This window comes from Anser anser (genome assembly GCF_964211835.1).
Source record: "Anser anser genome assembly, chromosome: 1".
Taxonomy (NCBI): Eukaryota; Metazoa; Chordata; class Aves; order Anseriformes; family Anatidae; genus Anser; species Anser anser.
In genome coordinates, this window is record NC_139720.1 from 119,037,884 (window position 1) to 119,100,100 (window position 62,217).

Here is a 62,217-nt window from a genome sequence, read left to right on the forward strand (position 1 = left end):
TGCCTCCTCAGCCTCCCTAAAACACCACATCAAGGTCTCACCAATAAACACAGGGACAATAGGAAAAGAGGAGTCCCTAAATGATGAACTTTGTAGGTAATTGATCTAGACCCATCTTTATTCTTCCTCCAAACTCCTACATTTTTCTCCTGCCCATTCTCCTTACAAAGGCAAGACGGCACCTGCTGTAGCCAGTATTTGTGATTCCTATCACAGCTGTCCCTGTCTCTGAACACCACAAGCTATTATTACTTGAGTTATTACAGAAGAGGGAGAGGGAACCCTGTCCAGACTGCCATTGCCTACTTCCAACATACGGCTCCAGGAAAGGGAGAATACCATAGATTGCCAAGTGTTTTTGGTTCAGAAGGGTCTTAGGGCTGGATCCTTTCTGCCTTGAGCTAGCTGAGTGTGGAAGGTCAAATAAGACTGACATAATTTCTAGATGTAATCTGTATGGATATGGCTGAGGAAGAATGTTTGCACACACCACCTCCAGTCTCCTGGAGCCTCACTTGTCAAGTAGAAACCCAACAGATGGAAAATCCTGTTGGGTCTGTAGGGAACAAGGCTGAAGGCTCAAGGTGAATTTGTTGACAGAACTGTTTCTGGATGGGCCAGCCTTTTTCTCTCTGGGTCAGTCTCCTGAGGGTCTGGGCAAATAATGCTCAGCGTATAGGCTGACCCCACCTCTCAGCAAGGCTCTCTCACACAGTTCAAACCACAGTTGGCATGAAGTGCAGTTTATTTTGAGGAGCTTTCAAGGAAAGCTGGCTGGGGAGAGCTGTCACTTGATCCTACAGGTCTTCCAGAGTCGACAACTCCAGCCTTGGCTGCCGCGGGTTCCCACTGGTGGCCCTGGTGTGGTGGGCAGAGGCCGAGGAACCAGACCCCAACATGGCCTTAGGAGAACCAGCAAGACCACGCTGCCTACAACCTTGGGGCTGTGCTCCTCTACGCCAGGGGCTTCTCTCCCCTCGTCCTGCGAGAGATAGGCGAGGGAGAGCTGTATCCACCCCTCAGGCGGATCCCCGCCGCCTCCCCGGGCTCGCCCTCACCCGGGGCGGTGCGGGGCGGTGCTGCCCGCCCACCGCAGCCGGCCGGGAGACACCGCCGCGGCGACAGGGCGGGAGGAGAGCGGCCGGGCCGGGGGGCAGCGCCATGGCAGAGAAATGCGACGTGGTGGTGGTCGGGGGCGGCATCTCAGGTGGGTCCGGCGGACCGGGGTCCCGGCAGCGACCCGGGGGGGACGAGCTGAGCCCCGGCGGCCGCTCGCCGGGCTGCGGTGGGGATGGCGGCGCCGGGACTCCGCCGCCCCGGGAGCTGGGCGCTGCCCGGTGCCGGTGGGGGAGAGGGGCTGCGCTGGTGTCTGGGCTCACGGGTCCTTACCTGTAAAGTCCAGGCTGAGTGTCACGTTGTGCTGGCTTTGTTTTATTTTATTTTATTTTATTTTATTTTATTTTATTTTATTTTATTTTATTATTTTATTTTATTTTATTTTATTTTATTTTATTTTATTTTTATCATATCTTATCATATTTTATCTTATCTTATTTTATCTTACCTTATCTTATTTTATTTTATTCTTCTGGTTCTTCCACTGTCCAGCCCCAGCATCCCTCAAACCCCTGTAATTCCTGCCCCTGGAAGTTCGGGGCAAACAAGGGATAGGTGCTTCTATACTGAGTCCAGGAGCATTATGCAGAGCACCTCGGTCACAAATCACTAGTTTAAATCTTGGGGTATTTTCTGTTTAGAGCATTTTCCCATAAAGGGAAAATGCCAAAAAACAGCTGGATCATTTTGCAAGTTTCTAGTTCCTCCCTCAGCACAGGTATGGTGGATTTAAGACCGTGAACGGCCCTGCAGAAAGCGACAGCAGGCCTGGAAGCCTTGTTGCACCGGGTGGCAATCTACTGCCTTTAGCCTAATCCTGGCTGGAAAACCTGTGCATGCTCACAAAGAAACTCTCGTGCATTTTGTTCACAGATGCACGTGCCCAAATAGATCGCGTTATGTGCAATTGTTTTTTTCTTCTGTGCCTTTGCCATATCAAACAGCTGCTTTTTGGCCTGTGACTGTTGGAAGGTGTGCAATATGATAGTTTTGGTGCTAATGAAATGTTAATCTCATTAGTGCATTGCGAATATGCATCTGTCCATGGATCCAAACAGCATCTCTTGCCAACCTGCAAACAAATTACTCAAAATGTGTCACCCAACATATGATTTAATTTATCTTTTTTCTTTAATTGTGGCTTTTAATTTACACTACTTATTCCTGTAAGGAATTTCTATGCAACCATTATATTAAGGTGTGCAGCGTGGAATTATGTAGTGAATAATGGTGTGTTAGTTCTCCAGGCCTTACCCACAAGCTGCCAAGATGCCTTGGAGTCGATTATTTCCATAGATAGTTCGGGCCTTTAGACTCATTAGCATCATTTTCTAAGGATGGTTCTCAGATAAGAAACTGCTGAATAATTATTGAATGTTTAAAGTTTATGTGGTTAGCAAAAATTAACCATCACTGTTTTGTGAAACATGACTGTAAGCACAGGATTATGGCTAATTTTTAACTTGTTTGACAATGACAGTATTACAGAAAATTAACCACTGGGAACTATCTATTCATGTCTTCTAAATGAAAACACCTTCAGTGGCATGTTTTTGTACAGATGCAGTGCTACAGGTTCCTTCTCTTTAATGAGTTGGAGTCAAAGAGTTAGTGTAACAGATTTCAATATATCGTTTTTCATTGTTGCCATGGGAATATTTTCATGGCAGGCCTGCACTGCCTCCATATGTTTTCCTGAAAACGCTCTTGGAGCAGAACAGAGCAGCAGTGCTGTGCTGTGTTCAGTTGTGTGCTTTGCTCTTCTATACCTGCAGATAAAAACAAGTGGCAGGGTGTTGTAAGGAACTAATTTTCTATTTACTTTCTTCTAAACAAAATCTTCTCCAAAGCACTCTGCTCTCATGGTGTAGCAACTTTTCTCCTGCCCTCACACAGAGGCTGGAAAAATAGATACACATAAAAATTAATAACTGCCTTCAGTCGCTTTCTTTTAGCTTTTATAGACCACTCCAGATTCACCTCTGTCTTCTATCCACACACTTCTTTGTAAAAATCATCGGTCTGGCAGCCAGGTGATAAAAATATGGTTTTATCTCTTTGCTCTCATTGAAAACTCCTGCTGACATGCTAGGCTGCTGCTGAGATCTGTTCTCCTGTTGACTGGAAAATGAAGCATATGATTTTTGAAATGGGTCGCTCTTTGGAGACCAGGTTTGTTATTGCTCCAGATTTGATTTGTGCATTCCTTCAGAAAGTCGCTGTTTCTAAGCTGACTCGGGAGCAGCCAACTGAGACTTTGCTGTTACTGCCTTTAGGTGAGGCAGGCATCAGTAGGTGCACTGATGTAAAACAGTGGACTGCTCCCTTGACCTTCAGAGTAAGTGTTCTTGAGCTAGCTGTTACAGCCATGAGCACAGAAGTTAACCACAGAAGAAACAAAAAGTTGCTGTGCTGATGCGAAGATGTGAATAAACATGTTGCAGACACACCATTCGTTTTTCTGTTTTCTATTTATTTACTTTTTTAGGGTAATGCAAACTCCATTTGCAGTGCTCTCACCCTCTTTGGCAGCAGTTCTGTCCATCTTTTACTCAGATTTAATTAGTAGCATCTAAAATATAGGGAGGAAAAAAATGACAGTAAAAAACCTAACAACAGAGATGGTGGGATTGAGTGCACCTTCAGGAAGTTTGCAGGCAACACCAAGGTGAGTGGTGCAGTTGATACAATTGAATTAAGGGAAGCCATCCAGAGGGACCTGGACAGGCTTGAGAGGTCGGACCACGTGAACCTCATGGACTTCAGCGAGGCCAAGTGCAAGGACCTGCACCTGGGTCAGGGCAGTCCCAAGCATGAATACAGGCTGGGTGATCAACAGATGGAGAGCAGCTCTGCACAGAAGCACTTGCAAGTACTGGTGCATGAAAAATTGGACATGAGCTAACAGTGTGCACTTGCAGCCCAGAAAGCTAACCATATCCTGGGCTGCATCAAATGAAGTGTGGCCAGCAGGCCGAGGGAGGTGATTCTTCCCCTATACTCTGCTCTCATGAGACTCCACCTGGAGCGCTGCATTCAGCTCTGGGGCCCCCAGCCCAAGAAGGACATGAGCATATTAGAGTGAGTCCAGAGGAGAGCCACAAAGATGCTCAGAGGGCTGGAGCACCTCTCCTATGAAGACAGGCTGAGGGAGTTGGTGGTGTTCAGTCTGGAGAAGAGAAGGCTCTGGGGAGACCTTACAGTGGCCCTTCCAGTACCTAAAAGTGGCCTGCGGGAAAGCTGGGGAGGGACTCTTTGTCAGGGAGTGGAGTGATAGGACAAGGCGTAATGGTTTTAAACTAAAAGAAAGTAGATTCATATTAAATATAAGGAAGAAATTCTTAACAATGAGAGTTGCGAGGCACTCTGGTTGCTCAGAGAAGCTGTGGATGCCCCATCCCTGGAGGTGTTCAAGGCCAGGCTGGATGGGGCCTTGGCCAATCTGACCTAGTGGGTGGCATCCCTGCCCATGGCAGGGGTGTTGGAACTACATGATCTTTAAAGTCCCTTCCGTCCCAAGGCATTCTATGATTCTGTGGTCTATGATCTGTAGGGATGCTTTCAACCCAAACCATTCCACGTTTTTGTGATAGTGTAATAGCAATACAGAGGCCTTCACAACCTTGACAGCTTACAGTTCTTTGAAGGCGGAGGTATTTTATACCACTGCCTTTGCTGAATCATTTCGGGGTCCTTTACTTCAAGTTTGTTGAAAGCCAAAGAATAAAAATAAAGAACTGGCTAATTTAAGTGTTACATAGTAAAAAACCTACTCAAAATTAGACTTCATTAATTTCTTTGAAGTCTACAAAAATGGTCTGTGGATTCTCTGAAGATTTCAGATCATCTTTTAATACAGTTGGTAAGACAGCAAAGATATTTGAAGAAGAGAGGGATTTATTAGAAGTAGGCCCTGTATTATTGGTAAAATGTCTTCTGAAGTCTTTGACATTTTTGTGAATGGCTTGGATTAAAAAGAAATATTTTATAAGAAAACTTTCCAACTTAAAAATGCATATATATACAAAAAAAACTTAACCCAGAAACTGTATGTAATATGCTTGGTACTAAGGAATATTTAGATTGGAAATGTAAAAGGTAGTTAGTTCCTCAGAGAGTTGGAACATGCATGGTGAAAAAATCTTCTGTTTGTTCAGAAGCATCTCTTTTTTAATTTTAATTTTTAATTTTATTATTGCTGTTATTATTGTGAAGGACTCCTGAAGCACAAGGATGGAAACGATTGAGAAAAGTATGGGGTTGTGTCATCAAACTTGCTCATCTTCTTAATTAATCAGACACTGGTGACAGAAATTTTCTTAAATCAAATTTTGGAATCTGTTCAGATATTTCATTTAAAAACTTCTTCCACATGTTTTCAAAACTGCCTTCCTGTCCCTGCTTTTGCCATGGAGACCTCTTTCCTTTGTTTGTTTCAAAAGAATTTAACAGATTTTAACCTAGTGTTGCTCCAGTCGTACTTAAGAAAATGCTTCTCGTAAATTAGCAGTGTGTAGATTTTGCAATTAAAGTGAGGTTGATTTATTTTTCCTGAAAAGTGAAACCTTCTTTGAGTTATTATGGTGAATGGCATTTGAAGTATGTGTAGTGTTTTCCTGTTCTCAAGCAGCCTGATGTGTTCTTGTAAGTTTAGAACCAAAACCTACTGTAACATAAAATATTTCTATTTAAATGTTAGGTTTATAAAATATTTACATACCTATCATTGCATTATAGAGATACAGTTTGCTCTGTACTCTTTGTAAGTCTTGCTCTTCATTTGCATGAAGGCTTAATACACTGTATAATTACAGTATCTCTCACTCCATCTGTGAGACAATTTCAATTTACTTAAACAAAACAGGTCAAGTGTTTTGGGGGCTATTATCTGAAGACATTCAGTCTGTTTTAAAAGAGACTGAAGCAGAGGGCAAAACTCTTATTTGAAACAAAATGGAGACGTTGCATGAAAAGTATCCATGAGATTCATAGCCTATACTACTTAATTATTGGTGTTTTCTTTTTGCTCCATGGAAGAAATTTATGCTGTCATAGTAGTCCTCCTTTGGAAAGATACAGTTTGCCAAACAAAGCACCATTTTTGGAGAACATACCCAGTCTAGCGGTCCAATACTAAACACCTATTTGAAATAAAACAAAACAAAAAACGCAGGCATGGATGAAATAGCATGGATGATGAATTGGGTGGGATGATGCATTTTGGAGGACCGTGACCATCTCCAAGTTCCTGTCAGAGGGATACTACTGTCTCTGGGATGCATCAGGCAAAGAGAATCTGGGATGTTTCTCTATCAGTTGACACTGTGAAGGTCTTTGTTCATATTTTCAGTTGCCTGTCTCTGCCACCAGGGGTTCCTCCTTTTGTTTTCAACTATGTTCTTGGCTACTGCAGAAGAACGTGAGCCAATTAGCTGGAGCTTACCACTTGACTTAGATTTTTCACACAGTCCTTGGCAATACACAGCAAACAGTACAGAAAGCAGCTGTGTAATGTTGTGAGATAGTTTGGTAGCCTAGGAAGCAGGGACAGTAGTTCTAAGTCACTGACTGATAGATACCTCCTAACTGGTCTGAAAGTTGATTTGATAGGAAGCTTTCCATTCTGTCTGCAGGAGCAATCTCATCTCTCAAGGCTCAAAGTACATCATTAAGAAAAGCTTTTCCATTAACTTATTTAACCATTATGAAAGGGTGGTATTAGGGAAAGTTTGTTGTGTTTGTTCAACAAAATGTGAAAACCACCTTGGAAAGAGCAATAGAGGTAAATCAGGTTAACAAAACTTTGTGTAAGGGATTCCTGAGTAACTAGTATGTGAAGAACTGCTGGAGAACCCAAGTTTGTGCATAGCAGTTAATGTCAGTGTTACAAACTGCAAAGTTCACGGGGTTTTCTTATCTGTACTGCTGAATTAGATGTTTTTGACAAACAAGGTTAGACAGAGGAAAGGCTGAAAGTCCTTTGTAAGAAAGTTCAGTGCATTGTTTACTTAGGCAAACACCTGCAGTGGTGCTTTTAGTTCAGTAGACTTGTCTGAGTCTACTTTAGCATTAGATTACCACCTAATCACACGAGAGGTGGTAGTAGATATTCATATGCATTAATGTATAGGTTCAGATCAGGTGTATGCCTTGAGCAGATCTCCTGATTGACCCTACTTACTGCTCTATCGCGTGTGTCACAGAGAAATCTCAATGCATGCACATTGGATTCCTTTTTGCATGAGACCACATGGGATGACGTGCTCTAGGAGCTCACTATTTGAACTCCAAGCCCTTAAGAGATGTTCAGCCTGTAGGGCCACATAAAGTCTAGTCTGAAATAAAGCACCTTTCATGGATATGACACTGGGTATTCAGGATACAACTGTTTTGCTCTCCAAATCTTTTCCTATTGTCCCATACTATTTACTAGCATAAACACGGCAAACTTGCTTTCTTGGAATACTTTTAATTTTGCAGTTCAAGAGTAGTAACAAGGAGAGAGAAAACTGTTCAGTTTAGTGTTCTTCTTCCATGAAGGTGCAGTCAAAAATAATTTACTTTGCCATCCTGACCACAGATGTGCACCTGCATCCCGTCTCCATCCTCAGTGTCCTCTCCTTGACTACTTTTTTTCTCTCCTTCCCTCTTTCATCTTCTTGTAACATCAAGAGATTGCCAAAAGATCAAGTTCTGCGTACTTATGAATTCTGATTTGTCTGTTTTACTCCTTGTCTTCATCAAGGACAGGAGTAATTTTAAAGACACATAATTCAGCCTGCTTACCCCAAGCAGTGAGTGACTGTAGTGTCAGTCTCCAGCAAATGGAAGATGTTACTCACTGCTGTGATACAAGTCCAGGTCAAACTCTGGTGCCCACAGCCCCAGAGGCTGCGAGGAGCAGCCCACCGCTCTGGCTTCATCCTTGGTGTGCTCAGGATGTCTGACATCTGCTCAGGAGTGTGCAAGAATTTATGGATAGCTGGTGGGTGCCGGTGGTCTTACCAAAAGGTGGAGAACTGTGGCAAAAAGCCAAATAGGCTTGTTTTACTGCTTTAGTAGACAGAAAGCCTGAGCAATGCAGCCTTACACAGCCCTGGTAGTCCCAGAGGTAAGCTTCTAGCACTGCTTGTAGTATCATAAACCAGCAGAGAGTTTGCTCTATATTTGCATATCTCACACAGCAGCTAATGACAATGAATTAGGTCTTATGCATAATTTAGTCAATCAGGAAGGCTTTTCTTCTTCAGAAGTTACTATTGTGTATGTAAACAATCTGTGTGATTCTGGCACACTTCCCACCGGTCCATTTTGCTTCTCTATAGCACAACTGACAGCTGTAGTGAAATAGTTGTGTTAATTAAAGATAAAAAGCAATAATGTTTCACTGCCCCTCTCCAGAAGGAGCTTGCCTTTGTGTTTTGTCTCCCTTCCGTAGCAGCTACTTCACAGAGTGATATGGTGTTAAATTTTACATTGGTTATAGAAGTTTGCTAAGTGAAGCCATGGTGGGTTGAAAACCTTTCTTTTGCTTTGCTTTACAGAGAATGTATCTTGATGTACTTACAAAGCACTCAGTTATATGATTTCTGAAATCAGTCATCATTCAATTGGGCTTTAATTTCATGAGGAAATTGCATTCATTTCATTACAGTTCCAATCATTTAATTTTTATATAGCCATCTTCGAACTTAACGTGATTTTCCTCCTGGGCCGATAACCTATTTCATCCTTGGAAATTTATGTCAGATATTAAGGTTCTTGCAGCCTTGTGAGATGGTTTGTCAAAATGTGATCATTTATCCAATTGACTGGTTTATATACAGACTGATGTGTCTAAGGTTTATAATTTTGTAATGTATGATCCTTGTTTAAAGATACATTTTGTTGATTTCGGTGGTCAATAGGAGCACACTGCAGTACCTTGTTATATGAATCATTAATGTCTTGTATTATTTTAAATAACCCATCCATGCACTTGTATTTTACCCAGCTTCTTCTGTCCTGTCAGTTCTCTGTATCTCAGTTGTGGAGATCCTAAGTTCTGGGTGGCTTAGCAAAAAAGTTGATGCTGGAAAGTGCCTGACAAGCCACAGAGATGTTGCCTTGCAGCTATGAGTGGAGAGCAGGGGAGCTGCTTAAGGAAATGATGGGCCTCAGGGTTTTTGCAGGGCATTTGTGTCTGTTTGCACAGAAGAAGGAAGGGCAGGGGATGGGATGAGGGAACAGAGTACAGACCATCCCTGGAAGAAAAGGTAGTCCAGTCTAGAGAGTCGAAGCTACTTTTGGTCATGTTATATATGGCTACATACATCTTAGATCTGCAGATTTTTAACACAGGCTTTTATAATGATGTTATTCTATAGAGATTGCATTAGTGAGATGGTTGATTAATTCTTTATTTTTATTTTTTACTGTTTATTGGTGCCATAGCTAAGAATAAGGAATGCACAGTGTAACACCTTGTCTGAGTGTGAGACAGAATGGTCCCTGCTTCAGAAATCTTACTATGTAAGGATGAGATAGGCAGTGAAACACAGACCTAAGCCAGAGCATATACATCATCTGTGAAGTTGTACTGGCCTGGTGAACAGGCAGCAGTCTTGGTGAACTGAAAAATCTCTAGGTGAAACCTAGTAGCTTGGTTAATTTCCATCTGAGTCTGCCTCAGATATGCCTTTTTAAAACTTTTATTTCAATGTATAATTTTGATGCTAAAATTAATCTTATATCCTGAGCAAAGTGGGTGTGTAGTTTTACCCTTACTGCTTTACCTTTGCTCTGCATACTCTGTGCTCAGTAGCAAATGGAAGAGTCTGGCCATGGTTCTGGCATCTTGCAGTTGCAATGACTAGGTTGTGATGGTGACCATTGTTTGACATTTCATACTTCAAGTGGTTAAAGAGTTTCATGAAGTTTTAATCCATTTGAAGCTTCCCCATCTATTAGTTTATGTCTGTACTGTTCAACTACATCACATTTTCTACCATTTAACTCAGCTGGGAGTGAGAAGCAAAAAAAAACCAACCAACCAAAAATCGTTTGTAACCTCCTGCTGCTCAGCTGGCTAGTTTTTATATATAAATTATACCATCAAGCTAGAACATCAAATGGAGTCTTCTTGGTTGACTGCACACAGCAACAGCTGATCAAACAGCCAGTTCGTACTATGCATCCTGATGACCTGGGTAGCTTGCACGTAAACTTGCACCTTGTTTGCTCTAGTGATAGATCTGTGTTTGAACGCATTGAATATTGGAGCAAGTCACCTCTTTCGTTCCAATATGAATTAACATTTATGAGGCTAGATTGACCAGAGGCTAAATGAGCAAGTTATGCTAAATAATGAGCACAGGTGAGGAAAGGAAAGAGTTGTAAAGTCTTTCATTTTACAATCTGCATGCTTCTTTGTACCTCTACTTCCTTCACCTTTTTTTCCCCACATGTTGTAACAGAATGGTGCAAATCTGATGGAAGCATTTTTTTATATCGTAACATAAATGTAGGATAAGCTGCTTAGGTCTCGTGCTTTCTCTTGCCTGCAGTTAGAGATGGAGGGAAGACAGTCACTAGGAAATCCCATTCAGTTGTTCCCTTTTGTGCTTCTCTGGATGACATCTATGTTCTCAGCCCTTGGTATCTCAGCCAAATTAGTTGTTTACTTCAGCTAGGGAATAGCTCATCCTGAGCTGGCCCTCAAGAAATGGAGTGATCTCTTGGAATATCAGCAAAGAGCTGGTGGGCATGTATGGTGTTTATACAGGATGCTGGGCAGTAGTGGGTTTCTTCTTCATTATTCTGTTGTTTAAATAGACAAAATATTCAGTAATCCTTGTAAGCTCTACAAGCTAGTATTATCTAGTCTGTGTGTGCATATGTGTGTACCTACTTGTGTACATGTGCTACGTATATGTAGATGATAGGAGTTTCGATAGAGTTACTAGGGCATAGCACAGTGAATATTTCAAAGCGACACTGACACCGAGACATGCTCTGGAAACATAAATCCATAATTATTAGGTGCAACTGAGTGACAAAAGTTCACTGAAGATCAAGCAAAAGATGAAATAAAATGAACAGCCACAGAATGAGGATGTAGTTGCTCATCTGGGGGCTTTGCTAGCTGCCCTGTGACGTGACCTTCTCTAAATGGATGCCTGTGATTAACCAGCTACTGAGAGATGTGAGAAATTGTGTGCTACTCCTTAATGTCAAGATATGAGAGTGGTAGTCTGTTTTCTTTTTTTTTTCTTTTTCAGTATCTAAATTCAAATCCATTTGATCATGAGTTTTGAGCATTTACTTTTTTCCTTAGGAGACTGAAAAAAAATAGAGAAGAATTCTTTGCTTGAGAACATGCAAGATTTAACAAAAAAGCATTTCTCTTTTGAGGCAGCTGCTCATAATTTTGCAAAATTTTCCAAATTTACGTTAGTCTTTTTTTTCCCCATTTTTCTGTGTTTGGAAGGAAGACCTCTTCTCCAGAGTAAATTTGGCTGGTATTTTATTTGCTTTTATATCTTTTTGTAACAGTAATGCCTAAAAGGATGCTTTTAAGTAAGCTGTCCTTGTAGTGCCTCAGCCAGGAAGGGACTGAGTTATGCCCCAGTCATTGTGCTAAGCTTTGTTTGTTCTAATGCTATGATATGTTTGATGTAGTACTACCTTGTCTTTCAGTTATCTGTGTCTGCTTTGCTTCTTTCCTCTGCCTGTTGTGTTCAGAAGCAGCCTAAGTTGTAAAGTAGCAGGAAAAGGGATGATCTAAGCTGAAGGAGGTCCTGGCGTTGAAATTGTGAGATAATACTGCGGTACGGATAACAATAACAATAATAATAATAATAATAATACGATTAACATGAACTCTTCAGCATATCCTGGGGCCATAACGAAGGACACACAGAATATATATATATTTATATATTTACATATATATAGCCCATAACATAAACAAAGTGCTGAGTGTATGATTAATACTAGAAATATTCATCCTTTGAAATGCTGGAGTGCCCAGTTTTGTCAAACTAAAGTTTCATTGAAAACTTCAAGTGTAAAAATACAACAGGAGCTAAAGAGAAGCCCTGGTCAAGGGCAGGACAGGTGTGGTTTCAGTGCTTGAGCTGAGGCAGAAATGCACCAAAGGCACTGGGTTGCCACACAAATGCAATGAACTGTCTTCACGTGGCAGGGTTTGAGCTCAAGGGGCTACCACTTGGCTCATCTCACTCATCACTGGCCAGGCTCTGTTTCACTTCCAAGGTGCAATGCTTAGGACATGTTTGGGTTGAATGATTTCAATGTTAAAGAGCTCTGCTTAATAAATACAGCTCCCTGCACTATGGATATGAATCATCTAGAAGCACTGCCAGAGGGAAAAGATCACGGAAAGCTGAGGGCTGGGACTAGAATTGATGCTCACGTAAAGTCGCATTAACTCACTGGGATGTTCATCCTGACCTCAGTGACAGGTTACAGAGCCAGCTCACAGATGGAAAAACTCATAGCCTCAGCTCAACAATGAAATGCTAACAAAAGTAAATTATATTTATTCATAGAGTTCTGTATCCTAGTCAGAAATGTTGTGTCGTATGTACAAATATTTTAAGTAAATGTACATTTTAAACAGATAGGCAGATTGATAATATCTTTTTTTTTTTTTTGCTCCTTGGGATTTCAGAAACTGTTGCTTTTTTAAGTTCTCCAGTGTTGTAGGTGAGTGATATTCATTTTAATGGTATTCATTACTGCAAAGCGACAAAGCTTAGGAAGACAGAGTATCTCTCCCCACACGACAGCTACTTGCAGCAGAGGAGTTGGTTTGATACCTTTCACTCTGCTGTTCAGTGCATGGAGGTAAGGTATTGAGAATAACCAAGTTGACGATTTACAGAGACCCAGCTCTACCTTGTGCTGAGGTTCTGAACTGCGATTTTGTCTCTTTCTTCCATGAGATTGAGTAAAATATCTAAAATACCTTTGTAGATATAGCCCAAATTGGAGAGGTGAAAAGGGTACCTTCACCCTGAAAGCCTACGGATCAAAGAGAAAAGCTAAGTTAATAAAAGGTACTGTTGGGTTGCAGTACCTCGTTGTCCTTGTTGCCCTTTGCTTTTCAGAAGGATTGCCATCCAGAACTCCTGGAGCAATCTGGATACTGCAGACCTTGTCCGCACTAAGGACTAAGGATGCAATGAAGAAGGAAAACTCACTCTTGTGCATTCTTACTATTTTTGAAAGTACTCTGCTGGTCTGATGTGAACTGAGTTTCAGGCATTGTGCTCTTAGCTGTGTCTGTAAAACTTCCATTAGGATTCTGAGCATGTCCCTTGAATTTATAAAGGGAAAGTATTCTTCACAACAGCAAAAATCTCTTGACCTTTCTGTGAGGCGAGGAAAGCTGTAAAAAAATGCCTGTATCACCTTATCTCACCCAGACCCTGGACCAATGTCTTTTTGTCTTTATTTATTTATTTATTTATTTATTTATTTATTTTTGCTTACAGTCCTTACCTATACTGCCTTACAGGCATTATTGTCTGAAGCCATTATTTCAATTAAAATATTTTAGCTGACTAATGATGAGTGACAGAGTTAAAGGTGACCAGCGCCAGGTTCAATCTCTCAGCAGCGGAGCAGTAATCAGATTGTGCTCATTAGAGTGGTCAACACAAACAAAAACAATGCTATTAAATTGCAGTTTCTGACACACTAATGCAATAAAGAAGCCATAGAAGATTTCAAGGGGACAAGCCACTGGTGCAAAATGGCTGCTTAGATGCAGATAAGAACATGGCCCTCCTCTGCTTGTAGTCTCCATCCCTTCTTTTACTTCAGTATCGCAGTGATATGCAAACTGTGTCCTGCTAATAGCACTGAACATACAGGATGCTTTTGGGACAACTCTTACTTAAAAGGAGGTCAGAGAGCCCTAAGGATAAGCAAGGAGGCTTTTTTATTTGAATTTTAGAGTAACTAGGTCTAAGCAGCAGGAAACAGAATTTTTCCATTAACTGATCTAATTTTTAGATGCTAGGAACTTAACACAAGAGGTTTTCTGTTTGAAAGAGTGTTTTTCTGCTTTCCCCAGGATTTACCCCAACTGCTTAGGGCATATTCCTCTTTATTTCTTCCTATTGCCCTTGGTCAAACATGGCAATTGTGTTAACCACCAACAAAGGGGTTCTCCTTGAAATGTCTTCTGCAGTGAATTTTGACAGTCAGGTGTGTTTTATTTTACTGGGCACAGTGCAGCAGTTTTGGCCAAACTCATATATTTGCCATGTGCATTTTGTATGTATTCCTGAGAAATATAACATCAGACCAGGTAGATAAGGGTTACTATGTGAAGACATCTAGAAGCAGAACAGTTGTTTCCCATGTCATCCCACAGCAGTGTTGCCACCTTTGTAACTTTGTGGAGGTTTTGACAGATTTGCTGTTTTTTTTTTCTTAACATTTCAGCTAGAATCATAGAATCATTTAGATTGGAAAGGACCCTTAAGATCATCAAGTATGACCATCAACCTAACACTCCCAAGCCCACCACAAAACCATGTCCCTAAGCACCATGTCCTCTTAAATACCTCTAAGGATGGCAACTCCACCACTTTTCTGGGCAGCCCGTTCCAATGCCTGACCACTCTTTTTGTGAAGAAAATTCTTCCTAATATCCAACATAAACCACCCCTCGTGCAACTTGAGGCTGTTTCCTCCTGTTCTGTTACTGCTACTTCAGGTTTCACGATTATGTGAAACTCATTGGTTTCATTGGGAAAATAAAATTTCTGTCTCTCTGGTCAAAATAAGACTTAAAATCAAGAAGACAAGTACAAATTTTGATTTTTCTGGTGTAGCATATGTCATATGTCCATGGACCAAGGTGGTCTGATTAATATTTTTGAATACCTCTGTTAAGAAATACTGGAGTTCATTTACCTTAGCAACCCTGAACTCAACTTTTGTTGGTTTACATATAATCAGTTATGGTATTTCCCCTTTTTTTTTGCTGTCAGTCTTGTGAAACATTCCGTTATCTCCCAGTTTCCCCATTATTCACTGGGCAGAGGTCTGTGCTTGTTCAGCAGGCTGTTATTAATGCCATTTCTGAGGTGTATTTTGTGACAGAGCCACTTACTGAGCCTCACACGATGTTCGTTTGCTGCCCTGGACCTCATAAAACATTCTCAAGCAGGGGCTCTCTGTTGTGTTGCTGCTGGCTGCTCTGCAGGCTCAACCTGGGTGCAAAGGAGTCTGCTATCCGGCGTCTCCGCAGACAGTGATATAGCTGTGGCCAGACAGGCTGAGAGCAAGGAAGAAGACCTCAAGAAACATATCTTGAAGCTTTGAGCTGGAGGATGACTTGCAGTGCAGGTGCACCTGCAAAAACACAGTGGAAAAACTAGAATTTGGCCCGTGCTAAAACACACATTGTCAAGGGGTACACTGTCAGCAATGAACCGAGCTAGTGTAGAGCTTGTTCGCTATGTACATTCAAGTTGTGGGGGCTCAACAAAGGTAAAAATCAGCTCCTTGCCTTTTCTGGAGGCGGTGAAAATTTCTAGCTTACCTGTACAGATAATGCTTATATGCATTGCCAAGTGTCTGGCATGTGTTACAAAACAAACCTCCCCTGTTTAAAACTCCCCTGGCCAGTACTGTGTAAACATACCTTTGGTGCCAAAATAAATAAGTAAATAAAGAGAAAGGAATATCAGCGATTTTTCTGAATCCAGGGAAATCCAGGTGTGAGTTGTGTAGGTGACTATGCAAAACCAGGGTTTCAAATTTTCCAAGCAAGTACAGTACAAATATGATGGCAGCTGTTCTTCATTCTCAACCTATAATTTTAGTTGGAGAGAGAAATTTTTAAGGTTATAAAAGTAAACAAATTTCTGTCAGTCACCTTGGAAACTATTGAGTGAGTGCCATTGGTTTAGTGACTTTTTTTTTTAATGTCTCTCCACCCCGAATAAAAAGTAAGAATTTGTGGATAATTTTTACAATTACATATATGAGAGAAGATAGATGCTTTGTTCCTAGAAGAGAGATAATAAATTTTGGGGGACATTGTAAAATAGTGAGCAATTCAGAGAGGGTACAACAGAACAACAGAACAGAATGTTTCCACAGGAACTGTGGAAATGCCTTCAAAAATATTTTTTTTTTTTAAAGCTTTATAATCTATTCCCCTTCAGCGTACCCACCCTATCGCATGTGCACTGCAATGGAATTTGGTATAGCCTGAAGGAGAAATAAAATCCCGCAGATGGACTTGCTGTTATGTATTGCTTGTCTGGCTGTCCAGAATACGACAGAGGCGTCCTATGAAAAAAATAACGAAGTGGAGAAAGATGCAAACATAATTTGGAGAAGTATCAGAAATGCAACTTCTGACGTTGTCCTTTTCAGTGTTTTTTTGTTTGTTTGTTTGTTGTTTTTTTTTTTTTTTGAAATGCTAAGGTTTAAAAGGTATTTCAGTAAATTTGCTGATTCCAAGCAGAATCACAGCAGCGTTACAAAATTTGGATCCATTTTTTAAATGTGTGCTTAGAAATGCTTTTAAATAGTCAGATCTGTTTGACTCTAGGACTTCATTGCAGTCCATAATGCCTGAGGTCCAGAGGAAGAATGTGACTCTTGTCATACTTGTCAGTCCAAATGTGAGTATGGATTCTGACCTAGTACAGAAATTCAAGATTACCATTTAAAAGAACAAATACAAATTAATTGTTCTCTTACTGTAAAGGAAGGTGTGAAGGTTAGGAAGTGAGGTGGTAATGAAGCCGTCTAATCCAACGGTGCAGTTAGGGTGCTTAGTAGGCACAGAGATATCAGAGGGGAAAGAAAGAAGTTGGAAGTGGAGATGAAATAATCCTCGCGATTATTACATCTGGGTAAGATCTGCGTGAATGCTAAGTGCTGCGTGATGGAGAAACAATTTTCGTGGCTTGAACTTACATTATAACATCCTCTGGAAGGCAATCTCTTACCAGTATCTCCAGTGGGAGCATTTAGATACCAGGTTGCCATGGTAGCTGACGAAGGCTTCCCTGCTTTAACATTGTCTGAGGCTTCAAATAAGACTGTGCATCTTTGCTTCTTCGTTGTTTGCATTAATTGCCTGCATGTTGCTTCTCTGAGTGGAGCTGCAGGTGGGGCTGCTTAACCATGTACGATATATATATTCTGTATATGAGGTTATGCTATATATATATTCTGTGTATGAAGTTCTGTTGCACTTCTGTGAGCTGTCCTGCCATGGATGCTGGACCAAATTCCTGTCCTCGGCCAAGTGGTAGAAGTGGTCCAGCCTTACGTTGTGATTCAGATCAGGTTTGGTAGAAATGTTCCCAGGGAGGAGAGCATGGTGTCACTGTGTGGCAAATCATATAAGAAATGGGAGTAACGACAGCACTAGTCACATTTTTGGATGGGCTTAACATTTGTGTGTGGTTGGTTACATCCCTTTTTAGCAAAGTGGACAATATAAAGTATATAAATAAATTTAATCTTCCTCTTGCTAGTGATGGAGAGTGACAGGTGAGCCAAGACAGCGCTGAAACATCTGAAATCTGTGAAGGGTTAAACTTCTCAGGATGAGACCTTACCTACAGGACAGTTGTGTGATAGATTTTTCCAGACTTCCTGACGGGCTCTGTGCGTGCTTTATGGCAACTGGAGTATCGAGCACAGAGAAGCCTCTTGCCCAGCCTCTGGTTCTTGGTCAGAAAAGAGATTGTAGTTTGTAAGGATTTTCCCGCAGCAATTCTTAATTTCTGAGAAGTGAGCCCCAGCCTCATGCCTGATACTTGTCCACCGGTGTTCATCTCCGTTTTAATATGTTTTTGTTGCTGTCCTTGTATCACTGTGGCTGAGAGCTCTCCCTCTGCAGCACCCAGCCCTCTCGCTGTTACTGCAGAAACATCCAACAGCCCCTTTGGGGGTCTACAGTCTAGCTCCAGGAGAGAGAGGGAAGGGGTGATGTGGCTGTACCTTGGCAATACCAGGATGACAAACGTGTGAGATGTGAAAAACAGCAAAATACCTAGCTATTGATACTGTGCTGATATGTGGTATTAGCAAGAGCAGTCTTGCCTTGTCGTGACCTGCGTGTGCCACGAGGTCTGATCTGGTTCTCTGCAGTGCCACCGGGACCTCCGGAGCCCCCGCCTTCACTTCTTCCCCCTTTATCCCCAGCGTTACGTGTTTGGCATTTCTGTTAGTGCTGTGGGAGAGGAGCTGGAGGGTGGCTGTGTCCCCTGCCTTTGTCTGCAGTTACCTGTGCAAACTTCCACTTGAGTCTAACCAACTCTCCTTTCACAGTATCACAGTATCAGAGATTTCTAGGTTGGAAGAGACCTCAAGATCATCGAGTCCAACCTCCGACCTAACACTAAGTACTCCACTAAACCATATCGCTAAGCTCTACATCTAAACGTCTTTTAAAGACCTCCAGGGATGGTGACTCCACCACCTCCCTGGGCAGCCCGTTCCAATGCTTAATAACCCTTTCGGTAAAGAAGTACTTCCTAATATCCAACCTAAAACTCCCCTGTCGCAACTTTAGCCCATTCCCCCTCGTCCTGTCACCAGGCACGTGGGAGAACAGACCAACCCCCACCTCGCTACAGCCTCCTTTAAGGTAACTGTAGAGAGCGATAAGGTTGCCCCTGAGCCTCCTCTTCTCCAGGCTGAACAAGCCCAGCTCCCTCAGCCGCTCCTCGTAAGACTTGTTCTCCAGACCCCTCACCAGCTTGGTCGCCCTTCTCTGGACTCTCTTGAGCACGTCCATGTCCTTCCTGTAGCGTCCTTCCTTCACAGTCTTCTCTGTCTGCTCAGCTCCTGGGAATAATCTTGCTCTGTTCCCAGCTGTACTGAAACGTTTATTCATTAGATTTTCAAAAAGAAATTCAAATCTCGTATTGCTTAATCAGTGTTGGTTACTGAGTATTATTAATTGATTAGTAAATATCGGTTAGCGTGATAAGCCAGCAGAAACCTTTTCTGATAGCAGCCTTCAGATTATATATTAATTCTGTAAATTATTAATAAATACTATTGATCTTGTCTTGGCTGATCAAATATTTGTCTTTTCTTAAAAACAACATTTTTACTTGTTTCTTTGCATAGTAAGCAATATTGTTTAGGAGTTTTGCTGTCTATTTTTCCTTCTAGAACCAATCTCTTCTCAAAAGTTGATAGGAGATCTGTCCCATGTTTGCACACCATGACTATTTTTACTGTATTCTGTTCTTCCGTGGCATCCTCAAATGTTTGTGAGGGTAGTCAAGGCTACTGATCCAGCCAGATGTTTTTATAATATAATTTCCTTGATAAGGAAGTATGGAAAGACCTTGATATCAGTGTCATTATTGGTTTTCTCTACTCACTAGGACTTTTGTGAAAACCTAAGATAAATAAGTTCATGAAGCTGGAAATAAAAGCAGGATAAAATAATCTTTCAATGGAAACATCTACTGCCTTTATTTATTTTTTTCCCCAGAAAATGCCAAAGTCCTTTGAAAAGATAGGTGTACAACACTGTCTCTCTTTGCAGGTGGGGAAACAAAGAGCTTAAGTGATATAACCAGCATAGCTTGGTTGGTTCACTGCAAGTGCTGGGAATAGGACCTGGTTCTCCTGGTCCCAAGCCACTGTCTGACCACCAGGATGTTCTGTAGCACCTTTAGTAGCTCTCATTAATACTCAGTCTATCTAGGGTTGCTATATAAAGGCTGTATATTCATCATTGCCATTTCATTCAGTCCTGCCATGCTAGCTTTGCCCATCTGTTTTTCCTGCCAGTGCTTTTGCTGTTTCTTCCGTGGCTGCCTTCTGCTTAGAACAATCTCCTTTGACTCCACTTTTCCCTCCTCCTCCTCAAAAACTACGTGTACTAGGACATCAAGAGGAAAATGGTCACCCTCTGATGGTGACGAAGCAGAGACCCAGAAGGGATAAATAAATTATGCTGTGTGAGTGTGGCTTCTAGCCTGGTCTATGCTCAGCTTTATTCAACGTATCCTATCAGTGCAAGAGGACCACACTACCCTTCAGAATGAATCTCTTGCTGTCCCACCAGAAATTCATCTACATGTGACCAAAATGAGAACCTTGGTTGATACAAATCTCAGTTTATTTGTGATAAAGTGGAAGACAGAGGTGATCTTAATAAGTTTAGAGATGGCGAGTTGCATTCCCTCCACGTTATACATCCTTTGTAGTTCCCATCATTCCCATAGTGTCTTGACTCAGTTTCTGGAGGGCCTGACTGATATTTTCTCTGCAATTGCAAGGATTTATGCCATCAAAACTAAAATGAGATGTTCCCTCCTGTATTTCCTTTGCTTCCTCTTTTGGTGTCTCAGCGTCAAGAATAACAAGATTAAAGAAAAGCGTGTGGAGAAAATGGATGAGGAATGAAACTAGTTCCTAGCCCAGTTTTTAATTGCTTCTTTTCTTTCAGGTCTCTCAGCAGCCAAACTGCTGACTGAGTCGGGCTTGAACGTGGTGCTGCTGGAAGCCAATGACAGAGTTGGAGGAAGAACTTTCACCGTAAGGGTAATTATCTCCAAACCCATTTGTACTCTATTTACACATACATAGCATATACTATACACATGTATAATGTAAAATTATGCACACGTATGATATATATATGTGTATATTATAAATATGCTATGTGAATAGTGGACATAATTTTATTAACTTATTTATTTAACTTTCCTGCTAGTGGTCCTACTCGAGGGAAAATTGCCAGAGCGCTAGCAGGTGGGAAATTTCCTGATACTGTACAAGCAGGAGTAGAAAAAGAGCAGCAGAATGATGGGACAGACTGTTTCCATGTGATCTGCAGGCTCTGGAGTTATCAGTCCTTTCCTCTGGGAAGGAGAACATGATTAGCTAATTTTCAGAATCATCTTCCAGGGAGAGATTCAGGCGAAATCCCTGTGAAAAGACACCTTTAAAGCCAACTGTGCCATGAAGAAACTCAAGCTGAACTGTAACAAACCCTGTGAGGAGTGATGTTGGTTAGAGGAATGGCAGAAGTAGCTGGTGATTAGAACCAGCCTGTCTCCTTCACTCCTTTACCGTGTGCACTACCTGGACCCATGAGATCCCTTCCCACTTTGCTCATCAGAAAGTCTCAGCTTTGCTGTTCCCAGTATAGTCTGTTTGAACTAGTCGCTGGCGAGACCAGGGAAGAACTGCACAAACCTCTCACTCTTTCTTTGTCTGTCTGCCAGGGTCTTTCTTCTCAATTTTGTTGCATAGCCCGATTTTACATTACAGTCTTATAACAGCTGGTTATGAGCTCCATATCTGAGATTCTTGGTAATTGCCACTCCTGAACTCTTAACAAGAAAATGGAGTTTTCCATGGGGAGAGGAATCTTTGCCAAACTGCTCTAGGAATGTTTCCCTTGAATAAATCCTCTGGATTGCTCTTTTAATTTGTGTGGTATTTGCAAAAGGCTTATTTTTTTAATCCTTTTTTTTTTTTCCTTTTGTGTGTTGTGTGTGATAAACTAGAATAAGCAAGTTAAGTATGTGGACCTTGGAGGAGCCTATGTGGGGCCAACACAAAATCGTCTTCTGCGGTTGTCTAAAGAGTTGGGAATAGAGACATATAAAGTGAATGAAGTTGAGCACCTGATACACCATGTCAAGGTAAGATCCCCTCAAGCCTGCTGCTGTAGACAGGCAAGTTGTAGTGATCTCCTTTCTCATCATTTACCAGCTGTGCTACAATGGAGTATACCAGTTTCAGTATACATCTTCTGAGTTTCTTTGAGAAAAATAAGTATGCTGGTAAGGAAGAAATCCTACAAATTACTATATGCATACAATTACCATATATATCTGGATGTATAACCTGTACATGCACCCTGGTAACTGATGCTTTGGTTCAAGTCTGAGCTATTAGTTAAAAGCTATCAAAAATCTTCAGTGTTTCTGAACAGTACAACTGTGACTGTTGTGTACATGTCAGCTTTCATATAACCTGCACAAGGTATCTGAAAGGTCCTTTCACAAGTCTGGGAAATGAGCATATCTGGAATCAGGCTGAAAGTTTCTGAGGGTAGGCTTTCTAAATCAAGGGCAGCTATTATCCTGACTGAAATAAACATGGCAGGATAAATCTGTTTTGTGGATGGGGAAACTAAAGTGCAGAGTAGCAAAAGGCATTGCAGTTGGAATAGTGAATGTCTCTGGCAATCCAATATTCTTGTGCGGGCAGATCCAAACAGTCTGGGACAGGAAGCTACAGTAAAGCCGATAAAAAGCCTATATTTTTTCAGTCTTCGTCCTATGTTTTATCCAAAAGAGTATTCTTCCTCCTTTTCTGATACAGAGCAGTGTTGCACTTCCATAGAAAAGATACTTTCTATGTTAGTTCTGAGGAAGTTAACGTTGAGTTTCATTATATCCTTATGAAAAGATGTTGTGCAATGACCAGCAAAATATTTGTCAGATGGTAGTTGGTATTTGATCAAAGGTTAAGGAAAATGTTGACATATTTAAACTGACAGTGATAGAGAAAAGGTGTCTTACCATCTGTTTTCAAGAACTTTTCCCTCTCAGTTTTTATTAAAAAAAAAAAAAAAAAGTATGTTCTCAAAGCACTTTGGTATGATGACTGCCAAAAATTACTCCTGGTGTGGTAGAACTGATGGGTGTATCCTCACTGTTTTTTTTAAGTGTGCCTCTGGTATCATCCTCAAAGACAGTTTTTCTGCTTGTTCATACTATTTAGCCTTCAGAGTCTCCTCAGTGGCAGCAGGAGTTTGTGCCATGAAGGGGAAATTTATGATAGAAGGCAACTGACGTGACCAGTTTGGATGACCATCTCTTAGGACAGCCTTGCTGTCCTAGCATGGGAGCTTTCCAAAATACTACCAGAAGTCAGAGAATCACAGAATCACCTGAGCTGGAAAGGACCCACAAGGATCATTGAATCCGAGGATCATTGGCTCCACACAGGACCACACAAAAATCAAACCCTGTCTGAGAGCATTGTCCAAACACTTCTTGAATTACGGTAGGCTTGGTGCTGTGATCACTTCCCTGGGAAGCCTGTCCAAGTGCCAGACCACCTTCTTGGTGAAGAACCTTTTCCTAGCACACAGCCTGACCCTCCCCTGTCGTAGCTCCATGCCATTAAGTCACTGAAGCATACTTGGTACTGCCAACTCTGGAGCTGACTTTTGGGCCTCATTTATTGTCAGCAGCCAGCACAAGTGTGGCTGCTAGTTTTGTAATCCAGACCCCATTTCCTTTCTGGGTCTCTAGGAAGTAGGTTTTTAGGAGGGATACTGGTATTAGTATGCTGGTTGAAATGATCTTTTGTTTTCCAACAGGCTTTTAGAGTGAGGAAAACAGAGAATGGCACAAAAGTAGAAGTTTGGGCTCTTGCCAAGGATAATCTGTCTTTCCCTTGACCACAAGTGTCTTATTACATGAATTGCCAGAGGTAGGTCAGGTTGTGTGTAGCCTTTTGCCATCACCTGTGGACATCTTTTAGCCTAGGGCTGGGAGTTCTGGTGTGAGTCAAGGCTCTCAGCCTTCCTCTCTACCCAGCACTGACAGAACTTGCTGGCATTGAGGGATATATCCAGGCTGGCAGAGAAGGATATGCCTTGGCTTTTTCTGTGTGTTGGGCAGAAAAAGGGCTTTGCACTGCGGCACTAAGGCTTATCCCCAGCTGAGGACTGAGTCAGCAGTGTCCTTCCAGGCCTTAGGACTCAAGTCAAGGGAACCTATGCAGCAGTACAAATTCTGTCTGGAAATCCAGAGTTGAGAGAAGACGCTGCTCCAGGAGGCATTTAAGCCATCCAAGCCTGGGATGTGGGATGCTTGTCACTTTGACTGATGCCTTCATCTGTGAGCTATAGCTGCAAGCAATTTCTGGAGGATGTATGAGAAGGGCCTGGACTCACTCGGACACTCAAGTGCCTGTGCTGAGACCTGCAGGTAGATGCTGGTAGGACATGGGTGATGTCCTTAGGTATAACAGGGCGATGGGGCATCTGTGATAATTTGGTACAGGCAAGTAGCTTGGCAGAGGCCTGGCAGGTATGTGTGAGATTGGCACCATGGCTTACACAGACCCAAGAAAACAGCTGCCCTGGAGTGGATCCTTTGAGGTTCCCAGTCCAGCTTGGGCTTGGAGCTAGGTCTACCTCGCAATTAGGTCAGGTTTCTTGAAACCATGCCCAGTCAAGTACTCAAAATCTCCAAGGAGAGACATCTCACCTCTTGGTGGTTGCTGCTTGTGGGAGAGCTCCTGAAGGGAGGCAAGGGAAAAGTGGTCAGAAAGAGAAGTGTGTGCCAGGACTCCCTGGTAGCCAAGAAGGAGTGAAAGAGGACATACTACACAGTCAGTAGCTACTCATTTGAATCTCCTAATTTCATTCATTTTTAAATTATTTCCTTTCTGCTACTGTGTTTACACAACTGTGGGGAAAGTATTATAATAAAGAATTACAGTTAAAGAATTAGAAGATGAACACTATACAGTAAATATATGCATCATTGTGTGGCCAAATGAGTGTAATAACCTTCAAACTTCTGCATTTCATATAACTGTAATCCATTCCTTGCAGGTCTCTCACTTTCAGCCATGTGGCCTGCCCTTGCTTTCCCTGCAGATGGACAGTACTCTTGTGTGCTCCCTGAAATCCAAGCAGTACTCTTAAGTCATACCTTATAAAACAGATTCCAAAATATACAAAGGTCTGTCACTCTGGCATGAATTTGAATTCACCTGCTGACCCAAGCTTTATGACTATGGTCAAATTTAATTAAATTCTGGACCAAAAAATTCTCTTTGAATCCAAAAAGGCAATGAAACCTAAAGGTATTCATTCTTCTCTAACTACACTATCAGGCAACACAGTGCATCTTGTAAAATCAGCTGCTGTTTTTACATATACCCCAAGGCAAAATCAAGCCTTTCATAGTTAATTAAATTCATTTTAGAGGCTTTTTAATACAAGTAATATATGCAGCTTCTTTGTACTACAAAATGAAAAGAGTGCATTTTGTTGATCTCTGGGAGGGTCTCTGCTAATTAGGCTTTACCAACTTGATTAGGTTGTGTATTTTCTTCCCCTTTAATCCTTTTTAATGCCAGATTCTATTGCTAGAATATTTTTGGCCTTGCTTATATTGTGTTTGATATCTTCACAGAAACTCAAAATTATATTTCTTGCCCTATTTTTTTTCATTCCCTCCACTGGTTAAACGGCCTTTTTCATGGCCTTTGAAAGGAGATTAGTATGTTCTTTTCATTTGTGTAAGTGCTGGTTCATCAGACTCGGCGAGAAAATTAGGATAGCTCTGCAAGTTGTATTTGGTAGGCAAATAGCTGTCTGAACACCATTGCTATTTAATAGCATAACTGAAGGTAGGTTTGTAAATCCAGATTTAAAAAGCAAAAGCAGAAGTATCTGAGATGTCAGCATCTCCTAACAGTGCTCTCACTGAACTGGTAAGCAGATATGAAATGCTTCTTAAATCCGGTAATTTTTCCTTATCTGCCTAACTGAGGATTCAAGGTCCTACCTTAGGTAGATCTGCAGCTTTTGAGCACTGGCTTTTATTTCCCTCACCAAAATGTCTTCAAAAAACAAACCAAACTACATGCAGTCCAGGTAATTTTTACTTTTGCTATGTAAGTCTCTGGAAAGAGGTGTTAAAATATGAAAGCATATCAAATCATTGTGTAGGTTTAATTAAGAACAGATTTGGTTGGTTAATCCAAATTGCACTTCACTTTTGTGCAGTCCGAATAACCATGCAAACTTACTGCATTTTAAAGCACAGATCTTGTGTTATCAAATGTAACACAGGTTCCTTTGCAAAGTAAGGTAACTATGGAACTGGTTTGCTCTGCTACCGTAACTGTGTACAGGAACATTTGTTTGTATGACTGGTTTGCTGAATTAATCTTTTTAGAACTTGATTCCTTCATATACAGTAAGGTTGCTCTACTTTTTGTCCTGCTGTGATGCTAGCTGAGCACACTCTGTTCCCATTTTCACTGATGGAGAGCTTGCATGAAGACCTGGCAGCATAGACCAACACCATGACTCCCCTTACTGGCTACGTGAGACCAACAAAACTTGTTTCTCAAAATCTGATCATTAGTCTGTGGTAGATCCCCCACTGCCATTGATGCTCATTGTCATTTTTTTCCAGATCTATTTTTCCACCAGAACTGTCTAGGGGGTAATACCATGATCCTGTCTGGGATTTCCCCAGACAGCAGCATCATAGCTAGAAAGTGGTAGTAACATTTATTCCTCTTCATCTCTGTGTTTTCTCACTGCAGGTAGTGCTAACGGTTAGCTAGGTGGCTAGTTATTTGGACAGAGTATTGCAGGTGGAACATTCCTCATGTGATGATAATTGTTATAAGCCCTGCTAGTTGTTTCCTTAGCACCAAAAGACAGGCATGTAAATACTGTGTACGTCCAGGGAGATCTTTCAAGCCAAAATGCTGGATGAAACATTAAACATCCCCTCTCTAGTCAGCAGACAGGATCTTGGCAGAGAGTTGCAGGTACTTCATTACCACAGTTCAGTTTTCATATGAGGATGGACTTTCATCATGTGTTCCTCTGCCAGCAGCACTGGCTAGAGGTGTCTGAATGCATGTCATGCCCTCTCCAAGGTTAGCACAACCTTCATGCAAGTAATTGCAACCTAGCAACTCTGAGGAGATTGCTAAGGTGAACTCAGTCTGCTGGATATCACTGGAGATGAATATTTAGTCTTATACACACAATACTTTTAACTAGGACCACAAATCTACTCTAATGTTAGCAGGCTACATACTGATCTACAATAGATACGCAGAAGAAAAAATTTACAGCCCTCTTGGGTGTCATTCATTTTCAGCACTATTGTGTTTATTAAAATGCAGTTTGCTGTGGTCTTGTTCATGAATAAAAATGTGATAGCCCTGTTGTATTGGGATTTAATTAGCAGCAGCATCAGTGGTTGCTGTATCTAAAGTTATAGAATTTACTGAGGTTTCTTGTGTGATATCACTGATACATGTACTACAGCTAAACAACATGATGTATTTAAGCTTCAACCCTGCTTCTTTGCAAAGTATTTCTTGGTACAGTGTATAATACATAGCGTAACGGCTTAAATGGATTTTGAATAACTGCATAAAAGCTCTTTCATTTTTCTTTTGTGTATCTTAATTAGAGTGCATTCAGAGAAGGAAAAGTATGTGAGACTGAGTTACCATCAGTTTAAGCGAGGTGAAGGGTCATCATATCTTTTTTTTTTTCCGCTTTTCGCTGACAATTTGTAAGCAAGAACTTAGGGAACTGGGGGGAATCATCTGAATCATGAAGAAGCTGGGCATTTGGTGTCTTGAAAAGGAAGCCAAGTAAATTCAAAGACACTGAAATTACTACTGGGCTTTGGCACGTTCATGCGTCCTTGCTGGAATGCAGGTCTGCACTGCTTAAACTTTCATAGATATAAGCATGCAGGCATTCCTGTCACAAAACACCATGTCATTATTCACTCACTGATAGCCTCAGGATAGGATCTGAGCATTGAGTAGGCTGGGGTAGGTGAGAGTATGTGCTAGGCTCACAAGGGATGTCCTCCATGCTGTGAATGAAAGCGATCATCAGTAGGAGTATAGAAACGGCTGGTCTTGTTGGACCTGCCCTGTAAATAAAGGGACATTTTTCCCTTTTTTTGTGCCAGCCACCTGGCAGTAATTGCAACAACTTAGTTTGTAATTAGGCCTTTTTCTAATTAAAAATGGATAATATTTGTATTACAGCAGTCTAAAAGGGTCAAGATAACGTACACCGAATCTGCAAAGTGATCTCTGCCAAAGGGGACCAAAAAAAAGGGTCTCACAAGAGATGTTTATTGATCAGGAAAATTGGCTGGAAGGCTGACAGCTGTGACCTCATGACAGCATGAGGATGAAAGCAGTAAGGAAAATGAACTGGAAATAAAGTATGCATTTCTTAATTAAAACTGAATGCAAAGAAACTTCCTCAGTCTCAGCCCTCCCAGACCACAGGGTCTGTTTCCTAGGAGATAAGGAAAAGGAGCTCTGCTTCCACCTAGCTTATTTAATTCAGGCTGCTAGGAGAAAAGCTTCAATTGCATTTGATTACAAGAACTGATTTTTGTTTCCCTTGGGAAGCTGATTGAGGTCTGCAGAAATACAGAATACATGTGTATTTCATACTGAAAGAACTGGCTGACACTGCTGGGTTTCACACATCTGTAAAATTTTATGGAAGGTTTCATTTTTTAGGTAAGAAATTTTAGAACCTGGAATATCTCAGAAACACAACCAGTGAGCCTAATATTATCTCCTGTGTTAAGTACAGCATTCTCATTTTGAGAACTAGTGCTCAGTTATGTTAACTGTGGGCAGTCAGGGAGCTTGCTTCATTGTTTTCTCCAAAATAAAACTCCTCTTTTCTCCTGTTTTTATTTATTTTTGTCCACTTATCTGCTTTTGGGAGGGGAAAGAGTTGTTGGTTTTTTGAGACAAACTCTAGAAATACTCAGGAAAGGTTTCTATTGATTTTATCCACTTTGTTGGGAGGTTTAATTCAGGTGTTGAAAGCCTTGTGCAGGTCCAGTTTGAAAGAGCATTTAGAACCACAGTCCTTTGAAATATATACTTCATAAGACACTTGAGCACTTTTTGTAAAGGTGTGTCTTAAATCTGTAAATAAAAAGTCTGGTTCTAGTCAACTTTTTTCTCAGCTGATTGGATCAAAGGGTTATATTCTCTTTTAAATTCAGAGCAGAACCTCAAGTTTTCTTTCTAAAATACCTCAGTGTTATTTTTTTTTCCCATTCTGCCTTTTTTCAGATAAGACGTGTATTCGAGTTTTTCACTTATGTGGTGGCAGAGGGAAGATGGACTTTATAATACAGACGAAATACATTGTTCCCAATTAGCTCCTTTCCTTTTCAAGAGGCATATTTCAGGCCAATGTTTCTGGCTATGCTACACTTAAAATGAAATTACTTTTGATGATCAAATTTCACAAAACACACTGGCATCCAGAGCTGGTGATCCAGAATTAAATACTGAAATATATTTAGAGGTATTCTGGCACGTCTTAATATTGCAGATTTGCACCATTAGTTATCTGGATTTTCTTGCACTGCATTTATATTTTCCGATCTTTGTATCTTTTTATTTTTGTGATACCTGTCAGCATAGTAATCAGCTAAGTTTACGAATGGAACAGTTTCTCAGAGAAGGGAACTTCACCGTTCCAGTTTTCTCAGCAGGTCTGTTTACCTGTCTCAGCTGTTGGACGTCATTTGGTCCAGCTAGTTGCCACGTTTTACTGAGAATTATGATTAATCAGAGGTTGAGTCCCAAGGACACATGTTGTTAGATGTTATGGATAAAACAAAAACAAAAAGGGGGACAGTTTTCCATGGTGCAGCAGATGACAAACTGAGCGTGAGAAGGTACTGAATTCCAGCCTGATGTGACTCCTTGCTATTTCTCTTTTTCGTTCTCATGACTTTGTATCTTACTATTTCTGCGCTTTACGTGAATGACATTGGATTTTAAGCTGAGAGAACAAGGCGTGTGATGCACCCGTGCTTATGAATCAGCAGATGGCACTACATGCCTGTGAAGCTGTGTAACTGCAGATTAATATGCAGACTGACATCCCCGTGAAGTTAGAAGCTGCTTCTCCAAGGCTTAGAGAGCTTAGCTGAGGGGGTATCTGTGCTCATTCACGGGTGCAGAGATTGCATCATGTAGTCTCATTTCCTACACTGAAAGCTGGCTATGTTTATGTTTGTACCACCTCTAAAAACTGCACAGATTGTTGGCATGAGGGGCTGCAGGTCACGATGTGGAATACCGCTTGGGTACTGCCTGGGTACACAACATTTTAGGGGAGCACGAAGTGGTCTTGTGCCTGCAAAACCACACTTTCTTCTGAGATCTCAATCTGCAGTGAGATACTGATGACACTTCCTGGCAGAGCATGTCCTTTCTCCCCTAACCATTCTCTCAATCCCACTTCAAGGAGGAGGTGTGTGGGACCCTTCCTTATGACCTCCCAGGTGATGGGGCTGATATTCAAGGGGCTGCTGGTATTCAGTTACCATGCTGTGTATTTCCCCAGCCCTGTAGTAGTAACCCATTTCTTGTTATGTTATCCGTTTGCCCTGAGGCAGAGCTGATGTCTGTAGAGAATTTATTTCCATACCACTTATATTACATGGGTCTAGTGTAACTAAGCCAAACACTGGTTGACGTGATATTCTTCAAAACACATAAATGAGAAAATCTTTCAGGAATTGTAATATTTGTGACATCTTACACTGGATTCCTCATTTTCCTGTTTGTTTATTCCAGAGACAGCTGGGTTACTAGAATTTGCTCCCTATTGTTTCAGCTCCTTCAGTATGCTTTAGCCCATACTGCGGCAACAATCTCCTTAAGCAGCAAGTGACCCATGCAATAGCGGGTAGACCTCCAGCTGCCAGTGCTGGTGTTTTGCTTTTGGAAGCATTGCAAGTGGCATTATGAATCAGTTTCTAAAAACTATTTATGCCCTCTATTAAATACCACTGAGTGCGCCCTCACACACCCACCAAAAAAAAAAAAAAAGGTAAGAAATACTTCTGATCATTATGAAAGTATTGGCGTTAAAATATTTTATCAAATGATTAGATGGGATTGATGTTATTACAGCTTATATACTGCTCTGATTTGGGTATTAAAAACATTTGAAAAGTAAATGTTTTGTGCATTTCTGAACATATTTTTCATCCACATATCTTGTTTTTCTTTAGAGATTATTCAGCACCAGTAGTTTTGGAGAATGCTATTCCCAGCAATATGATAGAAATAGGCAAATTTTGCCTAAGGATCAAAAAGGTTGTTGTACCTGCAAAAGTACAAATTCATCAGTAAAGCTGAAATGTTTTGTTTTGTTGGAAATTACTCAGAAATATATGTTGTCTTTCTTTAGGGGTGTTCTTTTTGTTTCTGTATAGATCGTAGTCTTGCACTCTCAGACTGAGTTCTGCCTGGCAGCTCCTGGAGTTTTGTCTACGTAGGAAATAAGGATCAGGCCTTACATAATGTCTTAGGAGCTCTTAAATGTAACTTTCACAGGAGACTCCCTCACTTCTGTGATTATTTTTATTTTTCCAGGTTGAGATTTGTTCTTGTGCTTTATGAGACTGGTTGCCCCAGATTTCTGCACAAGAGACATACCCAACTTTTCCCTTTGAGCAGTTCAAATGCAGTGAAATAGAAGAATACTAAAACAAAGATGTGTTTTATGTGTCTCTTAGTCGTGCACTCATGAAAAAACACCACAGGGAATTCATAAGACTTGAGTTAACTCAGAGGGGATAACTCAGGTAGGATTGCCTCTGGCAGAGCAGGAAGCTCAGAACAAAATCAATAATTGGAATAACCCATTCTGATGCTGTCCTGGTTTTTGTGGGCACAGCAGTATACATGTTTCATAAATTTAAATCTGGGAAATGCTAGGTATTAAAAACCAAACCAATATACTCCTTCTTTGGAATACCTATGCAGGTTTGTATGCGTGCGAAGGGTAGCTCCAGTGCTCAGAGCAAGGCACAGCAAAACTGACTCGTGGCTGCTATGAAATCTTTATGTGCCCCAAAAAGCGAATTGGTAGTTGGTGTTGGTAATTACCAGCACGGTTCAGATTTTACTAGTTGGGATAGGAGGTTACTTAGTCTGTGACCTATTGCTCTTCTTTCAAAGTTCCTTGACAGTAGACCATGAAGGTGTGTCTCAGTTCAAATTATTTTCATTTTAAGAGATTCCATAGTAGTACCAAAAATGCCCATTTCAGGACCAAGTGAAGTATAAACTTACAGCAATTCATGATCTCCATCTATAGGCTTGACTCCAATATAATATATTTTTATACGGCTGAGCACAAGAGCTGTATAGATGCACTTTGTTCCATGTTGAATGAAAGCAAACCTTTCCTGACATTTTCTGCAGTATTTCTGAACATGTGCTGTAATGTGCATTCTAAGATTGGAAACACGAGGCTTTCAGCCTTGGTACCTCTGCCTCATGGAGTGACTGGGGATCAACTCCAACTATGACAAAACTGCTGATTGAAAACTTTCTAAATATTGACATTTTGGCATGTTGCAAACCATAATTCCCCTCAAAAGCACTGCAAAATGGAATTGTTGTTTTGCAGCTACTTTTTCACATGTTCTGCAGAGTTACTTCCTTTCTTCCTGCACTTTGCTTTCTTCCAAACTTTCATTACCTTGGTGTTTCTTATAAGAATTCCATTAAAGTCTCACGGCCTTACAAAGACTAGGTGAAAAAAAAAGTTTCTTCTTCACTTACTCTAACCTGCTCTGTTTTTTTTTTTAAACCGATTTTTAATTTGATCGTACTCTTATACTGAGGTTTTGTTTTTGGAATTTCTGCTTTTTAAGTTTCTCTCTCTTTGAATTAGAAGTCCTCGAAGTTACAAGTCAGCATTTTTCAAGGTTGTATGTATTTTTGTTATTCCATACCAAGTTTTTAGTCTCTCAAGATCCTTTTGTGCCATTTTACTGTCTCTCCTGGTGTTTGCAACAGCTGCAGATTTGAATAATGTAGTTTCTGCCCCTTCTTTCACATTATTAATTAAGTGTCTAAATCAAACCAAGCCTGACACTTCTTCATGTAAGTGGTCTTTGTATACTGATCTTCAATGAGACACAGTGTTTTTTGTTCGTTGTAACCTGGCTCTAAATATTTAATCCTGATGCAGCATTTCTTCTGAAGCCAGGGCGATCAGTTGGTGTGGCACTGTATCAATATCTATTAAAATTTAATACTTCTACCAATTGGCATTCATACTGATGCAGTGCCCCCTTAAATATGTAATTTAATATAAGTTTTGAAAAATCAACAGTGCCACACAATATGGCCTTTATTGGTCATCCATTTCATGGAGTCCAGAATGTGTTGTAAAGAAATGAGCAGCCATATAATGCTAATGTGCATTTCATTGTGACTTTTTATAACTATTATGTTGCCATACATATAGTAAGCCAAGGAAATCCCTTGTAAATAAAAGAGCTTTACAAATTAACTGTTGTCTTTTGCCCTTAATTAAACTGGACTTTCTGGACTGATAGTAGTGGCTACATTTATAAAACCTAACTATTAAATGTATAGTGATGAAATTATGCCATTCATATTGGCCAGACTGTCACTATCAGAAATGTAGGGCCAGAGGTGTGGTTGTTGAATGGGAGAGATAGTGATTATTAGTAAATACTACATTTTCTATAGGCCTGTGGATGTGTATGTTAGCTGGGAAGAGTTTGTTCCAGGAAGGTCTCTGAGCTATGATTTTAGTGTATAATAAAGCTCATCACAGCTGCTTTGGTCTGATTTTGAAAGAAAAAAAAAGTCACTAAATGAAATTACCAATTAAGTTTTTTCATGAACATTTAGGAAAATATGTAACATATCTTTCTTGTTTTCAGGAAAAAAATAGCTGTTTTTTCATCTCAGTTGAGCAATAGTGTTCTGTCTCATTTTTTCGTCTGATGTTAGTGACTCTCTTGCAGGATATTAGTATTATTGCCCAGAAGTGGCAATAATAACCCAATTTAAAACTTTCAAGATACAAGGCACTACCAGTTTTGCACATGATTGACTTAACTGTGTGTCAAGTTTAAGTTGCACGCACAGAATCCCAGAAAGGCTGAGGTGGGAAGGGAGGCCACCTACTCCATCCCCTGCTCAAGCTGGGCCACCCAGAGAAGGCTGCCCAGGACCATGTCCAGGCAGCTTTTGGAGATCTCCAAGGTTACACAACCTCCCTGGATAACCTGTGACAGTGCTCCATGACCTGCATGGCACAGAACTCCTGCCTGGTGTTCAGATGGAGCCTCCTGTGTCTCAGTGTGGGGCCCACAGACATCATCTGTCAGAAGCCATTACATGTATTGATTAAATTTATGCTTTCTTCTAGTCAGAACTTAACTATTTGGTGTGGTTTCCCACACATAGAAACTATCAGTATGATTGTATTTTATTTTTTATGAATTTGTTGTGTTTTGTTTTTTTTTTCATCTTGTAGGGTAAGTCTTATCCCTTCAAAGGTGCATTCCCTCCTCTGTGGAATCCTTTGGCCTACCTGGACTACAACAACCTGTGGAGGACCATGGATGAAATGGGAAAGGAGGTATGGCAGAAGGAATTGCAGCTGACTGTTTCAGCTCAGCTTTGTCTCCGTGTGAAGCTGATCAGTGGGGCAGAGTGAAGATGGGACTAGGATGTAGACAGGCAAAGCTGGTCTAGCTTGAACATGCCTAGCTCCTGACAAAAACAGTATTACAATGTGTACTTTGGTACACACTGGTGGTCAGAGCACATGCATAAATGGCATCCTGGCATTCTCATTCTGAAAGCCATGCTGCTAAGCCTGTCTGCAATCCTACCATCCTACCTCTTTTTTTTTTTAATTATTATTATTATTTTTATTTTTTTAATGAACATCAGGGTTTATGCTTGTGATTTTAGCATTATGCCTGGCAATTGAGTAAGCAGCATTTTAAGAGTCTTGTAGGCCTGTAAAATATGTCCTTCTCCACCCTCAAATTCAACCCAACCATTTTAGTTTGTTACCATTAGTGCATATTTTCCATTGAGCTACAAGATTTTAAAAAGAGGTGGCTGTTATTGGCACAGATGAACAAGAGAGCTATAGAACAACCCAGACCCATTCCTCAGCACTGTCCTTTATCTTTCTAGCTCTTAACTCTAAAATTATTCTCTATTCTCATATCTAAAAATACATATATGAAAAAGAACGATCCTTAAAAGCATCTTCTGTTAAGTTCACTGTACTACCTGTCAGGAATTTGCAGGCAGAGTTATCATGTAAAGCAAAGATGAGATTATGTCTGCAATGTTGCAGATACTGAGGATAAAGCAGAAGTTCTGTTTGCTGCCTCTTGTGTTACGTATTTCTCTTTCATGCAGTCATTCAGCTTCGAATGTTAGTTCTCTCCTTTTTTTTTTTCCTGAACTTTTAATTCGAACCCAAAGAGGTAACTGTTTCTTATGAAAATAACACATTCAGAATGAATTATTAAAAATTAATATTAAAACACTATATCAAAGTTATTTTGACAATAGACCTAAACAGCAGTCTGGACTTCCTCATTTTAACCTGAAATCAACCTGTTCACTTTGTTGACTTTTTCTTATGCCACTCATTCATTTGCTGATGAATCCTATTTTATGTTACCTTAGATTCCTAATGAAGCCCCGTGGAAGGCTCCACGTGCAGAAGAATGGGACAAAATGACTATGCAAGATTTCATAGATAAAATTTGCTGGACAAAGTAAGAAACTCTGTAATATGGAAGTAGATATAAAAGCTTATATTTATATGCCTTAGAACTCCAAGTAGACATTATTGCTTGGCAAACAGATATAATTACCACTAGGATACAGCTTTTTTGAAGACGTGGGATGAGAAAATATTTTTACAGTAGACCACAGCACCTATCAGCACACACAATAGTTTCTGTTACATTTCCATAACTTTTTAGACTAATACAAAGATATAAGGAAAATGGATTTTGTGGGAGAGGTTACTTCTGAATACTTGGGTAATACCTTCATCTGTTACATATTACTATGTGTTTAAGTATTCAAGGAAAAATGCTCTGGCTACAGAAGGTTTTTGAATCATATTTTTGATGGAAGAGCATACATTTATTCTGTAATGGACCAGCTGATTTTACCAAAGTACTATAACATTTGTCTTGAAATGGCAATAAATCACTAACATCCATTGTTCTATTGTTTAACTGCTGCACTATATACCACCCAGGGAAACTGAGAATGCTTCCTGTTTTTATGTATACATCAAAGCAATTTTTCTTTACTTGCCATTCAAGAGCAGTTTGATTGGTTTTCTTCACACTGAAGCAAAAAAACATGAATTCAGCCTTGCTGTAAAGCAGATTGATTTCTACAGCAACAGTGTTAGAATTTCTAAGCATCCAACACCCTGCTGCAGGGAGCAGGCACAACCTTCGTGCAAAAGCCTGATAGTACCCTCTCAGAATGACACAGCCAGCGGTACTGGGAGACATTTTTATGGATTCAGTCAGCCTTTAGAGAGGAACGTGGGCATTGCTAATGAACAGTAGGCTCTTGTGCAAAAACATTCAGTCTTCTGGTCATTTTGCTTTCATTTGCAACAAGAGTTATCGCTGTACACAAACATTTCTCATTTGTGCCACCATCCATATTCAGTGAAACGAAATAGAAATGTATGCTGTCCACTCTGCTGGCCTTTTTAACCTCTGATTTGGTAAGGAACTACTCGCGTTAGCAGAATACTGCACACTGGTAGCTATTCAATATCCAATAGGTCACAGAACTACAGTAATATTTTTTCAGACTCTCTGATGGAATAAGACTTGACATTTTACCTCAGTATTGGCATAACTGTCAGCCTCAATTCCAAGATGCTTTTCAGATTTCATATGTGCATCTCAGCTTGATTTGCCCAGTTTGCTCAAGATTTAGATAACGTTCTGTAGAAACTTCCCACCACGGAAGGTAGTCATCCAGAAGGGTAATCTTCTACTATTTCCTCTCATCTAACAGACTGTACAGATTTGCTTTTGGCTAGACTTGCATGCTGGAAATGCCCTGTTGAAATCATTCTGCCATTGCCAGGTAAAACATCAGAAGAAACTGGGAAACTGAAATGCTGAAAAGCAATGGGAGAAGGCAGCAGAAACAATGAAGGTTTCACCACTGCCTAGTACCTTCTGTCTATGAAATATTAATAAGTACATACACTAATTCTCCCATTCTCCCATCCTTCAGAGCTGATCATATTTTTCAGTATGTGTTTATATAGATAAAAAATGATAAATATTTTCTGTATTATTTTTGTCTGTCAAGAATGAAGCCAGAATGCACCCATATTTTAGAAAATGGGGCAGCATTTTACTACAGCAGGGCTTTGTACATTTTTAGCAAGGACATCAGACCCTTTTTTATATGTAGAACTACAGCTGAGCTTGAAATAGTATGTTTGAGTTATGCTTTTCTCTGTTTTTTTTTTTTTTTTGGAAGATCAAAGACTGAAAAAAAGGAAGAAACAACTGAAAGTGAATTCTGTACTAGCTTTGGAACTTATTGATTACCTGGTGCTTGGCATATGAAATACCTATAGGTGCTCAGTCCCTGTGGTTCACAGTGCAGTTAAGCTGAGCATCTCCTGGTCGTGTTCTCCATGTCACTCTAAAATATTTCTCAGAGTGAGGACAGAGGAAGTGTTTACTTTTAACAGGAAGAATATTTGCCTGAGCCTTAATTAACTGTCTTAGTGCACCTTAAAATGTTGTACAGGTTTATACAATAATTTCCAGTAGAGCTGCCATTTTGCTTATTCCTGTAATGAAAGCACCAACTGGAAGACATAAAGTAGTGATTCTTCTTCAGACACAGGCCACTTTTCCACTTCTGTGCTCATCACCACTGGGTACCAGACCACCATTTAAAATACTGAGTTGTGTAACCAAAAGTATCCTTTCCCTTTTTTCTTTTTTGCCAAACTTATGTGTTAATCTGTGTAAACTACAACCTCATTTACGTCTTTCTATTTCACTTCTTTCCTTGGTATGTTCCTGCTGCAGCACCCTCCCAGAACACAGCAGAGGAGAGAGCAGTGAGGGGTGCTGACTAACCAGAGAGCTTAGATAGTTAGCTTAGACAAGATGCCTAACTTTTTTTTTTAATGACAAATGTTGAATAATCCATATGCTGTGTGCTTGAGGGACAAGTATTCAGGAAGTGCAAACAGAACAGCAGATCTTGGATATGACCCAGGAACCATGGGAGGACACATTGGTTTTGCAGTCCAGTGAAGACATGAGAGCCTGCTTCCCTTATTCCTGAGTCTGGAATGACAAGCTAACTTTGTATTGGTAGCATAAAAATGGTATAAGCTTTCATTGGCCTTTGTGTCTCCTGGAGCCCTAATTTGGCTGGTCTACAACAATACTTAATTAACATGTTTTTACAGGGTTCCTTGAAAAATGTTCCTTAAAAGCAATTAATATTGTTTTCTGTTGCAACTGAAAAAAAGGAATCATTTGCCCTCAACTTCAGTGGAAGAAGAGATTGCCAAAGACAGTCTCTGCCGTACTAAAGAATGAGATTGTCACCCTTTTCCAAGCTTTAAATTTACTTACTTTCTTGTCTTTGCTGCAGTGCTGCCAAGAGTTTTGCAACTCTGTTTGTGAACGTGGATGTCACTTCTGAACCCCATGAGGTCTCTGCCCTCTGGTTTTTGTGGTATGTGAAGCAGTGTGGGGGGACAGCCAGGATCTTCTCAACAACCAATGGAGGGCAGGTATTGTCAGCCATCACCTTCTGCAGCTTGCGATGAGCCCCTGTTTAGCTTCATTATTCTGCTTGTTTATTTAAGTTCAGAGGGCGAATGGATACACCCGTGACTTTGACCCAGTAGCACATTGGTAACTAGCTGTATGCATTTACACATTAATCAAACTCTTGCTAAACTCATGTTGAAGGCTGTTCCTGTGCTGAAGGCATTGGCCTAGGGATCAGTACATTTGTAACAGCTCCTGACTGTCTTCCTTTTGGCCTCTGGTTGGAAAACATACTTTGTTTATTCATTTTTTAAACAAAAGAAAGTATCATGCTTCCTTCTGGTATAAGGCTGAAGCCAGCCTTACTGCTTCAGAAATACTTCATGAGGATGGTAATGCTAGCTGCATAAATGTGCAGAGCACTTCAAATCAATACTGGAATTGTAGCCTGGAGCTGGGTTCCTAAAGACACAAACTTCCAAGGATTAAAACTGTAAAGATTTAAAAATCAGTCTGAAGAAAATGAACAACCATGCTGAAGTATAGCATTGCTCTAAAATGACTGTAAAACTGGTACCTTGGTGCTGCTTCTGCATTTCAAAGAAGTAAAGACTCTGTTAATGGTCTTCTACTTTAGAAATGCAAATTTTAGTTAATATGTTAGAAATAATTGTATTTTTACCGGTGTAAGTTATTTAATCACAAATAAGTACCCAAAGACAAAAATACAAAGCTAAAAAGCCCCAAAGATTAAAAAATACAAAGATAAAAATTACAACACATAAAAATTCATAGATAAACGTGCATAGATACATCAGTAATTATAGATAATTTAATTGTAAATACATTGCATAAAATATTATTTGAATCCTCCAGTATGTTGGAGGTTATTTGAGTTTAAGTTGGGTTGGATTACATACTGCAGGATATGTGATCAGTGTTGCTGATGCACACAGGTCTGTGCAATCCATTTGAAGATCGCATGAGAGTGTTTTTTTTCTCATGAGGTTACTGATACTTCTAGTTTTGGCTGGTGGTCAAACATGGGAAGTGCAGGAGTTCACTGAAAGAGAAAAAAAATAATGTGGAGACTTTTTCCAAGATTGCTAAACTTTCTGAAGAAAGTTTGTTAACAACAGAAGAATGAAGTTTATTTTGAACCCCAAGCAAAATATTTGTCATGATATGGACTTTGCATGCACTGCTTTGCTGATTCCTTCTCTGCTGAGTCGTCATTTTCTGTCTTTCAGGAGAGAAAGTTTGTTGGAGGCTCTGGACAGATCAGTGAGAAAATAATGGAGCGCCTGGGAAGCCGAGTGAAGCTGAGGAAGCCAGTAGTCCGCATTGACCAGTCGGGTGAAAATGTCGTAGTGGAAACCTTAGATCGTGAATTATATGAGGTGATGAAACCTCATACGTCTAAACAACCATTTGTATTGGGACAGCTAGAAAACTTTCAGTTTTTCCTTTTTGTCTTGTCCAAAATCCTGTAAAAAAATGTAGCAGAGACCAAAGTGGCTATGACAGAAGGTCACGTTTTCTGATTGTTCCTGCGTAATAGCACTGACAGAACTGTAAAATGATATCTGAAAAGCAAAGTGTCTGTTGAAACTTGTTGTTCACTACCATCTTTTCTTTGTGTTCAGTTACCTTCAGAATTAAAGGGTAGTGGTAAGGTGAACATGATACTGTAGCTTAATAATAAACTTCCTGTGGAAAAAAAAATAAATCAGGCTTTGCTTCCAAGTTGTAACAGAGGAGTCCAGATGGAAAGGACACCAACGGACTCTTGTAACACAGAAAATCTCTCCACTGGATTTTTTCAAGTGCTGGGAAAAGAGCAGCTGCCCATCATTGGAACAGATGGCTGTTTACATAATGCTTGTTTGTCGTTTTAACAACCAGGATTTTGTGAGGGTTCAGTTTCGCAATTCTTGTGCTAAATGCCAAAATTGCTTTAGAAGATACACCCTGCAACCTCTCCAGATGTCTGCTGAAATCATTAGAGCAATATAGTTAGGTTGAAGTAGTGGAGAATGTCACTGGCTTATGTATAATTTCTTCTGCAGGGCAAATATGTGATCAGTGCCATTCCCCCAGCTCTTGGTTTGAAGATTCATTTCAACCCACCTTTGCCCCCAATGAGAAACCAGCTCATCAATCGAATCCCAATGGGCTCAGTCATCAAATGCATCGTGTACTACAAGGAAACCTTCTGGAGGAAGAAGGGTATTATGTTTTAATTAAAGGAAATAGTAGTAGTAGTAGTAGTAGTGGAATAGAGAGGGAGAAGGTACATGGTAACAGAGTGGACTCTGAGTTTAGGGAATGGTGGATCTTAGAAGGAGATTCCATATACTTCCATGCCGTTTTTGCCTTTCCTTGTTTGAGAAACTAGAGAGACGTTTGGAAGACTGGGTGGATGGGAGAAGAAAAAGAAGGGGGTAGGCATGAAGGGAGAGGGCAAGGTACAGTCATGCCTGTTGCTTATTGCCTTGGTTGTTCTTTGTTGTCCTCTACTTTTCCTTTGGAGGTACCTGGTTATGAGTTTCTCCCACTCGTACAGTAATCCAAAGGTACAAGAGACGTATGATGGAGAGAGGTCTTATCCCATCAGCTGTCAGTCTGCAAAACCTCTGCCTTCTAACTGCTTTGGGCAGGATTCATTTAGGTTGTCTTCCCATGGACATCTCCACCTGCACCCTTTATATGCTGAATACTTCCATTATGATTCCTCAAATCTCTTTTATAGCTTAGTCTCAGACAAACTGTGATGTAACAGCACCCATTTCTCTTCCGTGGTTATAATGAGTCCACACCTGTTTGTCTACAAGTGTCACACCCCCTTCATCTCTGTGAATGATTTTAAGAGCTCTGGATTTTGGCATATACTGGCCGTTAAGTTTTGGGATGGATTGGCAAAAGATAACTCCCACTTCCTGGTACAACCCATAGTTTGCATACTGTGCTTTGATAGCACAGTTTTTCTTCTTTTAAGAAGAATTTATTTTCTTCAAATTCTTCTTTTAAGAACAATTGCGTTTTCAAAACAATTTACAAACATCTCTTCCTTTGTCTGACATAAATGTCACATATGGAAACAATTGTGCTAGGGGCACTTGAACATCTTCAGTATCTGAGAACAATCTGTTTCTGTGCAATTTCTGTGCAATCTTGCTAACTGGGTTGGAGTTTATTTTTGTATTGTGAATTCAACAATAGATTCCTTTACTGTCTTTCTGCTTTAAAGAAGAAGACAGAAGCTTTTCTGTTTCAAAAAGATTGCTAATTGTCAGCACATCTCAGATGCAAACTTCCTCTTCAAGATAGGATCTAACACTTCTGTGAGCCAATGTGAGCTGCCTTGCAGATCAGTGAAGGATACGTGTTAATTTTTGTCATTTGATGTTTGTTTTGTTTTGTTTTGTTTCTTTCTCCTTTGTTTCATTTTCATATCTCCTTATATTAGAATCACAGAGTCAGAGAACGCTATGGATTGGGAGGGATGTCATCTAGTCCAATGCCTTGCTCAGAGCAGGGTACCTTTAGATCAGGTTGTTTAGGGCATTTTCCGGTCAAATTTTGAATATTTCACAGCTCGCACATGTGTCTGAATACATGGATCCTAAATTCTTTTCCTCCTTGTGCTTACAGGGTATTGTGGTACCATGATGATTGAAGATGAGGATGCTGCAATTGGCTTAACACTTGATGATACTAAGCCTGATGGTAGCTTTCCTGCCATAATAGGGTAAGAAAAAAGATATGTAGTTAATGCCTCTTTATTTTGTCTTAGAGGCAACAACTGAAGCAGAAAACCTGCTACTTTTGAAGGGAAATCCTTTAATAAAATACACTCCACAGACCATGTGGATCGCTTACAGCTCAGAATATTCTGATAGTTAAAGGGTTGTTTCTCAGCGTATAGTGAATATTTTTATGAGTTTTTCTTTCCAAAAAATCCTCACTATGATTTAATAGGAAATTTTAAATGATGAAATTCTATTGTTTCTTCTCTTTTTCTGCCTGTCATATTTTGCCTTGTCATGTGGCAAAGTATAAAAATGGAGAAGCAGAAAGAAAGGAGAAGGAAAAAAGGGGGTTAATGCACAAATTTAAAGCTTTCTCTAAATATTTTGCCTCCCCAAAACTTCCAGTTCTTTAAATGAAAATTTGTTTTCTAGCATTACATTATTTTTATTTAAAAACTGCTTGATCAGTCTTAGAAAGTTATTAATTTCCAGGTCAATCCCAGCGGTCAATCCCAGGTTTAACCTCTTGTTTTTATATGCCTGCACACACTGCTGTATAAAATTTAGGTCACTGGGACCTAATAATTTAGCTCATACAAATGAGCTCTGAACTCTGGAGTGGTTTCTTCCACAGTGAGTTTTTTCCATAGTAAGTATAGCATATAATTTTACACAGTAAGATGAAATGGATAGTTTGGATAGCGACCCAAAAGTTAATATTAATGATCACATCATCTCATCAAAAGGTTTTGGCATGTTAAATAATGCAGGAAACATAGTAACATGATGGAAACAAATTGTTTTGTGGTCTTCCTTTTTTATAGTTTCATTCTTGCTCGGAAGTGTAGAAGACTGACAAATCTCACAAAAGAAGAAAGGTGAGTACAGATGATAGAGATTTTAAGAGACTCAGAGTCAAACTTCTGTTATAAACAACCAGAGCAGGAAAAAGTGCCCTAATCTGAAGGAAGCTGTAACCTTGTGACAGTAGGTGGGTGTGCCACTTTAAGGAAGTAGTCCTCTTATTTGTGGTGTGGGGTTTTTTTGAGAACTCTGTGAGGTCTTCATCCAAACTGGCAGCAGATGTGGCAGCCAGTCCTTGTCCTGTAGAAACTCCTCTGGACCTGGTTCTCAATCTGCTGCTGGGCTGCTATACTTATGTGACTCCAACAGATGAACTGCTCTAAGCTGCTGACTGTAGACGTAGTGTAGATATCCTTCTGCCCTCACTGGGAAGGGTCCAGGGTAGCCTCATTCCCACTGCTGCCCCTCTGTTTCATGCAACTGCACTGAGCAATTTCAAACCTTGTCAGAAGGGTTAGGTTTGTCCACTGTGCTTGATTTTGCTAGTCACCCTGGTGGGTCATTTCAGCATCTGTAATTTAGTGCAACCCTTGCACTGCTGTAGCTGCTGTGAACAAGATCTCAGTATCATGAAGAGTTCAGAAAGCTGCCTCCAGCTCTCAACCCTCAGCTGCAGCAAAAAAATGCCATCAGGCACAGGTGAAGTGTTTTTTTTTACTGTCTTGTTAAAACAAATATGTGCGTACAGTACTCCTCTTTTGTCTATTATTAAATTAGAATTTAAAAAGTAATTAGTTTTTTTTTTTTCCATCACACGGTTTCACAGTATCTGATCAAATTAAAAGCTACACATAGAGTATGGATATGAGAAGAGCCTTATTTTGACATGGAAAAAATGCATTTGTATTTCAAGCATGCCACAAGGAATACTGTGTCCAAGTAAACATTTTTACGGTAATAGCCAGCCTAACTAGAGAAGATGTAGTCATCTCAGATTAGCTTTGCAGGTAGTCTAGCTGTCTGTGGATAATGGGTCTAGATGGGGCTGTTAATATCCCAGGCTTTTGAAATGACAGCCAGGTATCACAGAGCTCCCTTAATTTTGGCAGGAATGGACAAGGCTCTCTTTTCTTCAGCACTCAGGCTTTGAAATAGACCCCCAGCAGGTGATAGACGACAAAAGCAGTGTAGGTATTCTGAAATCCAGCACGCCTAGCATTTTAAGCCATCATAAAAACCAAATGGTATCTTACAGTGTGTGTCAACATACGAGATATTACTGAGCATTTGCAGTACTTGAGAACAGCTTCTATTTCTGTGAAATGAAGGGCTGTCCTAGCTATTTGTGAGGCACCATTGAAGAAAGACTGCTCTTCCCTGGGCATTAAAAATGTTAGCATGACCATCTGACCACTGCTGCCTACGATCAAGCTTTAAACAAAAGGATTTAGAACTCTTGTCTTTTGTGCAATAAATCTTAGAGTAGGAAGGACTTTGTTTTGGTAAAGAATGGTCATGAAATGTGCGAGGGTTGGTAGATGCACCCTGGTGCCAGGGCTGGGGGTGCCTCTCTGGTCACAGTCAGTCAAGGCAGGAGCCTCCTGGACTGCAGCTCCTCCCCTGAACATCAGTACAAGGCTTCTTCACTGGAAACCAAGCTCCAGGAGAAGGCAGAGTGCGAAGCTGAGTCTCCTCCCACTGTACGGTCAGGAAGCAAATGGTTTGTGTCATTTAGACAGGGGCTATGGTGTTTGCAAGGAGGGGACTTTTTGCAAGGGACTGCAGGAGCAGGGTGGGCTAGCTGCCTTGCTGAGACAGTGCTCTCCTATCAGCAATAGCTGGGTTCTCCCTTTATCATGGCATGGACAACAGGGTTAGGTTTTCAGTACTGCATATGAGGAATTGGATGTAGAGTCCATGGCAGCTATTTTAATTTGTGGCTGAACAGCAGTGCTGGGAGGGGATGGGAGCTGCTTTACAGCTTAAGCCAGATCCAAAGGAGTGAAGCCCACCACTGTCTTCCAGCTGGCGTTCCCAGGCCAGGTGCCAATGACTAATTACAGTGTTTAAATTGTGCCCTACCTTTCGCAACTGTGCAACAAAGGCATCACACACAGCCTTGGCATGAAAGAACAGGGAGGAGAGCATAGTGTCTGCATGTGCACTTCATCCTCTCTGCAGGGAGGAAGCACTGGGCATGGTGTCGGTCTCAACAGGATCCTACCTTGGTAGCTCCAGGCATAACACTCCTCCTATTTAGTGCTGGTGGTAATTTCACAGCTGAGTTCAAGGCCCAGAAATCAGGATTTTATTTGCTGCATATTCCATATGTTCCATACGGGCACTAGCCACAAATTTATAAATAAGAATTTATTTAAACTGCTCCAAGACAAAAGGTGCAGATGGTGCAGAGAGGCCAGTGCATTTGCAAGGATTGCCTCTATTAGGGGGGATGTCCTCAGTGAAGGATTATTGTTGGTACAATTTAGTCCTTTGGAAACTGATTTTCTGTGTGCATTGTTGTTGTTTTCTTTCAAGTAATACCTTGTTATTGAAAAATAATTCCTCCCAGGGTTGAAGTTCCTTTGTAGTCTGAAGATGCCCTTGACCTGAACCTTAATATTTTCTTTTACACAACTATCTTAAACTAACTTTATGCGTGTTTGCAACGTAGTTGGCAAACAGCAGAGGGCTTGCAGTGTCTTGGAGCCCTGCTTGTGCCCATACATGAGAATCCCTACCAGCCTCTGCTGTGCCATTTCCAAGCTCCCTGGAGGGTCTGCAACCCACATGTGGAAAAGGGGCAGGGCACAGGCAGACCTGGAGGGATGCTCCTCATCCCTGTCATAGTGCTGGGAGGAGCAGAAGCAGATGGGTCCCAAGGTGGTGCTCACTTTGCCATGAAGCCCTGTGGTGTTACTGAGCTGCCTTGAAAGCAGTAGCTGGTGGGTGTTTGCGAGGGGCAGTGGGCAGACCGTAGCAGGGGGCTTTGCTGTTAAAATGGCTTCATTTGGTTCAGATGCTGTGGGGGTGCTGGCGGTCTGCAGGGCAAGGTGGTCACTTCACTTGAGGAGAGAGACAGAGATGGAGGAAATGGGCCCTTCCATTATGGCTGTTGCTGGATCCCTGCCACCCCCTGACTGCAGAGAGATGTTCATAGTTATATCCCGCAGCTCTCTGAGCCCCCTAGCCAATCTCTGTGTCACCACACGTTTCTGCTTCTGTCCTGGGGCTTCAGGAAGGGGCTGCTTCCCTTCATCGCTGCCACTGGGCCTGTCACCTGCCAGCAGCAACACCACGCCAGGCCCGCAGCTCTTCCCAAGCAGTAGCAGCCTCCGTGTTTGCTGCTCCGGCCCCAGCCTGCACAGAAGGACACCTTCATCAAGGGCCTTCAGACCTTCCTATTCTCTTTCTCATCCTCTTTCCATAGCATTCTTTGAGTTCAGCTGTTTGTGGTATAGCTGGGCTGCGTTGTAGGGCAGTGTCAATATGGTTTCCTCATAGGATTATAGAGCTCGAAGCGCAGCCTATGCGGAGCTGGGGCTGCTGTATTGCTGTCCCTTGTGTCCAACATGGCCCTCTGTGGAGGACAGAATTTGCTTCTGGAAGTAAACCAAGTAAATGTCTTTCCAGCGTTGTGTTTGCGTATTTGTTTGCTTTTCATAATCGTTAACCATTATTTCATCTTGATCATTTTCTGTTTGGGAATTGGTGCAGTACAGCTAACAGTAAGACCCAAAAGCTTGTAGGAACGAACTTAATTGCATTTGGGGCTTACTACAGCATGAAGTATATTCATGGATTTATAGACTCATAAACTAAAACAGGAGGAGATTTTATAGATACAGAAATAAAGTACTGATTCTTGGAGAGCCTCAGGCTATCAATACCTGCATCTTTGTAGGAACAAATTATAACTTAGACTATGTGCCAAGACAAAAAAAAAAAAAAAAAGTTCAATGTCTTCCTTCTTTTCCTGACAGCCTAGAGAACCTTTGGGTAGTATATGAACTTGGTCTGCTAGAGGTGTCAAGGGAACAGCTTGCATAACTGCTGGTGAAACTGGCGCTTATGCAGCACAGAAGTTTGAGTGAAAGATCTCTGAAGTCATCTGCTCCGGAGTCTGAAGAACTAGAATAGATCCCCAAAAGCTGGAACCTCAAGTTTGAGCAGATACTAATGCTTGTTCTCTTGAAACTGAAACATTAGAAGCAGTCTATTTTCTCTTTCCTTACACATAGGTCTTCTGTTGCTTTTCTCTTGCAGGAAGATGAGGCTGTGTGAGCTCTATGCAAAGGTTCTGGGATCAGAGGAAGCTTTACATGTAAGCACACAATCTAAACCACGGTGTCTCTCATTGGTTGTGTTACAGTGGGGAAGGGGTGAAAGAAACTGGAATGCATCAGTGCTCTGGCACAGAGCTGTGTAGCATTTTGCTACAGGAGTGCATGCTGCTCTCTGTGGAGGAGTGGAGAGAACATTACTGCAAGTCTTGCATTGCATTTGACAGTGAAGATAAGAATGGGTTTATGAAACAGTTAAAAAGGCAAATCTATCCTCATTCTCTGCCTTGATGAGGGTAGCATTCATTGTGGTTACCACCACAAATCTCAGTTGTCGAAATTCCCTCATAGTCCATATTGAGCATAATGTTTCTTCTCTCTTAGTAGTTGCTAAGATCCATTGCTGCATCTGTTTTTCTTTTTGCCTTTCCCTTGTCTTCTCTTCCCTGTAACGGTAAATAACTGATAGGCTTTGTGTGAACTCACACTTAGTTTGTGTGATTGAAGCCCTATATCCTTCAAGGGCAATTCTATGTGAGTTAAATGTTGTAGACACCAATCTCAAGATTGCATCATTTTAAACACAGTGATATCGTATGCAGAACCATGCAAGTACCACGTCACATTTTTTAACAGTATGTGTTTGTATCCAGTGTATATATTACAAATATTACACCTGTTTACAGCAGAGGTTAATTTTTCTTTACATGGCCCAAAACATAAATTTGTGCTCAAAGTGTAAATTTACATTGACAGATTAAGAGGATTATGTTCTACAGTGCCCAGATTAGCTTAAAAAAAAAATAAAAAAAATCAGCTAGCAGTGTCTAAAATTAAGGTTTATTTTATTGTTTCTGATCCATGCTGCATTAAGAGACTTGTTAAATGTGCTCATTATGTCAGGCATTGTCATGCAACAAATCATAAGCTATTCTTCACCGCTGTCTCCTCAGTTCTTTTATTAGCTTCCTCAGGACTTTGTCTTTTCCTTGAGTGAATTAATGTCTGTGTTACAGCCAGTACATTATGAAGAGAAGAACTGGTGTGAAGAGCAGTATTCTGGAGGATGCTACACAGCCTACTTCCCACCAGGCATAATGACTCAGTATGGAAGGTACGATGTCTATTTATAGTGGACTTCAGAGTAGCAAGATAAGACCAAGTTAATAAATAATCTCAGAAAGGGTCATAAATCCTCTGTCATTCTGTTGGCTTTATACCTTTGAGATTGCTAGAGAATATTTTAAACAGATATTATAACCTTCCACTTGTCTCAGTTGGGCTTTATGATGGATGAGTACAGTATCATTAGGGTTCTGTCTTTCTTTTTCTTTTTTTTTTTTTTTCCTTTTTGTTATTTGGTGAATACAACTTAGTAGGCTTTTGGAAAGGAACTGGGAATTTTTCACAATCTGTTTACAAAACAACCTTTGGGTATTTGAGATCAGTGTTACCATTTCCAGCACATCTTTAACTGGTGTTTTGTAAATATGGGTGGAGAGTTAATTCCTGTCAACATTGACAGTCAAGTGATTTCTTTGGGCTGTTCTTTTAGCAGACAAGGCTTAATACAGCAATCAGTGTGCCATTGTTTACAGTCCTCTCAGGCATAAATTTTTGCATGGAAATAAGATTTACCAAGAAGAAAAAGGCTTACTGCTCAGACCAGTTGTTGACTTTCAGATACATATTTTGTAATGCCTACTTGAAATGTAAGTTTTCACAATTTAAAAAGAATTTAGATCAATAAAACAGTTGTATTGAAGAACGTATGGAGGCCTTAGTTTTTAAAGTAATTTTAATGACACTAATTGTGAATGCTGGAAAAAAAAGCATAAAAATTATTTTATTTTGATTGTTGCTTAGATATTATGGGGACATATTTTAGAATGTTTCATTGTGAAGTGTGAAGAACCAGCAATACCTAGCACCGATATTTAAGACATTGGCTAAAATCACGAGATACAAAATGTCTCATCTCAAACTAATTGTCTTTTACACCTACATGAGCATTAAAATCACATCCAGAAATAGCACTGCAAGAAGTGCAGTGTAAACGTTTAGAAAATACTAACACTGTTGCACTTACTGTAAGAAAGGCAATGCAATGCAGACGGCCTACCCATCCATCTCAACTCATCCAAAGTTAATATCTTTAAGTACCCATTGTCATTTTAAAAACTACCATTCCAATGTTCACCCAAGGATTTCATTATCTTTCCTGGTATGGCTGACATGACTTATTGCTTGTTCCCCCGTAAGGATTCTTCGGCAGCCCATTGGCAGGATCTACTTTGCTGGCACAGAGACAGCCACAGAGTGGAGCGGATACATGGAGGGGGCCATACAGGCTGGAGAAAGAGCAGCCAGAGAGGTACAGGCACAAACCCAAAGCAGGCAACACTGTCAAATATCCTATTTAACATGGAAGATCTTCTGGTTGGACGCAAAATGGGACTTGAGTGTTGACATCCTCAGGCATTCTGAAAAAGGGTGAAGGGTGAAGAACCCTTAGACTTGGAATGCTTAGGAGGAACTCTGTTTGATCAAACTCCATTCTATTTCCAGCAACAAAATCCTTTTTTCTTCTTCAACAGAAATCCAAGATTCTCATCTAGTCATCTTTCCCTCAGATGGGCACTTCATGTTAGTCATCATACTGAGAGATCACGGCTGTTAGCCTCACTGGGAACAGCTCAGTTCTGCAGGTCTGCAGACCAAGCCAGTCCCTTCCTCAACTGTTTACAACATCACCATTTATGTAGTGATATACCATTGATATAGCCCTATATATAGTCCTTGAACAAGAATTTTAATAGTTCATTTCTGAGAAAAAGCCAATTCCTCAAATGTTTTAATGAATATTATGTTTGTAGAGCAGCAAAAGGAATTTCATCTTTGTTTTATGACGTGAAGGGAAACTCATGGCTAAAAACTACTGTCAAGACAGGGATCACCTGTCCCTAAACTGTCCCATTTGTGAAGGTTATACCTGTTCTTGGAAAAAACTGTTCTTGAAAATCTCCAGAGGTAGTGCTTTATGACCTCTCTAATGTAAGAATATGCATTGCAGCACAATCTCCATGGATGTCAGCAGGGAATTTGGCAAGTGAGCTTGACTGGTAAAAATATGGTATCTTTCTTTCCCTCATTTGCTAGTGGAGGGAAAATATGTGTAAAATCCAGTACAGGGATGTTTCTCACTCTCCTTTATTGAAAAGTTGATGGTGTTCCTGAATCTTGTCTAGAATAAAAGCCCATCACAAAAGATGGCAGATCTTTTTAAATCTTCAGATGAAATAGGAAAAACTTTTATATCACCACCTCCGTTTCATTTTACTATAGAAGTTGTTCATCTTGCTGTCTTTCATTACTGTCATTTCAGACAATTTGCTTTCCTACTCATCTCTGTTATGTTTGGTACTATGAATGGTTAGTTTTCCATTGTGAAGGTTTCCTCTCTAATCTTGCTTTTCTCTGGCTGAAAGCAGTGATCTGTCATTATGCACAGGATTCTGTTTCTCTTCCTACATCATGTTAAAATTTGCAAAACAAACCACTCCTGGCTATATTGGTTGCACTTGTTGTAGCTGGTTTATGCACACCTCGCTTTGCCATGAGTGGATACTGAACTCTTAGTTGTATTCATATTACCCTATTCACATGAGACTAGTCAAATTCTGATATCACATGGAACAACTAAACAGAGAGCTTTTTCTGTTACTGTCTCTATTTTCTACTAGGAGCAGTGTCTTATTAAATATCAAGTCTCCCTGGAAATGTGTTGTACAAAGATTGCATTTTCTTTAAAATTTGGATACACAAAGATTTATGAATTGTTATCTTTATCATGCTATTTTAAAACAAAAATTGAAAACAAGGCCTTTTCCCTTTCAAAAAAATGAGTGGTGCTTACTAGAAAATTTTGCTTATTTTCAGATACTGTTTGCTATGAGGAAAATCCCAGAAAGTGAAATTTGGAAGCCAGAACCTGAATCAGTTGTAAGTTTTTCTGTTAAGTGGATTACTATCTTTCCTTTGGTGTTGTTGATGAGTTAAATTTATGGGGTTTTGTGTTGTTTTTTAAAATTCTTTAAACAACAATAATCTTTTTCTTACTTAGCAAAACTGTCCATCCCTAAACAGGAACATACCAGAAACTAAGAGAGGGTACCCATGTGACAGCTCTGTAACATGGGATTAGAAAGAATTGCACTTTTAAACTAGGCTATGAATCCTTTTCATGTGTCTCTTCCTATTCCTTTTAACTGAGTAGAAAACTTTGATGCCCTGAACTTCTTGGTAACATGAACTGCTTCAACCCAGTTCTTTTTCTGCTCAAGAATCTTTTGATTAACATCCTGCCTCTCGCTGTGGAGTTTGTAATGCATGCTCTCTCCACAGGATGTTCCAGCTTTGCCCATCACTACAACCTTTTGGGAGAGGAACTTGCCATCTGTGCCAGGACTGCTAAAGCTGATTGGATTTTCCACTGTATTCACTTCTGTGGCTGTGGCAGGGTTACTTGCCTACAAAAAAGGACTTCTGGTTCGAAACTGAAAAAGGTGCCAACACAAAGCCTCACAGTTTTGTTTTTCTCAGAGATTTTTTGGCATGTACTTCCCTATCTCCAAAAACAGATCAGGACTGGGGAAGAGGAGAAAACAGTAGAAGAAGACACTAGAGTGGAGAGATAAGTGGAGATCCATATTCAAAAAGAGCCCTTTGAATCCAGGCCTCCTTCTAGCAGTAACTTTTTTTGTTGTTGCATTTCTAGGAAACCCTGCCAAGAATTATCACTTTGAGATTTTTATCCAGATTTCAGAACACAGGTGACAAAATGCCTTGATAAAGCCTGTTTTGATGAGTTTTCCAGTGTTTTTTACACTTCTGAACCAGGCCCTGAACTCCAAGTCTTCTTGGCACTTCATCCCTAGCTGGAAACAAAGCATTTCTGCCCTCCTGTGTGACTGAGAAAAGAAATCCTTAACTTAAAGTGTAATTGATTAGTTCATGCAAATTGCTGCTAAGGACCTTTTTAATGATTTTTTTTTTCTCCCAGATGTTCAGAGCGCAGGCAGCACTGAAAGAACAAGTCAGGCTACCATTTGAAACGGCCGTAGGTTGTTAGTATTTCCAATGGCATATTTGTCATTGCAAGTCACATTTGTCATTTGTCAGTGAGTTAAAAGACAATGTTTTTACTGCCTCTGACAAAGGAGTTGCAATTCAGGCTCCCTGGCTGTGTTCACACTGCCTGGAATGGCAGAGCTCATGTACCTGAGTCTGTCCCTGTAAGGGATCAGGTCTTCTCTGCCAGCAGGCTCCAGAGGACAGCCAGTGTGTAGAGCAGCATGGCTGGTCAGGCTGTTGGGCCTGAGTGTGAACTGGGAACTTTGTGTAAATGTGATGATACAGACAAAGCCTTCTGAACTTCTGTCACCTTGTCTGACATCTCTTTGCCTCCAGGGTCCCCCTTTAGATCCCTAAAGGGAGCTGCAAGATAGCAAGTGAACAAATTAACCTCTGCTTACCCCCGGAAGCTGTAGAACTGTCCATACAAACTGTTTTACCCCATTTTCTTATCTTCTTCCTTTCTTTCATCTGCTTACATTTATACTTTGAACACCTTGAGGGTGTCTGTTGCCTAGTAGGGCACAACAGGCTTGGAAACGTACCTTTAGCATAGTAAATAATACCCTTATCTGTCTCTCAACGCTTACTTCATGCTGAACACAGCTCAGCTGATTCAGAGCTCCAGTCTCTCCTAACAACCATATTGATGTGATTAGCACTTCCACTGCTGCCTGCTGTGTGGTGTTGTACTGACCGTGCACTTTTGGTAAAAAAAAAAGGGATCAAAGGTAACCGGGGATAGGAGAGTCACATACTAGTGCTTCTGCCCTCCCTAGTTTGGTACCTTTCAAACAACATTAACCAGAAAAAACAAAGGAGGGAGGGGGAGGGCAGAAACACATACACACACAAAAACAGCAGCCAAAAAGAAAAAAAAAAAAAAAACACCACCAAGCCACCCATACCATAGGTGTCCAGCTGTCAACTAGGTATTTCTGTTGTTTAACATCTTTGCAGCACAAAAAAAAGCAAGTCAGGGGTATAACTGGGAACAGGATGAGGACCAGTGCATGTGATTTGAGGAAAGTTACATGGCTGGAATTTTTCTGACCCCATTTGCTACACTTCTGTCTTCAACCAGCTGTGATTTATATGTAAAAAATAGCATTTCACTAAAAAGCTGTGGAGGAAAGTATAATAAGAATATATTCAGCAAAGGGGTGAGCAGACGGCAGAGGAACTTTACCACCAGTCTCATGCAGACTTTCTGGGCTAGCATCTGATCTCCTTGCTTGTGCTGAGTAGTACTTTACTCTCCAAATAGTCCTATGGAAATCCACTAAACTGCCTATAAAGCTGTAATATTTGTGAGCAGTGCATCAGTTTCTGGCCCTTAGGTTTCATTCTTTTTAACTTGATGTGCCAGTTAAAAATCTTCTCGTAGCAGCAGCTTGGATTTTATCACAAATGAATATTCTCATAACAGCCTTTTAAAATGCATGGGGGAACTTTTCAGACATAAAGATCTTTAAGTCAGAAGAACAGTGCAGCACTGTACATATGGCCTTTCTCATTGTATCACATTGAGCACTAATTGGCCAGGACATTTGCCTACCACAGAGTGCTTCTACGTGGGCTTTTTTCCTGCGTGATTTATTTACTAAATGAATTAGAAATCCAGAGCTGAATAGGAACTCTGTGAGTTCGGAGCTTTTGCAACTCAGACAATTCTCAGGCTGAAAATGAGCGTAGGAGCCTAAATTTGGGAAGAGATTCTTGAAGTCTTGCCCCAGTATTTCTAAGTGTTAGACAGCTAATGCATACTTAACATATAAAGTACCGCTGCCTTTGCAGATAATTTCCCTGCCAACAGTGTTTGGAATTCAAGTCCCACTTCTGCCCCAGAAATACTCTGCAGGTCTGGAAAGGGGAGCAAAACTATGAGACTAAAGAGGATAAATTGGTTTTATTAATGTCCAAAAGGTATCTTCTTTTTTGCTCCTGAATCTGACAGAGTTTTTTCCTAGTCTAACAATAAAAAGCTGCGTGCTGTAGGAACAGAAAATGCAAGGAAAAGAAGAATTTAGATGTAGGTAGAACTGGATTGAATCATAACAACACCTTTTCATAAGGTTGGTCTTCTTCTTTTTTAATGTGTGTACAGCTATAAACCTTTCTTGTTCGTAGTTTCAAAATGAAACAAAAATGGGGAAAAAAACAGAAAAAAAAAACACAAAGCATTTTTCATGTTATTCTGCCACTACTAAAAGTAGGGTTGACATGAAATCCCAAATTAAATTTGGATTCCCTGAGGTTTCCTAGCCAATGCTTGCGGAGCTAGGAGGTCTGATTTGCCACATTTGTATTAGCACTCAGAAGTCTTTGACTTCTTCATTCCAGAGTACCTAAGGGTTAGGATTGGTCTCTTTGTCTCCACAGCCATGTCTTTACATTGTGCTGTGGAGCTTGTGAACACTGCGTGATTAAAAAAAAAAAAGTGCTTGCTATTGTTTTCTCCACATCTTCTACACAAAATGAATATGTGGCATGTTGAGTATGTGTATGCCAGTATGATGAGAAAGTTGACAAATGTAGGTAGAGAATGAGGCTGCTTTCCCATGGATAGAGGGAGCTGTGCTAGCATTGGCTTACACTTTAAAATTCCTTCGTGCCAGCCCTTTAAAGAGAAAGATGAAGTCTGGTTTAACAGGTAACCAGTAGTGCTATATTTTAACATTTGATGAGAAATGAGTTTACCAGATTAGTGAAATGTATAATAGGCACAACTATGGAAATAAATGTATTTGTCTCTTACAAACTAATTTCTGTTACCATGTATATTTTTAAGGGTCTTAAGAGTTTGCTACAAAAAGAGGTTTACTTGCTTATACCCTGCTGCAGTAGTAAGTGTATACTGCAAAGGATGACAAGTCATGCCGGGAAAATCTGTGTTAAACAAAATACTTGAAAAAATACTTGAAATACTTGAAAGTTAATTTTACAAACTACTCAACACTAGCAAGGAAATGAGCACTGTAAGGTAGCCCCTTGTCTTTCCTTTTCCAGTACATTTTTCACCTCATGCAAATCTTGATTCCAGATAGCATATCTGCTGTCAATAAGACAAAGACATTAATCACACAAGTATATATCTAAACATTGTCCAAATTAGAACCCAAGATCTGGTGGAGCAGCTAGGGACTTCTATTAAAATAATCTTCCTGTTTCCTCAGTGGGACTATTTTTCACTTACGTAGAATTTACAGAAGTGCAGAAATTGTAAGATTTTTTTTTCTTTTGAGACATGAAAGAAAACTATTTTTGTGGAAGAAGGAATTGTGTGTACTACAGAAGTACTTGGTTGCAAAAGGGAGCCAGAATTAAATGACAACAGAACTGCTACTGCTCTCAGGCAAGGAGCAGACCCACTTAAATTGCAGATTACCAGTGCTCAGGAATAAGCCTGACCTGTGTTTAAATAGACTAACATTCTCTCTCACATCTCCACCTTAAGATCACCTTGATCTCACAGTCCATTCTTAGAAATAAAAATGAGATGGCCAAAGCAGTCTTGTTTTCAAAGTAACTCTACAGTCAAATCGTTTAGGCGTTGTTATAGACTGCTTCTTATAGTGTGTCTCTTGTGACCGTGTGCGGGTCAGTGTTAAGTGATGCCTGCCTCTGTGTTTTGGGAAAAAGAAAAAAAAAAAAGTGACTTTGCTTTGCAGGAATATATATGCTGTGTGTGTGATGAATTTGTGCCTTTTATAACTGTAGCATTTTCTCAAGTGCCTCTGTGGTGACTGTCTCTGTTGGTTTACTTCTTAAGTTCCCTTTTAAATTGTCTCTGCAGATATTTTTATCTGACAGCTGTGAACCTTTTTTTAACCTTAATTAGAATCAATAAATATTGTCATGTCACTTTACTGTTTGAGGCGTTTATTTTGTGGATCCAGAACCTCCCTATTGATTTGGTTGTGATGGTGAGTATTATTTAGTAACACATTTCACATCGAAGACAGTGAGATATCTTTAATTCTGTAAAGAAGGAGAACAACATTTGGCAATAATTCTTCTTAACATATAGGTGGCCGACAGTCTTACACTCAAGAAGTATTTTTTATTGCTGTAGGTGGGTTTAGAGTGTCTCCATCTGAACATAGGGAGAAACAGACCTTGTACCAAATACTATGTGGTGTAAATGTAAAAAACCTGGAAGAAAAGAGAGGCAAAAACATTGCCTTAATTTCATCCAGCAGCTCAGTATCAGCGCTAGAGAGAGAATCTCTACCCAGCTGCAGCACAGCTCTTCGTTTACCAGGACACAAATGAGGAGGGACACATTTTGTAGCTGATGATAGGAGTCAGGGGTAGGAGGTGCACGGCTGTAACTGAGGAACAAAGATGACCTTTGGAAGGGACCTGTGCTTCACCAAAAGGTTGTCTATGAATACTGGAAAAAGCTTAACCATCCACGTGAAAAACACATTGAAAGCATGCAGTGCTCTGTGTATGGGCTGAACTGTCAGTATTACTGACAAGTTATATAGGAACACAAATACCACGAAAGTAAATGTCCTGCACTAATGCACTGTATGCTTTATAAAGCATATGTCTGCAAATAAATGCATCAGAACCAACACTGCATTTCACAGGCCCTCAAAATGGTTAGCAAATGGTTGTGACTCTTAAACATTGCTGCCTTGGATCAAATTTAAACCCTCTCTTCAACTCTTTGCTCAAATGTATCCAGATTAATACAAAAATATATTTTGTGCAACATCTATAGCAGATACTAATATGGTTTCCTGAGAAACCAATTTAAAATCTCACTCATTGTTTAGGAGAGGATAGAACAGCTACATGTATGAAAATCATTTGACTAAATCATCCAAAACTTCTAATATGAGAATTGAGGTTTGGTCTTCCTGGTCATTCTCTGCGTGTGAAGGGGAGAGATGGACTCCTTGCACAGAGGCTCAGCCCATGCAAGGCTGGAAGAGGCCTACGGACACATCCTGCTCTTGCTCTTGGTGGAGAAGGACACCTACATGGACCAGGTTTCCAGCTTCGGTATCTTGGTTCTGCACTTCAAAGACATGGGAACATGGAATTAACTCAGTATAGGAGATTTTATACCCAATACATGTGTTTCACTTGTCTGCAAAGACGTTAATAACAGAATTAGATATTTTCAAGGAGTATATGATAACTACTCACCTAGAGAGCAATTCAGGAGCCTTCAGACATCTGAGGGCACCTTGTCTGGCCTCCAGCTGCTGCCTCAAAAGGCTACAGGTCTTCCTGAGGCCTTGTGCCATCAACCAGCCCCGTGCAGGTGGCATAGATGTGCTGTGGATATAAAGTGAGGCACCTTCTACGTCCCACCAAATGTTGATGACAATTAGGCACTTAAATGCTTCGTTGGGATATTTAGCTTAGGAGAAATGCAAACAGGAGTAATGTAGGTGCTGTGAAGCTTCTGTGATCCCAGTTAATGAATCAAATGTTAAGAGGTAGCTGCACGTACAGGGTGTTAACACATAACTACCCTCTATGCAGAAAGGTTATACAATGATTTTGTTGGTCATTGGAAAGAAAAATAAAGGCATGGTATTCCAGCAAGTTAGGGTATTTGTGGTGTTTGCTAGAAAAGCCATCAGTAGCTAAGTGCTAAGATAAGCTGTAAAAAAAATACAACCATGTAACAGGATTTGTAACTGATTTTCATTTGCATGTTTTCTACAGAGAGCAGCAATAACCTATTCTGAAGCTGGACTAGGAAAAGCTCAAAAAAGAATTTCAAATAGCTCTGATAAATTGTAAAACATACATTAAAGATCTCGTCCATTGGGTCTTTACTCGGCATCATGCTAGCTCATCCCAGCTTTCCGTTCTTCCTGGCACTGCTGAAAGAGGTAAACAATTGTTTTGAGCTTTTGCATCCACTGTAGGTTAACATCAGTCTTGCTGTGTTTTGACAGAATGTGAGAGAGACCTTTTCTGTTTTCGAAGTGATGAGCTGTTAGCTTTTACTCAGGTTTGGTTTTTGCTGTGCACATGGAATTTTCTGTTAGGAACTTTTACAGTCACTCTGTAGTGGAACGGCCCCAGTGAAATAATTACTACCCATCCAGCTCTGTTTCATCTGGTGTCATCAGGTTCTGCAGGCTCCAGCCCCGTCTTTCCAGGGGAAAAAGTCTCATCGGAATCCAAGTGATCTGTTTATCTGACCTCTGGCAGAATGGGGCAGAGCAAATGCAGCCCAGCCTCATCTCCACATGGCCCTATTGTTGTTGAGGGTCAATGGTAACTTTTCAGGGTCTCGTTGGTGCTATTTCTGTAGCACAGCAGAGACTTGAAGAAGCACTCAAGGACGTGGTATCCAGCAGAAACAGCAGCCTTTGGCTCATTGGGTTTGTCAAATGGCTGCTGTCTAATGGCATTCTACACTGCACTCGAATATGCTCTAATGCTTAGGTGGGAATGAAGGGAGAAAAGGAAGGGTATTAATAATGCACTGAGGCATCCATGTCAGCTCTCAGGCTGTTCACTAACAATTTGCATATGCTCCAAGTTGTAAGAAAACACTTTGCACAGCAGCGTTGCATTTAGCAGAAATTACATTATAATTTCAGATGTGGAAAATACTATTCCAGATCCAAGCTCCATCGGGCTGCACAGTCATTATCTGAAACAATTGAAATGCGTGCTTGTACCTCATCAAAATCAAGGAGAGACGTTGCTCCAGCCTGGGCACCCTCAAACAGAATGAGAATATTAAACTAAATTAGAAAGTATGTTATTTCCCAATCACTTCTTTATGAGCTGGAGCTTGGCCAGAGTGCTTTCCAGAGGTGGTGTATTTGAGCCGATGCCTCTGTCTGTCCCGATAAAGTGCACTGCCCCGAAGTGACCCCTTCTCAGCAGAGGGGAGTGTTCAGATGCATTTAGATCCGTGCTCATGCTTTTATTCCAGCTCCTTCATGCTGACAAGCAGCTGCAAAGACGTAAGCTGTCCCTTTTGGGGAAGCCTTGAAGCTGGGGACCACTTGCATCCCTTTCCTTCAGTGTTTTGATTCCATAGTTTTTGGTTGCCCAACAGGACTTGTAAGAACATGTGCAGAAACGCCGAGACCTTTCTGCTAAGCAAAGCGCCCAGATTTTCCCTGTGAGATGACAAACTAACGGGGTTACGGAGCCACCAGATGGCAGCCTTGATTTCAGCCTCGGCGGCGGCCAGCCCTGAGCCAGCCGTCTGCAGCTGGTGCGCATCAGGAGCTGTCCCCCTCAAAAGCCAGGCTCTGCCTCTTATCATTCACCGGATTTAGTTCATATTTGGATGAAAATGATGGTGTTCAGGCTATAATCGAAGGAGTTTTCACGTGAATGGTCTGGACGTGGAAGGCCAAACCCCAGCACAAACTGTAATTACAGCCTTTGCTTTATTGTCAGTCCTAGAGGGAGGATGAGCTACCTGTCGTGCTGCACTGCAAATGGTGGTGGAGCTTTTTCCTTTCCTAAATAATGTGTTCTTCCTTGGGAAACTTTTTTTTCCCCTGTTCCTCCTACTTGTCCCAGGCTAATCTGTCTCTGCTATGTAAGGTAAGGCCAAAATAAAATTTATAAAAAGTAAAAAGAGGCAGACAGAGAGAGAACAGAAACTCAGAAGCCAAGTGCTACCAAAAAAAAAAAAAAAAAAAAAAAAAGCAGAACAGCAAATGCAACTGGAGCTGAAAACATTGATTGCCAAGTGCAGGGGCTGAGTGGGAAAAGGAAAAGTTACAGTTCACTAACAGCGAGCATATTTAATTTCCCCTTCTGGATTTTCACCAAGATGAAATTTGCTTTCTCTGTGTGTGCATGTGGAAAGCAACTCTTGCAAGGAACATTTACAAGCAAAATTGGTTATTTCAAACAGCCAAAAGAGAAACAGTCCAAAAGGAAAGAGAGAAGAACCAACAAAAATTATTTTTCCACAGAAAAGGACCCTCTGGATTTTTCTTTATTTTTCTACTTGTTGGTGCTGCTGTTAGGAAATTGGAGCTGTGTTCTGTATAAAGCACATATAACCAGCATCCAGCTTGCCCATGGCATGGTTTGTAGCCAGAGAAAAGCACTTGGTGTTAAGCAGCAAACCTGGTCAATAGGGCATGGGAAGAGAGTGACCAGAAACCTGTATGTTGTGAGTGGGTAGCGCTGGGCACACCCCTCTGGGCGGTATTTTTGTTCAAATATATAATGGTAATTTCTGCCTACAGTTGGAAGTGTGTTTGATCTGGGGAAAAAAGATCAAACAGCATGAAACTGGAGGCCGGATCAAACACGAACTGGAAAGTCTCTCTGATGAACGACTATCAAAGAGACCGGGCTGAAGGCTGCAAGCACTTGCTTGCCCAGTGTGGTTTTTAGACCTGGATGTGCCGCGTTTAGCATCCTGGGTGAAGGTGGGCAGACCTCCTCCTTGCCCTGTACAAGGAGCATGACTAGATGGATGCTGCCCACACTGGTGGGAGGTTCACATCCCCCGAGCTGAAGCACGCAGCCCCTGCAATCCAGTGCTTCGTCTTTGTGAAGCAGACACCTTCCCAGACCTCTCACACGGTGGGTTTCCAGCCAGATGGGTGTGAGTTGCCAGCCCATCCTGCTTGGAGCTCCCCAGCCTCATGGGGCTGGTTGGTGGCGGCCACGGAGGGGATGGCAGTGCCACCCTGCACAGGCAGGGGCTGCAGCCAAGAGGAGCGGGGCTGAAAGGAGGTGGGCAGCAAGAGGTGGTTGGTGGCTTGCCTGGGAGAGCTGGAGACTGACACCCAAACTGAGGGTCCTTGTGCCCTTAGAAATGTGTAAACGCAATTTAGTTCCCACCCAGCTGCTGATAGACTTGGTGTGCACCTTGGCTGCCCCATCTTTGCCTGTCTCTCCCATCTCACCCCTCGCTCAGAGAAGACAGAGCATCCCCCACATCTGCCAGGGGGTGCAGGGCTCTTCCTCCAACAAATGGTGCCCAAAGCACCCCCAGCCTTGGAAGGGGTTGTCGAAGGCTTTCCCATCGCTCGGCCTGGTGAGGTCTCTGCTCCGTTCCCAGTGAAAAGAGGTGTTTCCACTGTGTTTCAGCCTTTTTAATGATGGCAACAGCTCGCTTCTTTGAGAGCTGTCAGTAGTGATTAACTCAGTCCCATTCTGCTTCAAAATTGGTTTAAGAAAGATGCCTGGCTGTTTAATATTTAAGCTTGATGTTTAATGTTTAAACAGGGAAATTGTTCTGATAGTCAAAAGAGGCATGAAAGCAGGTCTGTGATCTCTGACAGTCACAAACGTTGCCCTTTCCTGTAGCAGCACAGTGCCTGGGAGCTGCAGGAGTTTCAGAAATGCCAGTTTTAATCACCCTCTTTCACTTCATTCACCATTTACCGCTCCCACAGCAGTGAGACGTGCTCCTTTCCTGTGCAGAGAGGAACATTGTACCTGGCCCTGTTTGCCAGTGGTTCAGCTGGATTGCACTTGCATGTCAAAACCCAAGCAAATTGCAATGGAAACGTGCAGGAGTGATGTGGAAAGCAAAGCTGGACAGTGTCAGGCCACAGGCATATTGCACAGAAGCTGTTTATGGCTGTGAAATTCAGAAGATTCAAGTCAGCAGCAAAATGAACGTCTCTAACTGCCATAAATACACATATGGGTGAATGTTTTGGAACAGGTATGGGCAGTATTTTCCTGGTGGTGGAAATATTCCCAGGGGGAGAGGATGTAGCAGTGCAGAACTATTTT

General features: G+C 40.9%; 1 protein-coding gene across 1 annotated transcript; it reads left to right on the forward strand.

Annotated features, from left to right (window-relative positions):
• Positions 1-1,052: 1,052 nt before the first annotated feature.
• Positions 1,053-56,372, forward strand: MAOB (monoamine oxidase B). The gene is made up of 15 exons (XM_083847093.1): positions 1,053-1,207; positions 20,579-20,673; positions 21,645-21,782; positions 34,247-34,351; positions 35,425-35,516; positions 38,413-38,554; positions 39,785-39,934; positions 40,604-40,763; positions 42,189-42,285; positions 43,111-43,164; positions 47,357-47,414; positions 48,390-48,487; positions 49,636-49,747; positions 51,313-51,375; positions 51,778-56,372. Exons 1-15 carry the CDS (start codon positions 1,162-1,164, stop codon positions 51,931-51,933), a joined length of 1,566 nt encoding a protein of 521 aa, XP_083703219.1. The 5' UTR covers positions 1,053-1,161; the 3' UTR covers positions 51,934-56,372.
• The last annotated feature ends 5,845 nt before the right edge of the window (positions 56,373-62,217 follow it).

Bases quoted from the DNA above. Each gene is read 5' to 3' on its own strand.
- MAOB (XM_083847093.1), top strand. From the start codon at position 1,162: ATGGCAGAGAAATGCGACGTGGTGGTGGTCGGGGGCGGCATCTCAG. The intron at 34,352-35,424 runs GTATGGCAGAAG...ATGTTACCTTAG, and splicing joins TGGATGAAATGGGAAAGGAG to ATTCCTAATGAAGCCCCGTG. The intron at 35,517-38,412 runs GTAAGAAACTCT...TCTTTGCTGCAG, and splicing joins GATAAAATTTGCTGGACAAA to TGCTGCCAAGAGTTTTGCAA.